General features: G+C 45.8%; 3 protein-coding genes across 8 annotated transcripts in view; 2 read left to right on the top strand and 1 right to left on the bottom strand.

Annotated features, from left to right (window-relative positions):
- Positions 1-2,005: 2,005 nt before the first annotated feature.
- Positions 2,006-46,677, top strand: LOC142579687 (uncharacterized). 5 transcript variants are annotated; one of them, XM_075690153.1, is made up of 10 exons: positions 2,006-2,649; positions 2,757-2,822; positions 2,902-3,040; positions 3,333-3,576; positions 12,290-12,451; positions 26,216-26,338; positions 27,472-27,607; positions 37,293-37,525; positions 44,902-44,975; positions 46,015-46,677. In XM_075690153.1, the coding sequence occupies exons 6-8, from the start codon at positions 26,251-26,253 to the stop codon at positions 37,351-37,353; spliced, it is 285 nt and encodes a 94-aa protein (XP_075546268.1). In that variant the 5' UTR covers positions 2,006-2,649; positions 2,757-2,822; positions 2,902-3,040; positions 3,333-3,576; positions 12,290-12,451; positions 26,216-26,250; the 3' UTR covers positions 37,354-37,525; positions 44,902-44,975; positions 46,015-46,677. The 5 variants fall into 5 exon arrangements, with proteins under 5 accessions (XP_075546268.1, XP_075546265.1, XP_075546266.1 ...); XM_075690150.1 differs by having other exon boundaries at positions 2,013-2,649; XM_075690151.1 differs by lacking the exon at positions 44,902-44,975 and having other exon boundaries at positions 2,013-2,649.
- Positions 46,678-53,261: 6,584 nt separating this feature from the next.
- Positions 53,262-56,475, bottom strand: Gpo1 (glycerophosphate oxidase 1). Its single transcript, XM_075690148.1, has one exon. It carries the CDS (start codon positions 56,362-56,364, stop codon positions 54,193-54,195), a length of 2,172 nt encoding a protein of 723 aa, XP_075546263.1. The 5' UTR covers positions 56,365-56,475; the 3' UTR covers positions 53,262-54,192.
- A 10,221-nt stretch (positions 56,476-66,696) lies between these two features.
- Positions 66,697-72,089, top strand: part of LOC142579688 (isatin hydrolase-like) — a 17,800-nt gene continuing 12,407 nt past the window's right edge. The window contains exon 1 of one of the 2 annotated variants that reach the window (XM_075690154.1): positions 66,697-66,893. The gene's annotated coding sequence lies outside the window, so the exon portion shown is untranslated. The remainder of the gene's footprint in view (positions 66,894-72,089) is intronic. The other variant, XM_075690155.1, reaches the window with a different exon arrangement.

The following is a 72,089-nucleotide window of genomic DNA, read 5'->3' on the forward strand; positions in this document are numbered from 1 at the left end:
ACTTGCACACACCAAAGCTTAGCCTAAAGCAAGTAATTAACTGAGCGTATGGTACCGTCTACGCTCCAAAGTTCAGATAAAATACCTTAAACCTTCTTCAGTACTGCGCCTTAGTAGTGGTGCCTCAAAACGCAATAGAAAAATTACGTGCGTGCATCCTTTTGCCGTCATTGCTCTTGAAATTTGATAAAACATCACGGCTGTGTATTTTTTCTTTACTTTTAGCCTTGGCTGTGTGTGTCGGCAAAGAGTGCACAAAATCTATAGCCAAACAAATACGCACTCAAGCCCTTCAGTACAAGTATTTCACCAACAGCAGATGTGCTGCCGTCATGACGAATGGGTGAAGAGATGCTGCTCCTATGTCAGTCCGCTCAGACTTGCACAGAGCTAGTTTACTCATGCAAAATGAATACCTGCTCAGAAAATAAAGTGAAATGTTTACCTGCTGTCATTAGGAAATCTGAAAAACTTCGCATAACTGTGATTCCTGATGTTAGAACACCACAAGGCCGCGCAACACGTGATGCCCCGATTTAGCCATCTTCGTCTGATGCTTGGTTGACCTGGTTTTCCTGCGTCTTCCGTTCGTTGCACGCCCGATAAAGCTTCGCTGTCTTATCGTTACCATCTTCATACTTGGGACGACAACCGATGCAGATGACCAAGCCCGGTCCGACTTGTGATATCGCTGAGCGGGTGGCAAGGGTGAGCGGAGTTCAGCTCGACGGACGCACGAATACGACCACTTCCCGCGCTTGGTTGATTTAAAATTCACAAAACGAGAAATAAAAGAATAAGTTAAGATGTCCGGCAACCGCTTGGAGCGCGCATGTTCCTTGAAATCGAAACTATCGCTCGCCTTCAAGTGGTATCGGAATGCCGCCGTGTACTCTTTAATGCGCGCCGTCATTTCTTTCTTTTTTTTTTTGCGCTCACCGTTGCTCTGTTCTTGCTAAAATATCGCGGAAATATTGTATTTTATGTTCCAGATGGTTCAATGTAGCATATGGCACAGTTACTTGCCTGGTTTTTAATAAAGAAATGCGAAGTCGCTTTTGTTTGCGTCCCTGTCTGCGTCACCCGAAGGATCAATAGAAACTAATAAAAAAAGCCAGGCTTTTCCGTATTGTAGGGAACGAAACAGACATAGCCGCCATGGCTTACTATCACGTACAGCGATGTGCGCCGACAGAGGCAATTTCATAGATTCGTCTTGACATACGAGGTAAGTGACAGTTTTAAGTATTATACTGAACCATGTGTGCCATAAAATGCAATATTTCTGTGAAACTTGAGCAAGAAGAAGAATCAGTAAACGCAAATTCTTGTTTCTAAGATTTTAAAGCGACGACTCCCTGTGAGTATGAAAAACCAATCTCGAAAGCTGTGTTTTGGCTGAGCATTCGCTAAAAGCAATAGGTGATGTCCAAATCAAGGAGGTTTAAAAATATATATTAAGAAGTTTTCAACCTCCGTGGTACAAATCCGCGCCCTAGAGTACGTGGCTGCTTGCGGAAGTCCTATACAGTAACTCCACCACGCGTCATAGGGCGACGCTCTCTGTATTTAAAATGCTTGTCTTAAAGGCTATCCTAATGCGGTGAAAACCAGAAACACGTCATAGACTTCAGGTTTTGCACCGAAACATGACTTACATGACGTATTTCGATTATCCAAAATCACCACCGCCGCATGCAATCAGCTAAAAACTAGCCTTAGAGATCGGCATTCTTCATTCAGAGGGCGTCACCTGTGAGGCGTGAATTTGGATAAACATTGTCCAAAACTCGACGTCTATAACATGTTTTTGGCTCTCAAAATTGCCTTAGTTGCATTTAACCACCAAAAGCATAGCTGTTATACTAATATAAAACTCTTTGTATGAGACGTATATACGTCATGAATAGTGATGAACATCGGGTCTTGAACTCCATTTTTTTTTTTTCATTACAGCTGTATGTTAGAGTGAAAATGAACTTACGCATATTCTGGTCATAATGATTATATGTGGTCGGTCAGGGTTATTGCTGAACCACTGGCGGAACTAGAAGTGAATATTACCGTTCATTGCGCTCAGAGTCAAGTCACAGCCAAGTTCTGGCCGGCCGCAGCAAGGTTTCCATTTCGCGGCACTTTGTGACTGAGGTGTGCTGTAGCGTCGCTGCTCGTTGTCAGCTCAGTCAGTTCTAGCGTTCTAGCAGGTGTTTTGTGCCCAAGTTACCGGTTGGTAGCGGCGAAATGCCAGGTCGGTGCGACGTCGCGGGCTGCCCGAACGGTCCACGTCGTCTGAACAAGGGCACTAAAAGCTCTGACAGTAATGTCAACTACCATGCGGTGCCGTTTGACGAACGTCGACGTTCCCGCTGGTTCAGTTCAGTTCCCATGCTACAGCGGCAAGGAAAGGAGCCGGTCAGACTACATGTGTGCTCGCTGCATTTCCGCCCTGAGGATTACGAACATAATTCTCTCTTAAGGCAGTCAATGGAAGTGCCTTTCCAAGCGCGACTTCGTCGCAACGCTGTACCGTCAGTATTTACTTCATCCCACGAAGAACTTCAGACCACTTCATTCCAACTGAAACCGATAGAAATCAGTGGCAAAAACGCCACCTGTGAAGCACCGTTGCTGCAGGACGAAAGTATCGTGGTGAGCACTGCCTCAATACGCGCATGCTATCTTTCATTTCAGTACTAAAATTCGCCAAGCGTGCGCAGCCCTCTATTTCACTGATAGCAAGCTGCCTTTATTTACAGGCGAACGTTGCCGTTGTGATCACGGAAGGTGACATTACCGGCACCTCCATGGAAGGCAACGCGGAGGTGTGTGGTTTGTCGCGGTGGTTGTAGTTTTGTCTGACGCAACACGCGACCGGCTTCATAAACTTTCGGCACATTGCAGACGCTTTCATCTGGCACCAAAAACGTGGAGACGCAGACGGATTTCCTGCAGAGCCCCACAGAAAGAATTGGTTTTGGTTACCGCAGCGTCGGAAACGCGAAAGGAGTGCAGGTTAAACCGTTATCGGGCCCGAGCGTAGGTACGTATACGCTCGAGTTGTTGCCTAACCTCAAGCCAAAATTACTGCTGTTCTATTTGATGGAGTATGAATAAGCAGCAAGTCTGTCCTTTTGTTTGGCAGCATCACCAAAGAAATGACTATAATGCAGAGAAGTAGAATCTTGTCTGCTTGAGCATGCTTGCTGCTGCTGCTTCAGTCTGCATGGTACCCTGTGCCATGCATTTTTAGTCAAAGTTACTACTGTTTTGTTCAAGGCTGTTCTGGTGCTTTCTTTAATCCGAGTTTTGCATGGTGTTTCTCTGCTCTACAGGAATTCAGGTGAACACAACAATAAAGTTAACGAGATCTAAGGCACTTCAAGTGAACATTTTAAAGGCTTTACGGCAGATTAAGCGACGGCACAGTACTTGTCAGCCAGAAAACCAGTGAAGCACCGGAGGAGTATGCCAGTAAGGGAGCTCAGCTACACTCCCTCACCTGGTGCATCTCCAGTACTGAGAGAGCCCGACAGGCATGACGCAACCCAACAGCAGCCCAGATGTGACATTTGAGGAGTAAGTAAACATTGCATACTACAGTGTTACATGTTGGTTCAGAGTTCACAGTTGTGAACGGGTGTCTGTGTGACACTTAACATGTTAGGATGACTGGCAGACTTCTGGATTCTTCCATTTTTTTTTTCTTTTTGTCTACGTGCTTACTCTTTTGCGTCCTGTATTTCTAGAAGTGTTTCTGCACTCTGCATTTCTAAGAAATCCGCTTGAGTTCATGCTGATGCTGCCTATTTCACTGGCGGTGAAAGTGGTTCCACCAAGCAGCAGCACTGCCTTTTGTCTAATTTTTGAGCTCTTTCTTGGGGCTTACATTGGTGTAGTATACCTTGTGGAAAGAAATGACATTGTGTGATCTGTGTACCATGCGTGCCTTTTTGCATTGCATGCCTAAACCTGGTTGGTGACCCAAACTGTCCAGGCTCATCTTTAGCCACTGACAAAAGTCAACACTAGGATATTAGGAGCAACTCCTTCTCTGTTGAAAGAAAGAAAGGTTTTCGTTGCTATGGAGCTATAAAGGGTTTATCACATGTGCCAGTAACATGTGTTAGTAACTGTAGTGTTAGTGATATTTAGTTGTAAAAGGTAGCAACCATTACTAACATAGCTGCATTATCATGATTAGGCAGTATTGTGAGGCTCGTCCTGTATGTGAGTCCCTCTTCCATGGTTGTAATGAGGTTGCTTCTATTCTAAAAGCATTACGACAGAAAAGAAAGCAAGTAAGAAAATGTGGACCTCACTTTTCATCATATTTATCACAGCATCAATTAATATTAGGTCATGGCCATGCCAATAAAGGCTACAAAGTATAGACTGCACAGCACTGAAAGGGGCAAATGATAAAGGAGGAGAAGGGATCACACAATAATGAGCAGGCTACTTTGCCGCATGTGTTTAAGAATGACTTCGTTGGTATTTATAACTGTACCCCTGTGAGCACAGTTTCTTTATTAGTGAGCAGTCATGTATGCTTGAGTGATTACAGGCTTATGGCTCTAACTTCCTATAACACTGCTTGAATATATGCGCACTGGCAAGGTAACATACAGCTGTTACTCCAGCCTGATAGAACTACTCTTAATATAAATGTTTCACTCGCACTACCATTATGCAGCATATATAGATCGCAGTCATATCACAGTGAAGGTAATGAGGTAGTCTTCTTTACTCCCTCGGCGCTCATGCACCTGTATATTTCTGTTTTTGAGAATAGCTTGTAAAATATTCAACGGTGATTTAGCAGTAAATGTGAGAGAAATGTGTTAGCATTATGTCGCACCTCTTTGAGGTTCTTGATCGATGATCTAGACTGTGCTCACTGAATTCTGTGCATGTCTACGCAGCAAAGAAAGGAATTTTGGCAAACTTTTTTGTGTATGTTCTTTAGGCCGTTATTTCGTGATGATAATGTCGAGTGGTAAAGTAAGACGAAGCATCACAACAAGGAGCACATAGCATGCATAATGCTCTTTAATGATGTTCCGGCAGCAGGTAGCAGACTTCCGATAACTATGTTTAGTTCATTAGAGCCAATTTTAGCGACAGCTGACGGTAGCAGACCACTGTCAATTGCACCACACACACATACTTGTATGAAAAAAGAAAGTAGTTCTTTGGATGTGGTGTTTAATAAGGTGAAAGTGCAAGTGCACATAGAAAAACAAAAACACATTTAATTTCGACATGGCTGCTCAAGTGTGGCGCTCACTCTTGATGAAGCCCAGACCCCAGCCGAAATGTTGCAAGTAAATGTTTGTTTTTCATTGGGCATATATATATATATATATATATATATAAGAAACTTGAGCAGTGCTGCAACTTGGACAGAACAAGTAACAGATGACAGAATAAATACTTGTTCACTTTGCAGCATTGCTTAAGTTCTGTATGTTTCAAAAGTAGCCTGCATAATTTTTCTTTGTTTACTTAATTGTGTGTGTGTATATATGTAAATTCTCATTTTCTGATTGACTCTTTTCATCTAATTATAATATTTGGGAGGTTGCTAATTAATACTAATTATCTAATTAAGTAGAAAAAATAATTTGAGTATCTCCAAGCGACGGCAACACCATTACTTTGGTTCTGTCCAGCTGCATGGCATTCATATATTTTTAAACTCCGGCTAACTACAAGTGCCTCGAGTTGTCGATTCATTCACCCTCGCTCTGCGATCGGCTAGCCTCCACGTTAGCTCAGATGGTAGAGCGACTGCACTGGAAAGGCATTGGTCCCGGGTTTGAATCCCAAACCAGGACAAATTTTTCTTCAACTACGAGGCTTTCTTGCTGAGAAATTCATGTTGGTTTCCTTTGCCGCTTCATGCTACAATTTGGGTGGATGCCAATAGTTTCCTTTCATATGAATGTGAAGAAAGGGAACCAAGGGCCCTGATTTTTATTAATTATACCATAAGAAGCCAACAAACAGACACCAAGGACAACACAGAAAAAATTGCATGTACTTGCTAAGTGAAATAAAGAAATGATAAATTAATGGCAATGAAAGTGGATGAAAAACTTGCAGATTGGATACAAACCCACATCTTCGCATTATGCGTGCGATACTCTTACCAATTGAGCTACTACGGCGCTGTTTTCACATGCGCTTTCTGGAGTATTCATGTTTATCTCCTAGAATTAACCCTTGGAGTGTTAGCCAGTGGCACCACTCACAAACATTTGTGGCGGATGTGGAACGTCCTCTCTGCCACAGGCGTCACGAGTACATGACGTATTTGGGTGATGGCAACTGGTGGTACATAAGTAGCCCAGAAAGTGGATGTGAAAACAGCACCGTGGTACCTCATTTGGTAAGACGATTGCATGCTTAATGCCATTCACGACATGGGTTCGTACCCACCTGCGGCCAATGGTTTTTTCATCCACTTTCATTTCCAAAAATTTATCATTTCTATAACCCAATTAGTAAGTACATTTAATTTCCCCTATGTTGTCTTTGGAGTGTCTGGCTTCTTGCGATATGGTGTGTGTGTGTGTGTGTGTGTGTGTGTGTGTGTACACACATTCTTCTAAGCTCTGCCATCCCCGCTCTACCTCTACCATGTGTCCGGCTTCACACACCCATGCACATTTTTCCACTTTGACACTCCTAATGCTAATGCATTAAAAAGTTAGTAATAGTCTGTGAGGTTCTACAACTGCTGCAGTAAGTGCTGCAGTTTCTTTTAAAAGTGGGTTAAGCTTGTGAGAAATGCTAAATATTTGCCTTCCAATTATCACAGTAGATAAATAGAACTTTGTGGTGTGGCTGCTTCCATGTGACCATGGGGCGTTTGAGCTTTTCAAACCTTAGAGGAAGTTTAGTACATGTTGTTGCTAGCTTGCTTCAGGCTAATCACGTTTGCATAATGTTGACGTCAGACAGCAAAAATTAGTGGTGTAACATTTGGCAGCATACAGTTTTTCTCATTCACATGCACCCTCGTCCACCACACACTATATTGACCTCAAAATGAGCTCTATTTGCACTCATGTTGCAACCTGTGGGAACAGTACTCGTGGCACACAACTAGGAGCATCCAGGCTGACCACTAAGGCCCTCAACTTTTCTTTTTTTTGACATACTCAGTGGCCAATGACAAGAGGGTCTTGATCACCACGTCTCAATTAAGTCAGCCACCAACTAGTACTGAACTTGCTACCAATATCAGCCATAGGTTATGTTCTCTTGGGATATTCATGTTTTTGCGAAATCTGCAGACTGACAAACCACTATAGTATGTCTCTAATATTGTACTAAAATGTTTCTGTTTCAGTAGAAATACCAGCACTGACACAGGCTTTGCCTATATTCAGGATCCAGAGGCATTTCCAAGTTGTTGATTTTGTGTATAGTTGGAGGAAGTAAGGCTGCTATGTAGTGACACCAAACAGATACCTGGTGTTCTGTTAGATCACAGGCTGGAAGCCATTGGGAAATGAAGCACATTTGGGGATGACAGAGGATTGGATGAAGAGACAAGGTTGAGAAATTTAAATGCACAGGATGAAGTCCAGCTAGCTTACAGAGTGCTAAGTTAACTGTGGATAGATATAGAGGTGTTCCTCCTTTAATGAACTTTAACAGGCCAAGGATGACAGTAGTGAAGCAATTTTTGACAGTATTATCAGTGTAAAGTGCTACTGTCAAGCATGACCATGCTCTTTATGAAACACTCACCGAGAGATAGCCTATTCTTCAGGATCAGGGGCTCCAGAAGTTCCTTCACCACTGCCGTTGCATGCATGCAGAACATATATATATACATATATATAAAACGAACTTAGCTCACATACTAAGCAGCATAGTGGCTGAGCACAAAAGCTAAATGCTAGTATCTGCAAACACCTAATCTTGTCACCGTATCAAGATCTCTGCTGGCCTTGACACCCTCTCCTTTCTCTTGGCACCCATTTCGCTACTCTGTTCTACAAATGCCCTGCCTACCTCTGCTTGTTCCTCTTTATCTTAACTAGATTGTCAGATACACATATTTGATTTCTATTCCGTGCAGCCTTTCTATCTCATAACATTATACTTAACACATTCCATACCACAAGTCACTGTAGGTACTTTATACCCTCCTGCAAGTATATTTGTCCTCCAAGTATTGGCCCCATATCTTAGTCCTTACAGAAAACATCAATATTACTGGGTCATTTATTTTAGTTGAAACAGACCTATTGAAGAACTCCCATGGTAAGATATACATCAACTGGATTACTTGAAGCAGCAGACACTACTTCTAAGACAAATTGCCTGAGTCATGATAGCTAATTAACTGTTTAATCAATTTATAGCACTTTTCAAGCACTGAATCAGAGCTGAGCAATAATGAATGTTCATTTAGCAGAAATTGGGCAGCTGGTATCGCCAGTTTAGGAAATGTGTCTTTAAAATTTGCGGCAATATCACTAATGTTACTATTCCCTCTTCTGAGCACTCCATTTCAAGCACTGCTGATAAGTCTTAATGAGAACATCATTGGATTTAAGTTTAACATTTCACATAATATCTATGTAGCTTTATACTTTTCCAAGCTTTCTTGCTTCCAATTTGTCTAATAAGAGTCCCACACCATGCATGCATATTCCAGTATAGTATGAACGCAAGTTATCTTAAGTAGTTCCTTCATTTTTAAAGAAAACAGCTGTGCATTGTGATGCAGCAAATTGAGAACCTTACAGGCCTTAGATATAACATAACAAAAAATGTGGCCATTCCATGAAAAGGTGGCGATAACGTTGCGCCATGGTATTTAAGAGTATATTGAAAATCACATAATAGTGTTACCTCAATAATAGTGTCAATGAATTTGTGAGTGGTTGTTTTTGTTGTGAAGCACATATGTGTAGTTTTATTTAGGTTGATCGTCATTTTCTGCTTACTACACCACTTTGAAGCACAGTCTACGTTCTGTTATAATACAGCATAGTTACTTCGTTAATAGTTCCATAAATCGTGCAGTCATCTGCAAAAGAGTTTAAGGATAACATCAACACAAACGTTCTTGATCTAAATAAAAAAACATCACTGCCCTTCTGCTACTGTGAAGAAAGGATTAAGAGAACATCAGGATCCATGGCTCTTTGTTGTTATAACGCCTCGGCTTCGGGCTCCGTCATGCCGACGTCGACACATTGACGACGAGCCTTTTCTTGAGAGAGTTCCCCACGGCGTTCATTAAATGCCGCGTGTCTTTTGGCCGAATGCCCGATGCGTGGCCTGCTCCCGCTGTCGCTCCTTCAACGCAGCCTGCTCTTCGGCAGAACGAACCAAACGCGGCCTCCCCATCTGACTGCAGGGCCTGAACTAATGGGAAACAACAGGCGCAAGGCGAGCGAACATGCGATCACACCCTTTCCCTCCTCTGGAGGGAGGGGATGCCTGTGATTGGATTGCGCATTGCGCTGCATCTACTTCATGCATATAACACAATGTTTAGGTAACACAAGTGCAATATTAAGGCATAAAGCTGTTTTTGGACACATTAAGAAAAATAAAATTGAGGAAAATAAATAAAAAGCTTTAAAAATATAAAAACCCCAATTTAAAGGGCGCATATGATGAACCGACAGTCGCTGAATTGGTTAGCGTGGTGGTCTTGCAACCTGGAGGTAGTAGGTTGGAATCTGCAGCCCGACAAGCAACTTTTATTTTCATGTGGCTTGAGTTTTTTCGTACGGCAACACCAATGCCTACATGAGTGAAGCAATACAAGCTTTGCTTGATTAACAATAGACTTAAACTGACCCTTGAGATACACCGAATGTTACATTCGCATCATGCAACTGTTCACCATATGCAACACCCTGACATCTGCAAATTATATATATATTTTTTACCTGTGCAATAAGGAGTTGCTTTTGTTGTAAGCTAAAATTTATAGTAATATGAAATGGGGAATGGCATCAAAGTCCTTAAAATCTATAACTTTGCAGACAATATTGGTCAACAAAGCTGGATGACAATTTGAAAGATCACATCAAGGTCCCACTTAATGAGCTTCCAGTCTGCAGCAACACAATTTTTTCTACAGGCCTAATAAAAAAGACATATACACATTTCAACGGCAATTGGCTGTGAAACAGAAGTGCAGTGCCAAACAAAAGTAAAGCACTGGGTAAGCTGTCAGCTTTCAACACATAGCTGTTGAACCCATAGCTTTTGTTGAACCCACGCAGTTGCTTATTTATCAGTTCTATACCCTGGAAACAAAGGATTATGTCTCCTAATGGCTCTCTCAAATTTATTGAACTAAAATGCATCAAAACCTCCTGCGCATGTGGAAAAAAACTGTTACTAGGGCAATTTAGGGCAAAGCAATAGACAGACACAAAACAGATAAGGATGAGCGCTGCTACTATTAGCTGTTTATGAACCCTTTCAGGGTCAGTGACGTAAATATGCGGCGCTGCGAACAAGTTCAAAATGGTCGATGCCGTATATTTACGGCACCATCTGTACGTTTAAAATGTGCGCCAATTTCCTAACTTTTTCTTTTCTGTCATGTGCTGCCACTATGGGGGGGAATACGGGGAATTTTTTTCATGCGCCTCGCTCTCTAGGTTTCAGTTGCATGGTTTGTTTTAGAGCTAGTTTGCTCCCGCGCGTCTATATACTACCGTTTGCGCATGGCACGCGGGCGGGCGGGCGGCGGTTTGGGTTCTGTTCCGCAGGCGGTTTCGGCTTCTTGCACATGCAAAACTGATGGCTACCTCATTACTAATTGCTCAAAGGGTGACTGCTTGTTTCTCGCACGTTTAGTGCTCACAGGGGTGCGCATACGAAGAATGCCGCCATGCATGCTTTCCGTTGGCTTTTTTTTCTTTTTTTTTTGAGACTCACAAAAACTAATTGCCTCTGTTTGGCAATAAGGTGATTAGCAGAAGTTTGCCACACGTTTTGCTTTTCTGACGGGCACACAACCACACAGTTCTCATGAGTGAGTGCACCTACACAGTTTGATTACGCTATGGATTTACATATTAGTGTAAGAGCAGGAACATTTGAGTCTTGCAAAATATTCTCGTGTGCGAATTTTCAAAGCCTTAAACTATGTGTATAACAATTCATCAAATTTTTAATTCTTATAAGTTTATTTCCTTCTTTATTGTTGTTATTCATGAATGAAAAGTACATGTATACCAATGCAAAATATTTTTTTCTCACTTTACGGTAAGCCTAAAAGAATTATGGTAAATTTTTTTCAAAATAAGTCCCTAAGAAGAATTGGAATCTGCAATAAAAAAATCGACCCTGGGCGGTCGCATATGGCAAAAAAAATGGACCCACAAAGGGTTAACAGGAGACCACTCGCCAATATACATACCATCGATGTGCGTGTGCCCTATCACATCATCGCATCACTATGCAGTAACCGCAACATAAAAATAATGTATCGTCTAAGGGCAGCGTTCATAAAATTAGGAGACAAAGATTCCAGGCAAGAGCAACAACAATACAGCTTAGTTAGCATTAAAGACTTCTTTTTAGATGAAAAACAATACCCATATAAATTTACCGTCGAGCCCACAAGCATGCATACGTTCGACCAGCCGTGGTGGTGTAATGGCTTCGGCATTGTGCTGCTGAGCCACGATCAAATCCAGGCCGCAGCGGCTGAATTTTGATAGGGGTGGAATGCAAAAACACCAGTGGGTACCGTGCATTGTGTGCACGTTAAAGAACCTCAGGTGGTAAAAATTAATCCAGAGTCTCCCACTACAGCGTGCCTCATCATCATATTGTGGTTTTGGCACATAAAACCCCAGAACCTTTTTTTTTTGCACACTCACAAGTATGATTTCATTAAGGCTCCTTTTTGAATTGTGCAATTTTGATTTTGTGGTTATTGCACGCCAACAGGATAATGTGACTGGGTATGCGTTTCAATAGTTTGTGTTATATCAGTGGGTGGCCTGTTAATAAAATGTTGATAGGGGCACTCGTCTTTGTCTTTTTGTCTGTCCAGCGCTTTGCGTTAAGTTGCCCTAGTTAGAATGCAAGATCAACTATCCCAACAGCCTGTCTTTACACAGGTCAAAAATTATGCACATCTAGCACAAATGTGGGAATCCATATATGAAGCGAAGCTTTCGTGAAGCGGTTAATTAGAGGCTATAAATGTTATGCACACACATTGCTTTATTGTCATTCTATGCAACATGTAATCTCATACGAAGTTTTATCTTTATGCACCACACAGGTCACAAGCTATGCTGAAACGCAAACAGTGGTGCCTGCGGATGCATCCTGTGAGAAGTTGATGCCGTGATGTCACAAGGACGAAGGCGATATTGGATGTTTGTCGAAGGGAGAATGCTGAGGAGACGTCTATGCTGAGAGAAGTACGGCAAAAGAGACAGTGGTAAGCTTTACTTCTATGTGCCTGTTTTGTTCCTGCGTCTCTGGCCTCATTGAAACTGATGCATGTGCACATGTTTTTGCATGCACAGCCTATTGCATGCGGTATGCGACGTGTCGCACACTCTGATTTTTTTGTGCGAACTATTTTAAAAAGACAGCAGCAGCAACAGTCAGCAAAAGCTGGAAGGGTTCATAAAAGAAGCTTTGTATTGAACTGAACTGTGCTTTAAAACATTTCACTTTTTCTTGATTACTGGAGATGAGATGATCACCACTTTTAATTGAGGAATAGCACTGTATGACACCACAGGAATAGACACCTCAGGCTGTGCAAGACATGAAACGTATGGTAAGCCATGCGGAAGACACTTTTTTTACTTTTGGTTCGAGGCAGAAGAGTATTAAAGAAATATGTAAATTCATTAAAAAGAATGGCAAGGATGAAGTGTCTATCGCTCCGGTAGAATTTGCAGGCCAACTCATCCGCAGTACCCAAAAAAGAGGCAGAATTTTAACGTGTACTTTGGTTCTGTTTTCTCTCTGCACACAAAAGCTTCTGATACAGCCGTGCAGTTCAGTAAATTTGCATATGAACAGATGGAAGGCTCCATGTTTGATTCCAGAGGCAAAGGAGCGTTTGTTGAACGACTGTGCATATCAAAGCTATGGGTCTTGACCGCTTGCCTGCTGCTCTACTTTCGTTGTGCAGCAGTTCAGTGTCGAAATACCTGCAAGTAATTTTTACCAGGTCTTTGGAAGAAACTGCTTTGCCTACAGATTAGAAAACTGTCAATGCGGCGCCTGTCCATAAAGCCGAACTTCGGTCAGGGTGTCTACCAACCGGGAGGACTGGGAATTCTCAGGGATTTTGAATAGTACGGAAAAGCTCAGGGAAAACTCGGGGAAGTTATGCTTCTATCAGGGAAAATTATCTGCAATTTTATTGAAAGGGAACGAAAGTTGCGGTTATGCTGGCTCGAGTAACTGACAGGAATTGTAACGAATTGTCTTTGACGCCCTGTCTTCGGCTGGAGGAGTTGCCAGTGTACAATCAACGACCGACTTTTTGGATGCCCGATAATTCGGACGGCTTCGCGGCACCTCCCCATAGAGTCAATGTATCAGAACGTGTGAAATTTTGGACGCAAGAATACCCTTCACCATCCGATTTTCCGCACTTTTTGCTATGACCGCAGGTCCGAAACGCCATAAATCAAAGCCACTACCGCTACCGTTTTGATTATCTCGCCGCCTCAAACCGGCACCCTCGCACGCAAATCCCCTGGCAGCAGTGGACACTACTGTGGCAACGCTAGGCCTAGCTGCTTCGATGTTCGCTGTTAAGCTTCTTGCCTTTGAGTGCCGTGTTTTTCAATAAAATAATTCGCCACTGTCAGCAATGGCATCGATTCCACCTTTGTGGCCCTCGTGATTGGCTTCGAAGCTCGGAAAGCACGGTGTATTGTATAATGCCGGTTCCCGAAAGTCAACTTCGCCTCTGTACAGGAATGTTACTTGGTGAAGCGTATGCAAAAGTATTGCAGTGAAGCATAAGAAGTGTCTGAAGGGGCTATTGCCAAGAGACACAATGTGTATTCCTTAATTGTACACGCCTGCATCCGGTATCGCCTGTTACAGTATGAGCACTGATATGCCTATACGTGTATCGACAGGTGTTCAGAGCTTTTTCGAATGTGCCTGTGGCGGTTTGAGCCCTTAAAGGGCCCCTCACCAGGTCTGGCCATCTTGAGCTGACAAGCGCAGAGCATACAATGCACGCTAACGATCGTGTTTGCAAAGAATTGCATCATCGCTATGCACCACGGAAAGGTCTGAAATTTCAATCCGAATGCTGTTTTCTCTTCTCCTTGTGCTGAACGCGCTCTAAGTGAGGACCTCGTGTCACTGCGCCTACGTGCTCATGTCCGCCGTGTGGCGTCGCTCGTAGTGACACGTGAATTCGATAATTGTTCAAGGCAACATATGTTATCTATGTGATCTGTTGCTTGAATTGAGGAATTGAAGTTTAGGAAATCATAAAACACACAAACAGAACATCTGCGTGTTTTCTCTTTTACTTCGCACCGAAGCAAGAGAGATGTGTGTACTTCCGCTTCGTCTTCTTGTTTGCACGGTCATGCAGTAATGTGCGCAGGTACTGAAACTGTGCCATTTTCTACCGTGTTCATGTGGCGTGATCATGCTCTGCAATCCACTTGTTCTGCCTCAATATTCATGTAGCACTGAATTGTACTGCTAGTCATGCGTCTTTGTGCACAGGGGGCAATATTGTGGTGCGCTGCGCAAACGAGGTAACAGCTCGCGCGCGACACTGTCAGCGGAAGTCCATAGCTCCGAAAAAAAAGAAAAAGGTAAGGAGAAAAAAAATGAAGCGTGACGTATGCGTCACGTGATCCTTGAAGTCCGGTATGGGAGAACGCAGAGAAGGAATTTCACTTGTGGAGGCTAGACGGGGCGAGTGGAGAGAGTGCCTTGCTTGGCAGTGGAGCCCACCTGCTGAAATCATGGGTTCGTGGGACTGAAATTTTTCTACCTCGGGTATTAATAAGCCAATTCGAAAAATTTTTGCGGCAGAACACTCCCTAGAGGACATGTAACAAATTCCAGCGTATAATAAAAATTTGCTGTGTGCCTGGTGAGGAGCCCTTTAACTGCTTTAAAAGACATGCAGTCATTTTTTCCAACTGGCCATTTTTTTGGACGCTTTCGCTGCCCCTAGGCAGTTCGAAAAATTGGACGTTAACTTTACAACTGACCAAGAAGATGCTTCAAATGGTCCGTGGGGCGAACGAACGGTGGAAGGAGGACAATAACATAAAGGACCTACGCATTGAGGAATTAACGGGAAAGGAAGTGTACTGCCGCTGTTTCGAAGGAGCTTGAGCTGAAAAAAACAAAGTGTTGGCTGATGCCGAGATGCAGGTGTCCCTCATGCAAACCAAAATAAACTCTTTAAAGCAGTAAAATACAACAGTGAGGCGTCAATTGTGCACGGGCTGAGAGTACGTTAGGACAGTTGAGGTTGACTTAAGAGCTCTTGAGAGAGAACCTCAATTGTGACAAAGTTCAGGCCTCGTACCACTGAGCTTGCTATCAGTTGATAGAAATAGCTCGTATTCAAAAATACTTGGTTCTGTATGCATCTCCTTTTTATACGTATTTAAGAACGTCTGACTCCATTTGCGATTTTTTTCGAAGACATTTTATTTGCTCTGCATTTTACTAACCCCTCCCTTCTATTCTCGTTTTGAATAACATAAACACATTTCTCCTTAGTATTCAAACTGGATTAAGTCTTCTTTTTTTAATTTGTTTTTCATATGCTTACTAGAGAGTGACAGCATCGGGCGACATGGTTTCCACCCGTCTTGACATAAACGTAGTTATGCGTCACTCAGGGAATTTTGTAAAGGCACGCAGGCAAAACCTGGAAAACTCAGGGAATTTCGAAATGTGAACTTTGTAGACGCCCTGACAAGTTAAGGACCGCGTAAAGAGCGATGGAAGAAAGAGTGTTAGGTGTAGCATTAAGAAACAGGAAGAGAGCGGTGTGGATAAGAGAGCAAACAGGGGTAGCCGATATTTTAATTGACATTAAGAAAAGAATTAGAGCTGGGCAGGTCATGTAATGCGCAGGTTAGATTAGATAACTGGTGGACCATTGGGTTACAGAATGGGTGCCAAGAGAAGGGAAGCACAGTCTAGGGCGGCAGTAGGGTGATGAAATTAAGAAATTTGCAGGCGCTAGCTGGAATTGGGTGGCGCGGGACAGGGGTAATTGGAGATCGCAGAGAAAGGCCTTCATCCTGCAGTGGACATACCTAAAATAGGCTGGTGATAATGATGATGATGCCTATTTTCATACTTTTTGGAGCTTGCTTTAAAAACACAATTTCAGATGATACATTTTATTTTTCAGTTCCAGTGTAGGTAGTATCAGTGAGATTCCACTGTATGTGGTGAATGCTCGCATAACGTGGATGTGACTTCAGGTGTACCTCATGGGTCACTTTTGGGCGCATTATTATTTTTGATGTATATCAGTGACATCTGTGTTTGTACAGTAGAACCCCGCTGTTACGTTCCTCACTGCTGCGTTTTCCCGGCTGCTACGTCGTTTTCATCCGGTCCCGGCATAGCTTCCATAGGATTCAATGTATAAGGAACCCCGCTGTTACGTCCTAGCTGTGAAAACGTTCCCGCATGATTCGTCGCAACTTAGCACCCCGAACCCGCCTGGGCTGAAGTAGGCAACGCGCTCCAACCGCCATTTTGGCTTTTGACGAGTTTTGGCTGGGCTTGGCCGGGCTTGGCTATGGAACTGGCTGCAAAAAGCCGCACGCCAGTTCGAGAGGCCGCACTAAGTGGCCATTCGTGAAAAATGCTCTCACTATCATCACTGTGATTAGGGTCACCGCATGGTTGTTAGACGGGTCGACTCACGGAGGACGGAAACTCGGGAGAGGCCCTTGCGTCACTCTTTGTGAAGCAAAAGTGAAACCGGAAGTTGGCGTTGCTCGTGGCGTTGCTCCGCCTACCGGGACAGCTCTCCTCTCTTGTTTACATTTCTCCCACGCCGCGCCGCGCGCAACCGGGCTGCTCGGACGCGCGCGCTCCGCAGCAATACTAAACAGTCGTTAGCGGGTTAGCATGATTACGCCAAAGAGGGCAAAATTTCCCGCGGATATTCCTTCGTCCGTTGCCATTGCCGTGGCGCGGTGACGACGAGGAGCGCGAGCCGCATGATGCCGGGCAGTGGCCAAATCCTAGCTTTGGAGAAGCCGTCGCGGCTCTGGACCTCCTCTGCAGATACGTCGCACCTCACAGCGACGCTGACAGCAATTCGGCCTTCCAGGCTATTGAGAAACATGTGGCGATTTCTACCGAGCGAAAGAAACGGCAAGCCATCATTCTAGGCTTTTTTAAGTCCTAAGCGCACTCTGTGGAAATAAATTGTCTATAGTTGAAGCTGCCCTTTTTTCATTCATTTTCGGAGCTTTCCTCACTGTTGCGTTTTCCCGGCTGTTACGTTTTTTTCCCCCGGTCCGGTGAAAAACGTATGAACGGGGTTCCACTGTATTTCACCCCAGGTGTGCGTTTTTGCAGATGACTGCATCATTTACAAAATAATTAACACTAAGTGACTATACTATACCGTATTTGCTCGCATAATGATCGCACTCATGTAATGATCGCACCCCTGAATTTTGTCGTCAAATTTCAATTTTTTTTTCCCCTGTAATGATCGCACCCCGAACTTGCCACAGCGATATGTCGTGTGCCAAGTCTAGCTAATGATGATTGCGCTTACCATCTGTCTAATGCTGTCGAATGCTATACGAACAACTCTTCAAGACTTGCCAAACTGTCTGCACGCACCAAACATTCTTAAGCACTTTTAGGTTTTTAGCGCACGAAAAAGGGATGGGAGACAGAGGTATGACACGGACACAGCGCTTTCCCTACCTGTGTCGTACCTCTGTCTCTCGTCCCTTTTTCGTGTACTTAAAAACCTAAAAGTTATGGACTACTAACATGCCCAAACCTACGCTCATTCTTAAGCAGATGCCCCATTTTATTCCTTTCATCACTTTCCATACTTCCACGAAAAAAAAAGCTACTACCAAACTTGCCTTGTCTTTATTATTTGTAAGCTTTATAATGGTTGTAGTCAACAACAACAACAAAAAAAGGCACCTTTCAGTTCTTACTCGTCTGCACTCGTAGCCATGCAACAAATTGCGAGCGGCAACGATAGTAGCCACATTCACACTGATGTGTTAGAAGTTTACCCTATTCATACGCCGACGCTTGTAACACAGCTATGATATTCGCCCACCCTTAGCGGAAACATGCCGTATTAGCATAGTAGTGAAGACAAATGCCGCAGTTTCCGCAGCGTACCCGCCATGTGTTTCTATGTCACTAGCAGCTAAGCATGCCCATCTCTGTTTCTGTCCCCTCAAAGTGGACGTGGCTACATTATTGCTGCAGACTTGCCGATATTAACAATATTATTCATTATTGATACGGAAGAAATTGTTTCACTGTGATTAATGTACTCTCGAAAAGAAAAAAAAATCGTGTTCAGCGCGTTTGGCTTGCTCCGCTGGCCGCTATTTTTGTTTTGGTGTCCCGCACTGTTACAGCGGCAGCCGCCTGTTTGTTGACCTGTTGTCATCCTGCAGCAAATGCGGGATGAAAAACAAATTTTTTCTCGCTGGAAATTTAACCCACGTAATGATCATACCCCTGAATTTGCGGCAATTTTGTTTTTAGAAAGTGTGATCATTATGCGAGTAGATACGGTACTTCAGCAGGACTTGGGCAACCTTGCTGAGTGGTGTAATAAGATGAAAATGTCTATTAATCTGAAGTAAACAATACATACGTGTTTCAAGTCGAAAAGACCTCCTCTCGAATTCATTTACACTGTTAACGAAGTAACAGAATTACCTATTTTTCACTATATATACGTTGGTGTTATATTCACCACAATTCTGTCTTGGAATTTCTTTAGTAGGTTCATTTATGTAAGGCTTCAAAGGTTTTGGGTTTGCTGCACCATGATGCAAAGTTTTTTTCCTTGAAAGCGAAGCAATTCCTTTTTAATACTTATGTTTGTTCTGTACTACAGTATGCCTACATGGTGGTAGACCCTTCAACAAAATTTTATGCTGGCAGGCTTGCAAAGTGCAAAACTTACTGTTCAGTTTATCTTTAGAAACTTCAAATGTACATTTAGTGTATCAAGTGCAGAGATGTCGTTGAGTTGGCCATCACTTCAAGTCTAAAGGAAGGCATTGAAATTAAGATTTTCCACAGTATGTCTCACTCAAAAACAGGTATAGACCAAAATAGGCATCTCTTAATTCCACACTACACATTTCTGCGGGTAGATCATGTCAATAAAGTGCAAGAATTTAACTGCAAGTCAGATTTTTTGAGAATGTAATTTTTCTCAGGGCCCATAAGAGAATAGAATAAATGACCACATGCTGCTACTATAGTTTCATCTAGTGATTTATTTGCTTCTATGTTGCAGTTATTTGCAATGATCATTATAATGTTATGATTTGTAAATGCTGTACATGTTAGTCATCGGTATTTACTATTGTGTAATGATGTGTTCCTTCATTTATTGACCCTCAGATAATAACCTCAGCTTGTAAATTTCTTTTTCAACTTTCCTGCCCACTCTGATGGTGTCTTTGGCGCTATGGGTGTGAGGTGTGTTAAATAAGTAAGTAAATAAATTTATATAGTTAAGGTATGATATGACCCTCATCTCGTGACAAACAATTCTTTGAAAAGATGGCTTAACACTGCGGAATACCATACATGCGTGCGACAACTTTTCAGAGAGAAAAAATTATGCAGTGGTAATACAGTGGTACCTAAGCTATACATTCCCCAATTTTGCGACGTCCTGGGTTTTTTGTGGCACATTACTTCAGTCCCAGTGACAGGGTGTCTACCAACCAGGAAGACTGGAATTCTCAGGGATTTTGAGTAGTCCGGAAAAATTCAGGGAAAACATGGGGAAAGCTTGGGGAATTTGTACTTCTATCAGGGAAAATTAGCTGTAATTTTATTCAAAGGGGATGAAAGTTGCGGTAATGCTGGCTTGAGTAAAAGACAGGAATTGTAACGAATCGTCTGTGACGCCCTATTGTCGGCTGGAGGAGTGGCCAGTGTACAGTCAACGACAGACTTTCCGGATGCCCGATAATTCGGACGACTTTGTGGCACCACCACATACCCCACAGAGTCAGTGTACCAGAAAGTCTGAAATTTCGGACGTAAGAACCCTTCGCCGTCCAATTTTTTAGACTTTTTGCCATGACCGCAGGTTTGAAGCGGCATTACTCAAAGCCACACTCTCTGCCATTTTGATTACTGCGCTGCCTTGAACCGGCGCTCTCGCACACAGATCCGCTGGCAGCCATAGCCATCACTGCGGCAACATTAGGCCTAGCTTCTTCGATGTTCGCTAAGCTTCTTGCCATTGGGTGCCATGTTTTTCATTGAAAGAATTCGCCGCTGTCAGCAATGGCATCGACTCCACCTCTGTGGTCCTCGCGATTGGCTTTGAAGCTCGGAAAGCATGGTGCATTGCATAATGCTGGTTCCCGATAGTCAGCTTTGCCTCTGTACAAAAATGTTACTGCATGAAGTATTGCAGTGAAGAATAACAAGAGTGGGAAAGGGCTAGCCACGGGACACAGTATGTATTCCTTAATTATACACGCTTGCACCTGGTATATCCTGTCACAATACGACCACCAGTATGCATAATATGTGTACCGACAAACCTTCAGAGCTTTTTCAAATATGCCTGTAGCGGTTTGAGCCCTTGAGGGCGGTAAAAGACGTGCATTCACTTTTTTCCAACTGGCCAATATTTCGGGCGTTTTCGCGGCCCCTAGGGAATTTGAAAAATCGTACATTGACTGTACAGGGTCTGTTCTGAAAGTAGTAGGACTTGCTTTGAAAAAAAAATTATTCATGATAGTAGTACATAGAATTATGATTTGTCAGAGTAGCACCTTTCTGCAGCTACACACTGCTGCCAACGAGTTTTCCAGCTTTCGTACGCCTCCAGGAACGCCGGGACCGGAAGCTGCTTAGCTCCCTCGTCATGGCCTGTTGAACCCCCTCTACTGATCCGTGATGCTTCCCCTTGAACATCTATTTTATTCCCGGGAATAGAAAAAAGTCTGGTGGGGCCAAGTCGGGGCTGTAGGGGGGCTGAGGCAACGTTGCCACCTTGTGCTGGGCAAGATACTCCACTACACGGAACGCTGTGTGGCTCGGGGCGTTGTCATAGTGCGGCCGCCAATTGTTGGCGATTGCTGGGCGCACACGAACAATGCGTTTTTGCAGTCTTTTGAGGACTTTCATGTAAAAAGATGCATTAGCTGTTTCTAAGGGTGGTGCTCAGTGGACAACTTCATGCCGATCAATAAAGCAAATGAGCATGGACTTTTGCTTGCATTTGCTCATTCGTGCTTTCTTGAGGCTTGGAAAAGGGGTGGGCCATTCTTAGCTCTGTCGCTTGCTCTCTGGGTCATAATCAAACTCCTGCGTCTTTTCACCGGTCACTACATTGTCCAAAAAGTCGGGTCCTCATTCACATGATGAAGAAAATCCTGGGAGATCGCTTTCCAGTTGGCCTTTTGCTCCTCTGACAACCACTCGTGGCACGAACTTCGCGCATGCTTTCCTCATGGCTAAGTTTTCTGTCACTATCTCAAGAACTTGGGTTTGAGGAATGCTCAAGTCATCAGAAATCATTCTGATACTCATTCTACAATCACTGTTCAGTAAATTTTTCACTCGCAGCACATTTTCATTGGTCTTGCTGGTCGAAGGGAGTCTGGAGCGGTCGTCTTCCACTCTTTCCCTACCTTCTCGGAACAGCTTATGCCACTCGAAAACACCTGATCTACACATGGCAGCATCGCCGTAGGCCTTCTTAATCATGTCGTGAGTCTCTTTGCCCATTTTACCAAGCCTTACACAAATTTGATCGCGTATCGCTGATCCAGTAGGCGCTCCATGATTCCCCATGATGACGTGTTTCGACAGGGGTTCACAGTACAAGCGACCTGCTCTCTTCAACGGCCGAGAGCTGACTGCCAATTTTTCCCAGCGTTCCCAATATCCCCCTTCATCGATCCTGCGCGCACAGACCACCTCTCGTCCGGCCGTTCGCCCAGGAAAAAAACAGTCCTACTACTTTCAGAACAGACCTTGTACAACTGACCAAGAATATGCTTCAAATGGTCCGTGTGGTGAACGAGTGGCGGAAGGAGGACGAGAACAGAAAGGACCTATGCATTGAGGAATGAACGGGAAAGGAAGCGTGTTGCCGTCATGTTGAAGGAGCTTGAGTTCAAAAAACAAACTGTTGGCTGATGTTGAGATGCACATGTCCCTCACCCAAACCAAAATAAACTTTTTAAAGCAGTGAAACACAACACTGAGGCATCGTGCGTGTGTTGAGAGTATGTCAGGACAGTTGAGGTTGACTTTAGAGCTCTTCGGAGAGAACCTCAATTGTGACAAAGTTCGGGCCTCGTACCACTGAGCTTGCTATCAGTTGATAGAAATAGCTCATATTCGGTAATACTTGCTTCTGCATGCATCTCCTTTTTATTCGTATTTGAGAATGTCCGACTTGATTTGCAATTTTTTTCAAAAACATTTTGTTTGCTGTCCATTTTACTAACCCCTCCTTTCTGTTGTCTTCTTGAATAACATAAACACTACTCTTTAGTATTTAAACTGGTATAAGTTGTTTTTTTTTTTTCACATGCTTGCTAGAGAGTGACAGCATCGGGCGACATTGTGTCAGCCAATCTTGACATAAAACATAGTTCTGCGTCACTCAGGAAATTTTGCAAAGGCACTCGGGGAAAACCTGGAAAACTCGGGGAAATTGAAAATGTCAACTTGGTAGACACCCTGCAGTGAACTCCCATAGAAAAGCTATAGAAACCTTGATTATACGATGTGAGATTACACACGTCCTATCTCGTACGACAACCCACGTGAAAGTGGGAACCCAATGGTGGATGTGTAAAAAGCACCATCAGCTCCGTGCAGCTCCCTCGCTGTGTCGTCCCCTCTGTCAGAAAGTCAAGAATGCCCTTTCACCTGCAGAAAGCTCCGACTAATTTTCGGGCTCCCTCCTGCCCACGCGTTCGCTACCCTCTCATTGGTTGTTTCCCTCTCCCCACTTTCACGTTGCTCAACCACCGCACGCCTTCACCCCTTTGTTGCCGTCTCAATCCGCATTCTCTCTCTTGGCATTTTTGGTGTTTTTCTCTCGGCAGTGCCTCCTCTCGTCGTCAGACGCACTCACGTGTATGGCTGTCGACATTTTAGGCTCTGTGCCAAGCTCATAATCTTGGGCGCTATAACGTAAAGCTATTCCAGCCTTTTCTATTCCACTTCTGCAATCGGCCTTCCATGATTGGTCAAAAAGTTTTTGAACCATCCCCACTTTTCCTGTCTGCCACGCGACGTCACGAAAACCGTGATAGCTCCCAATCTGATATGACCTGTACACACCGATTATGCATGACTGGACCAAACAAAGGAAATATAGTTACTTCTGGTTCGACGCCTTTTCAACATTAAACCTCGGCTATTGGTCAAAAGTTTTCGGGCCTCGCCCACTTCACCTGGCTGTCACGCGACGCCACAAAACCACGAAAACTCACGGCGTCACAGTGATGTGTATGCATTAAAAAAGTACTGACACAAAAATTTGAAGTCGAGTTAACATGTGAAATCGATTTATGTGGGCACACACACATCGTCTACAAAATGCGAATGGCGAATATAGCTTAGAACATATTTAAAATCAATTTTAAAGTGCGGTTGAGCACAGCCTATTGCAAAACGTAGCACCTTGCGACATTGACATTAAGGAAGGAATATAAACGAGTGAGAAAACAATACGTCACTAGTTTGCGCTGCCATCGGGGCGGGCCCTGCGACCAAGTTTCTCGCCGCTTTGATAGCCCCGATGTTCTTTTTTTCGCCGCTGACGGCAGCACGGAAAGTGGCTAAAATTTGTTTCCGACACGAAATAAATCGTAGTAAAGTGACCTCGAAAGTGTGCATGTCATAAAACGTTGCACGAAATAGTAAATGATTGGCATGATTTTGACTCGCAAGTGGTCAGCGCAGACGCCGCAGCAATCGTCGCTGCGAAGCGGCTTGCCTGGACAATGTGTTTTCTCATCGCTACCAACGGCGTCAGGAAAACTAATTGTATTGTTACTTATAAGCTACATAAATGTGCAGACGTTGATTGCGTAGATGAATATAGGTGCTTTATTACGAGCTGCGGACAGATCGCATGTGCCGCCGGCCTCGGATCTGACAGCCAATGAGCTAGGCCTATTGGCCTCGAGCTCCACCACTGGAAAAGCTGGCGCCACCGTCGGCGTGACGTGCTAGGAGGGATCACGTGGACATGCGGCCGCGTCGGCTGCTTCTAGCGCGCCGAAGCGAGCTGAAAACGAGTTTAAATTCCCTCGTACGCTGCGGTCCTCATTTAGTGGCGAAATTTTCCCGCTTCGAGTGTCTCCTTTACAACGCTTGAAAGCACTACAATAGGTAGTGGCTGCCTTTGAAGGCGCGCAACATGGTAGGCTACTGCTCGGTGCCGCAGGGCCGGATGCACATAACGGAGGCCGGTGTCAGCCTTATTCACACGTAGCCGCAGGACAAGAAGCTGCGCGAAGCTTGGCTCGCGAAACATAAAACCGGCAAACAGTCATCGGCTACAACTCGGGTATGCAGCAAGCACAGACGCGAGGAAGATTTCTGCTAGGCGCCCGGTCTGCGATGTTCTGAAAACGCGTACTGAGACGCTCGCCCGAGTCCGCTGCCCGACTAATGTCATGACGGTTTGTTCTATGAACTTGTCGATGCTATAGATATTGAGAAGCTCAGTGGAGTGGAAAGACAGCGGTAAGAAGCACATTTAAAAAAAGCATGGCATATGGTCATGCTTGTGCTATGAATTAATGCACTGGATTACAAAAAATTAGCAGCGGTAAATTACACGCTGAGGACACCGATAAACATACAGTGCGACGCAACTCGAGAAATAGTACTGAAAGGTCAAAGAATTTAGAAGAAAAGAAAGATTGAATCGTCGCGACGGCACATCACAGGCGTCGAAGTCTCTACAATGAAATTATTTTTGAACAGCTCTGATAGCGCCCACGCAACAATGGTTGCTTGTATATTGTCAAATGCTCACATTCTGCGGCCTAAAGCTCATGGCACGGTGCGAAAATGCGCGCGTGGAGAAAGCGAAACAGTGCGCGGACAAGCATGCAGACGCGCAGTCGGTCGCTGCGAATCTGCGCGATCGCTGCATTGAGGCTTCGTTCTATTACGCTCCATTTAGTTATACAAGCGCTATAAGAACATATTTCACATAGTTTGCTCTCAGCGTTTACCTACCTTTCACGCAAGAAGCCGGTTCGGGAAATTCCATCGCGGCGACCGCGCGCAGTGGCGTTCACTGTACGTATTCGGTAAAGAGATAGCGTCTGTAAACGATTGTGTGTTTTCAGTTTGCCCATGATTATTATTTAGACAGTAAGAAACTTCTCTTGTTTCGAAAGTACTTACAGAAATGTCCGGGAGAGCTCGCGCGTGGTGTTTTCAGTGAGCGCTGACAGCAAAACCTATGAGGAGCGCGCCACGTGATCCCTCATACTACGCCAGCGAGGCGCTTCCGATAGATGGCGACTCCGTAACTCCTCGCCGCCAATACCGTTTCCTAGCAATCGCCAGCTCGCCTGGCTTGCTCATTCACTACTGTCGGTGTCGATGAGCAGCAGAAGTGTTCCAAGTTCGTGCGTGCCGCTATGCGTTTAGAATGGACCCCGTTGAAGAGCAGCCAGATTTGCTCATTTCGAGTGTGCCTGGTGTAAACAAAACTCGCCGAGCTTAGAGCAGTCTGATAACCTTCCACCAAGACTACCTACCCCCAAGCCTGATGCTGTGCTGACTTTTACCCTGCCTTGTGTCCTGCTCCGGAAGATGCTTCATTCCCAAAGCGCCCTTGACGTATGGTTCGTTCTACTTGTAGCAGTGCGTACGCATATTTATAGCTGTCGCTGGACGCACTTTCCGAGTCTCTGCTTTGTAATGAATCCAATCAAAAGTGGTTGGCCACGTCTAACACGGTAGCAACTCCCGCCTGCAGGAAATAGTCGCCGCTGGAGGAAGAAAACGAGGACGATGATGATGGCGAGGACATTGCAAAGCACGTGCAGACGAAGCAGACGAACTAGCAACACGAAGCTCACAAGCCGGCAAGCGTGCTGGCGTACGTATGTCACAGTTTTGTGCGATCACGTGCCCAGCTGTGTTTACATTCCTTCTTCGGCCATCTCGTTGCTTTCTGAAACCGAAAGTTTCACTAGTCGCTACAAACAAGACTCCAATTAATTACCTGTCGTGCTCTGAAACAAATAATGTTTCGTGCCATGATTACTGGGTCATTAACTACTTATTGCAGCAGGAAAATTTTTGTGCCAGTGCTCCTTTAAAGATGCATTAATATGCCGAACAAAACTAGATTTCTTTCTGAATAGTCGGAGACTGCCTCGTTCCGAAAGGAATAGAAGATGGCTGCTGTGATCACTCGGGCACTGGTTACTCGCATCTGCCGGAGAGCATGGGTTTATTTGCGTATAACAAAATGCGTTGCGTGGTCATATAACGTTATCGAGCACTTCAGACACGTTTACGGCATTGCTCTGTCAATTCCTTGCGGAGGACCCGTTTGAGTGGCCTTTTTAACTGTCCGTTGCACATCGGCACGATTTTAGACAACCCACCGCAACCTAAGTAAGGAAAAGCAGATCAATCGCAGACGCGGGCACCACCCTCTTTCTCCCGTTATTATTTTCAGTGCGCTGGCTCGGCCCCATCAAAACCCTCTACACCTGAGCATGCTCCTTGCTGCTTGTCAGCCAATTAGATAAGAAAAACCGCTTCATGTAGGCAGTGTTATTCATATTAAAAGCAAACTAAAGTGACCTTCGATAAATGAGGAGAGTGTTTGATTGGGCTGTTCAGGCTATGCTGCGGGTCACCACCCGATGCATGCATCGGCGGTTACATAAATTTGACATCAGGAGATTGGAATAAAAACATAATGGAATAATTTTACGTTATAGGGCCCCTTGTTACAATCATGTACTTCATTGCATGCATTGCTGAATCTCACAAACGTGAAACTATCTCTGGAAGTGATCACCCAAGGATCCAGGTGATCATTGCCCTGGCGCATATGGAAAATGCGAAAGCTTGAGCCAAGATCGCACCGATCAGCCACTGGAAGGCATGCAAATCATAACGTATATGCGTGTTCATGCAGGTAGTTTGGAACTTTGTTTACGCGCGAGCACACAAGACTTCTCACATGTCTGTTGTTGGGTTTCCGTTTTCATGCAGGTCCTGGTATCACGCTAACACTGCTGGCTGCCACCTCCGACAACGACAATGCCACAGATGCTGCCATGCTTGTGCCTGGGTGTTGTGGCATAGCATCGACAACCTTCGGAAATTCGTCTGTGCAGGCGACGCCACTGTAGGTGACCTTGCGGATGTTGTTGCGCTTGAAAGAAGCCCTTGCTGTGCGGCTCAAAAAAAGGCTATAAGAAACTGTCTGTAAATAAGCAAAGAATGTTTTGGCATGCTGGCAGGCACAAATTGCGGTACACGATATGCTAAATCTTGCCAATAAAGCTTGATTGGCGCCTACAATGCAGTATTCTTGTTGCATTTACTTTTTTGGAGGTTTGGTTTCTGAGTCCAGCAGACCATTAGCCTGTAACTTAAATTAAGACCTCTCACAACTCTTTTTCGCATCTATTATAGGGGAAGTTTTTGTTGGTGAGACTATGTGATGCCCGTATTATATGACGTTTTTGCATGGTTCTGAGAAAGTCGTATAATTCGGGTTCCACTGTACTGAAGACTCACTTCATATCCAACATGTCTACAGTAGGCTAACGGATGCTGATGCACTTTGTTTTCTAATATGGAGGGCATCTATAACTGAATGCTAACCCATCTTTGTGTGTAAGCAAAATAGATGTCTGATAAGCAAAAAGGGGGTTTCTAGGCAAAGATACAGTAGAACGTCGTTGATGTGTTCCTATTACGTATGTTTTCCCAGCGCCAATGTTTGCAATCAAAAACACAAGAAATGACCCAAAAGAATTATGCTAATTTTTTACCAGTTCATACATTCCCGGAAAACAAGATTTTTTGGCACCAACGTTCAAAACGTTGCCCAACGGCAATCGTATGATACGTTTTCCAGCCACTGGGTCGCATGTAAAGAAGATGTGTGAGGCACGTGCTATCAAGAACAGTATATAGGTGCCGACTGTGGCAGCTCCACCGCAGTACTTGCCCGCCCCTCTCACCTGAAAACGCTGGCACACACTCAGTTTCTCATTTCGGTACCAGCAAATCTCTGTTGTCATCGCATGCAGCATTCAGAGCTGTCACCACCAATCCTATTGCAATAAGCATCTTCGCCTATCTGTTTCACAGCGTGCAGTGCTATCAGAAGCGTAGCACACGCTTGCGATTGGTGGTAACCTAAATGCGCCGCCTTTCCCTGCTGCAGACTGCAATCGTATATGTTTTCTGACCACTAGATCCCGCGTGAGCAAGAAAGGATACAAGGCGTGTGCAATCGAGAATGGTATATAGCCACCTGTCTTACGTGAAAACGACAGCGCACACAGTTTCTTATTCCGGTATACTAGCAAATCTCCGTTTAGGTTGTCACACACCGCATTCACAGCTATCGCCGCCAAACCTATTGTGATAAGCATCTTCACCTATCTGTTTTACAGTGCGTGGTGAATAGTACCATTGGTGGCGTGCTGCATGTTTCAGTATCCGAGAATAATCCAAACGTGCCGCCGTTCCCTGCTTCAGGTGGCGCGATGTGGGCATCACGTTTCGCTTCGGCGGCATCCGGCATCGCCCACCAGCTCGATTTCGTTTCAGTTTCCCGTCGCCTTCTTAAAACACCATGCAATGCGAAAACAACAAAACGCACCTCAGGTCTCCAGAGAACCACCATCTCAACGCGGCACCAGCATGCCGCAATGATCCGCATGATGCTTTACATCATGTATTTGTCAACAATAGTTGAGTCTGTCATATTTTTTAGTTACTTCAGGTCGTACGTTTTCCCAGTTATTATGTTTTTTTCTTGAAGTTTTTTCCAAAGCGTATGAGCTAGGTTCTCCTGTAAAACAGTGCATAGATAAATGAAAACGGAAATCTAAAACTTTCTCTCGCACTTCTGTGTGCTCAAGTTGGTTGTTAGAAAAGCAGATTGTTTACCCAATACAGTAGAACCTTACTGATGCGATCCCGTTTCCTACGATTTCCTGGTTCTAATGTTTGCGATTGAGAACACAAGAAATGACCCAATACAGTTGCACCTTCCTTTTACAGTTAATACATTCCTGGAAAACATGCTCTTTCGGCACCAACGTACAGCACATTGTCAAACTGCAATCATATGACACATTTTCAGTCTGTGGGATCCCATGTGAACAAGAAAAGGAGCAAGGCATGCACAATTGAGAGTAGTAGGTGCCTGCCATGGCAGCTTCTCTGCAGCATTCACTTGCATATGTCAAGTGAAAATGCCGACATGCATTCAGTTTCCTCTTCCGGTATCGGCAGATCACCTCATGGGTTGTCACCTGTCGCCTTAACCTATCTATAAACCTAACCCATAAATGCCTTAACCTATCTGCATCACAGCATGTGGAACGTAGTGCCGTTGGTAGTGTACTGCATGCTTTTAATAGGCAATAAGCCGAACGCGTCACTGTTCCTTGCTGCAGGCAGCACAAAGTGAGCATCATGTTTTGCTCTGTCGGCATCGTATTCTGCTGTTGCCCATCAGCTTGATTTTGTTTCGGTTTATTGTCGCCATCTTGCAACAGGACGCATAGGAAAACCACAAAGTGTGTCTTGGGCAGCTTGCGTGCCACCAGCTCGACACGTGCCAGCATCTGGTGCTGCAACAGTACTCGCCGAGTGGGCATGTTGGGAGTCCCTGATAATATGCCTCACCCGAAGAAGCTGCTGACCCAGGCTGAACTCGAGGAGTGCAAACATATGCATGGCAAAGCCGCAAGAACTACTGCATGTGTCCCGGAATGCTCGTGCCCCACCGGCTCGCCGTGCGGTGGCATTTCATGCTGCAATGATTCATGCAATGGTTCGCGTTACGCAGATATCGTCTACACTTGGATCTGTTTGGATCTGCCGAATTTTTTTTTTACTTTCGATTATGCATTTTCCCTGTAAGTACGTTTTTTTCAGATGCAAACTATGAAGGACTGCCTATAAATGTATCAAGTTGACACATCATTCCAAGGCACTCGACATGCCACAGCGAGGAAGACAAGGTGGTAGGATGGTGCTTTGTGCATTTTCTTAAGAGTCTCTGTAATTAGAGGGCATTTAATTATCTCATTATTGTGGGGTCATGAATGCTCAATTTTCGCATTAAGAAATCGAATCACATGCCTGAAACACATGCACAATTTCATTCTTGACTGCATGCGATATGAACAGAAAGGTTATTTTTTATATACTGCTGCTGGTATGCCACATGTCGAACATCCCATCAAACATGGTACGAGCAAAGTGGTTGTCTACAGCAGTATGGAGCACATTGGAAGGGAAATGAAGGCACTTTGAGCATGCAGGGCGTTCAACGCACCTGAATGTCAAATGTCTGCTGCTTTTTCTTGGACACAACTCGACAGAACCAGCAAAAAGAACCTCAATATATTGAACAGCGCGGTGATCACGAAATACAGTGAAACCTCCCTAAACCGTATCCGCTTAAACAGTAGTGTCGTTTTACAAGTAGTAAAGTCAAATCCCCAACTCAGTGGCCATTGAACATAATGCTTTTTCTATCTGCATAATCCGTACCAGCTTATTGTGTACGTATCGGTTAACACATTGCGTTTGCACTTTTCATAGCGCAATCACGGTGGTAGGTCAGCCAGGCAGAAGAACGAGCCTCGAAGATCAGACCGGTCTCCAAGCGCAAACGCAGAGGGCACTTGGAAGGGAAAAGCCACATAAACCAACATCATTTCGGCGCCGAGCCAGGGAGCGTTGTGGCATCGTGCAAGCTAGGACTTGCGTAAGGCCGAAGCTGGAGCAAACACTGGGTGCCGAGCATAAAAGAAAAATTGGGCGTCGTTTGTGCTATTGAACATGGCACAAAGTCGGTGCTTACACGCAAGAGCGATCCACTGTTGACTACGGTGTGTGGCATTTGGAATGCAAAGGAGAAGATGCTTGGCAGTGCTGCTGGGACTGCAAAAAGAGGTCGGCTACGAGGTTCAATTTTTCGAAGTTCGACTTTTTGCTATCGTTGCCTGTGTTATTGCCGAAGTGTCACCTAATGACAGTGATGAGGATGACATGGAAAGTGACGGCACAGGTGATTCAGGCTCAACAGTGGCAGAAGCTGCACATTACGTCAGCCTCATGCAGGTGTTTGCTGAGAAGGGGGGCCTGGCGGAAAATCCGGCTTGCAGCTTATGGGAGTTTGAGGCTGCTGTCACCGCTGCTATGCTGCCGTGGCATGAAATTTAAATAACAGACTTTTGTCACGTGAAATGAATAAGTACTACATGTTTTTTACCCTTTCATCGCACTCTCCGTGAATCCCATTTTTGACAGCTAAATTGGCAATCTCACACTATTTCAACTAAGCAGTACTACCGTTTAGTACATACTTTTTCCGAGCTCCGGCCAACCACGGTTTAACGAGATTTCGCTGTACTAGAATAGACTTGAGTGGGCCGAGTGGGGCGGCGCTTTCTCTAGCCGAGGTTCAAAACAACATAAAGTAGGCTGAAGGTGCTGCGACAGGGATGGAAATGCTGTGCCATCAGCGCTTGTGGGATCATCCTTCGCAGCTACTTCCTCTGCGATCTCCACGTCCGTCAATCAAAGCATTTTGAAACACTTTCAATAACAAAGCATGAATTGGCATCTGTCAAGCTGTCTATGAGTGAGCCCAGCAAACACGCATCTGTGTATGCAAACTGCCATTCCTCGTGAGGCACGTCCGGCGCAGGGCACGGCTTTGAGTGTGGCAAATGCAATGCGCCGTTGACGTTGCCGAACTTTCCAAGCCGCCGCGTGCATATGGCGCTTTGTTGAGTTGGCGCCCTGAGTGAAACCGATGTGTGCAGCTATAGTGCGCAGCAGTCAGGAACGCCTATCGCACCACTGTTATCTTCAAGGGTGTTGCAGGAAAACTCGCCGCCTGTCAACAGAGTGCGTGTGGTATCGGTTGGCAGTGTTCGATATCTTTATTTGATATCTGACCCCGTTCGAAATAAAAAATAAAAGAATGCATGCAATTTTTCAGGTGATACAGAAAGTGTTGGATATGTGCAATAATTCGATATATCTGTGTTCGATATATCGAGATTTGACTGTACTACACATGCCCATCATACCACGAAATGGCCTGCTTAGGCACAATAGAATTTCAGCACTCTGAGCTGCGTGAACATAGCGCTGGATACTGCTGCTTGCAGTTCATCTATATGAATAGATATATTGAGAAAGGAAGGCTCTCACCGCTACAGATGCATTATCACAGCTTCCTCTCAAGAAGGAATCTGGCGTTGCTTGCTGTGCAATTTTTCTTGGCAACTTGCAAACTTCTGCTATCAGCATAAGATATTCACAAAGCAACAATGAGAGAATGTGTTCCATCAAAGGCTCATTCCTCTGCAAGACCAGGCAAATACTCTCGGACATTTCGAGTATGTGTCTAGCGTTGGAAGCTGCTCGCAGTCATTCCAGAAACTTAGACAGCAGAAAGTAAGGCACTGAACCGTAACTGTGGATCTGAACTGTACAACCATCCTTTTAGCATTGCCAAGTTCAGAGATTCTTTGAATGGCTGTGCGAAATTTGCACCAGGAGCTGATAGAGTCATGTACGTAATGGTAAAACATCTTCACCCTGACACGCAGATGGCTCTGTTGTCTGTTTTCAATATTATCTGGCCACAGGGGACATTCCATTGGCATGGAAAGAGGCGATTGTAGTCCTTGTCTTGAAACAAGGTAAAGATCTGTCCTCTGTGGCAAGCTGCCAGCCCCTAGCACTCACAAGTTGTTTATGTATACGCTTTGAAAAAATGGTAAATCGCAGGCTTTTACGCTTCCTTGAACCAAACAAGCTCCTTGACCCATATCAGTGTGGTTTTAGGGAAGGCTGATCGATGACAAAGCACCTCGTTTACATTGAAGCATATATTTGCAATGCTTTCATACACAAACAGTCCTGTTTTTCCATGTTCTTAGACATGGAAAAGGCTTACGATACAATGCGGCGATATGGAATACTACGTGACCTAACGGAAATGGGCATGCGCAAAAAGAATGCTTAATGTTATCAAAAGTTATTTATCAAATCGCACATTCCATGTTAGAATCAGTAATGTTCTTTCAAGACCATTTATACAGGAAACTGGGGTACCACAAGGTGGCGTGCTTAGCTTCACACTTTTTATCATAAAAATGAATCCCTTGAGTTCATCAATACCACATAATATATTTCATTCGGTATACATTGATGACGTTCAGATTGCATTTAAGTCATGTAATCTGGCTATCTGTGAGCGACAAGTACAGCTATGTCTAAAGAAGGTGTCTAAGTGGGTGAATGAAGATGGCTTTAAGCTCAATGCCAACAAAAGCACCTGTGTTCTTTTCACACAAAAGTAAGGACTCGTAGCAAATCCTGATGTAGAACTTCAGGGGCTACACATACCTGTGAGCACAGAGCACAAATTTTTAGGCATAATTTTAGACATAAAATTAACCTTTATTTCACAACTGGAGTACCTTAGAAAGAAATGCCTAAAAACCATGAACATTCTTAAAATTCTGTCACACACAACATGGGGTAGTGATAGAAGTGCATCATGAACCTTTACAAGAGCCTCATTCGAACATGCATACATTACGGGGTCATATGGTAGTTTATCAATTGACTAGTCCTAGCGCCTTGAAAATGCTGGATCCTGTCCATGACCAATGTTCTTAGACATGAAAAAGGCTTACAATATGATGTGGCGATATGCAATACTACGTGACCTAACGGAAATGGGCTTCTGCGAAAAAATGCTTAATGTAATCGAAAGTTATTTGTCAAATCACACATTCCGTGTTAGAAACAGTAATGTTCTTTCAAGACCATGTATACAAGAAACTGGGGTACCTACCACAAGGTGGCGTGCTTAGCTGCACACTTTGTATCATAAAAATGAATTCCTTGCGTTCATCAATACTGCATGGTATATTTCATTCGTTATACATTGATGACGTTCAGATTGGATTTAAGTTGTTGAAGCAACTTGGAGACCAGGGAAACCTTGCAAGTAATTGTTTTCCTGCCTACCTGGGTCGCTGGGTAGCCCGTGGTCGAATGGGTAGCGCATCGGGCTGCTGTGCTGAGGTAGCAGGGTTCGAAACCAACCATCTTGGGTCACTGGGCATGTAGCAATATGTACATACATGCCACTCTTCAACGAACCTCTTTCACGCCGACATGGGTCAGTGTAGATGTGGGACTGCGTAAGTACCGCTGTTCGAAGAGTCTCTTTGACGTCGACTTGGAGTACCGGGTATGCACCACTTCGTCTGTGCTAGTCTGCAAGGAACCACTTTGATGCCAACTTGGGTCACTGTGTATGTGCCAGTAGGTGTGTGCCGCTCTTCAATGAACGCTTTTGACACCAACTTGGGTAACTAGGTATGTGCCAGTGGAAATGTGTCTCTAACAGGGAAAAAAGAAAACATCCCTTAAATTTCTCCGATGCTGAGTGGAATCGAACACACCTCACAAGGGTTTCTCAAGGGCAGAAACTTGACACATTAACAGGCTGTGCCACAAATGCTCTGGGTATCTGCCACTTTTCACTGAACGCCTTTCATCCAAATGCTTTAGTGAGCTGTGCCACGAATGCACTGGGCATGTGCTGCTCTTCAATGAGCCTCTGGTCAATTTGGGTCATGGAGTATGTGCTATTCAGTGTGCAGCAAGCATGGGAACAAGTCTTGGCATTTGCAGGCACTAGCGTGCTACACTTCTCGTCTGGGAGGCCACACGCAGACATCTAGGAAATGCCACTAGATGGTGCAGCAAGTCCAGAAAGAAGCGCGAGAGGGGAGCCCGGTTGCCACATGACGCATTTCTCTGCGTTCACACCCACCAGCACACCACACATTTCGGAGGCCACATGCAGGCTTTGTAGCAGCAGTGCTGGATGGCACAGAGTGTTCTTAAGAGGAAGCTTTAGCTCGGGTGCTCCTATCTAAATACATGTAAAAGCAGAATTCGTTTTTCTCTGCAACCACTGCACCAAATTTGACGAAATTTGTTGCATTTAAAAGAAAAACTTAAAATCTAGTGACTGTTGGTTTCGGATTTTTTATTTAGGTCGTCAATTTTTTATTAAAAATTGGCAAAAATCGAAAATTTTCAGAAAACGAAACTATCAAGTTTACAACTCAGTAACTCAGCAAAAAAAATTGATGATACAATTCTGTGAACTGCACCTAATAGTACATCTAAAGCGGACAAAATTGATACGTTACACATGAATGTAAAAAAATATAGTAAAATGGAAATATAGGTTTTGCAGAACCCAATGTAAACAACGTAACAAATCCACGTAAGATGTAAAATGACTTATCGAATTTGTCCGCTTTCAATGATCTGATGGATCTCGTTTACAGAACCGCGATATCTGCTCTTGATGCAGAGTTATGAATTTGTAAACTTCGTGCTTCTATTTTTTTCACACTTTCGAATTTTTGAAAATCTTTTTAACAAAATTCAGGACCTAAATAGAAATTCCGCGACCAACAGTCACTAGAATTTCACTTGCCCTCTCAAATGCAACAAATTTCATTAAAATCGGTCCAGGGGTTACCTCAGAAAAACGTTTTTGCGTTTTTACATGTATTTGAATAGGCCGCGTCGGAGTTGGGCCCGAGCTAAAGCTTCCTCTTAAGGAAGCACAGAAAAAAGTGCCACTGCAGTACACGTCTCATACATAGCTTGATTCGACAGTGCCAATACGTTGTGCTGCTATATTGATTCAATGCTAGTGCATTGCCGTCGACAAGCATCATGAGGTGGGTTTTGCCGCAATTTTGTTTTACGGAAGCACACTTTATGTATTGACAGGGGTCATGCCAGCTGAAATATTCTTGACATGAGCTCCAAGAACATACGTCAGCCTACTTCGCCTAGAACTGAGTAGTCTGTTATGCCGAGAATCAAGGCAGTATGCTTTCGCCAGTGCTGGGTCAGATTGGCACGTGTTCACAACAGGTGTTAAAGGAGCCCTGAACCACCCTTCAAGCTTGGTGAAGTAACGTAGTCTGTGGGTAGCATATGCTGCTGTGAACATCTCAGCCAAGTTTTGCTGTTGTACGCGGTGCTTGGAGCTCACAAGCGGATCGTGAAGTCACCTTTCTCTCATACGCTCTCTTTTCAACAGAAGGCCCTGTCCTCATTCTCTTCTGGATGCTTTATTTCGTCATCAATCACTCTATTTTGTCATTCCTTTAGATGGATGCTATCGGCCGATAGCTGAAAGCAAGCTGTGGTCGGCTACATGGCGTAGATACCACGGTTGCTGCTGGGTGCTGCCACGAGTCCACTGGCTAAGTGCACTGTGGCTCGCTGAGAACAACCGTGTTTGGCTTATGTTTAGCATGTTATAGGCACCAAAGCCAGAAGTCGTGGCGTCTATGTTAACATCTAAAATGAAATTTGAACTGCGCGCCACGGTGACATATAGAAGGTGGAGAATTGTGGGCATGCCACGCTGCACCGTGACCTTCACAGTGCAAAGCATTGAAGAAGGAACGGGAGCAGAGCGGAGGCCATGTTTGATTTCCAGTAACTCCGCTTCTGCTGAACACATTGAATTAGTTTTTGTGGCAAAGTATTTCTGAAATAGCCCATTTTTCACTTCAAATGCCTTTCTCCACTTCGATAAAAAGTGGGTCGGGGCCCCTCTAATGTGTGCATAGAACGAACTTGCCTTTGTGATCCTCTTTGACTAGCAGGTATTGTCAAGTGCCTCATTAGCACTGTAATATATATATTGTGCAAGTCAATAATGAAACATTTCTTGTACATGCCTATCAATCATCTCGTTTCAGTGCAGTGCCCAGATTTCCAGCTAGCCAAGACCACACATCCAGTCATATGCACCACTTCTAGGATGGCTCGATCAGCTCCAGTGCGCGGCGGACAGTACTGACCTCTGATGCTTCCCAGGCAGCCCGAGAAATGGCAGCGGTTCCCATCAGTACAATAGATGAACAACAGGTCAACGATCAAACCCTAGCGGACCGATCTTTGCAAAAGCTGTTTGCATCGGGTAGCCTCAAAGGTGATGAAGTCCTATTCTCCCTGGATAACTCGGAGCAAGAAACCAAGCAGTCTACTCCAGAGCCTTTAAAAGACACAATACAGAACTTTGTAAACAGCCAGATAGGTGGTGTACACTTAAAGGGGCCATGAAGCACTTTTGCAATTAAGTAATCATAGAATGGCCTCAGTAATAAATGACGTCTCATGATTACAAAGACGGCGCCGAATAAAACAACACACGAAGAAGGGGGACACAGAGTTTAAAACAGCCTTGCATCCTCTAACCCTGATCCATGAGCTTCCGGCTGATAACTGCTTAAGATTTTTAGATTTAGAGTTCACTTTTTCATCGTGTCATGTGTGCTGGCAGTTCAAGCCAAGGGCTAGCAAACCTATCCTCTCCTACCATTCAGCTCATTCAAAAGCAATAAAACGAGGCATCATTCAATCATGTTTAACAAACGCACTTAACAAGTCGTGCGTGCATCAGCTGCAAAGCAGTTTTCATTGTCAGGTCAGCCGCCTCAATGGGGCAAGTTATCCTAACCATGTGATCGTATCTGTTGCGGAAAAATGCTCAAACAGCTCAAGCAACCTAGCGTTGTAAACCAGGGTCGAGCAGGCCCTTCTGAAACCAGGTGTGCCATTATTCCATATGTTCACGGCATATCTCACAATCTCAAGAAAGTAGGTAAACGAGCTGGTGTTCGTGTTATATTTTCCGCTCCGAAACATCTTGGTTTGATGTGTGCCAAAGTGAACGCAGGAAATCGGTAAAACAAACAGGTGTGCGCAAAAAAAACATGGGCAGAAACATGTCGGATGTGTACAGAAAGTAGTTTATTCAGTTCCCTTGTCGTGCGGTTCATCATATGTAGGCCAAACGGGCAGATGTCTAAATGACAGATTACATGAGCATAGATATAAGATGGAAAGCCAGCTCTCTGGTCATATAAGTGCCCATTGTAAGGCTCACAAGTGCATCCCAGATTTTGATACAACCAGTGTTCTGTACAGAGCTGATCATCAACTGACAAGGGAGATATTGGAAGCGCTTGAGATAAAAAAGCGTGGTGTTGATTGTATCAGCGAAGCCTCAGTTTCTCTTTCGACAAAGGAACTGGCGTATCTTGAGAGCGACACTTAGAAGTTATTCTGTATCTTGGCTTCCTTGTGCGATGCAGATGACTGCCCTGTTTTTTCTTGTTGTTTTGTTCCTTGGCAGCAGCTATATATTACTATGTCAAGAAATAAAACACTCAGTTGTTAGTGCGCCTACGTGCTGTCTCGTGTCCCCCTTCTTCGTGTGTTGTTCATCTGCGATAGACTAGACGGTCAATTAAGCTCCGTCACCACCTGGAAACTATTGAGGCACCTCTTAGACCCAGACAACACCAAAGCTGAGACCAGGAGACAAATGCAACGACTAACCCACAATTTCCAGGGGTCGGAGGAGGATATGATAAACCAGATTAAAGACAGGTACATAGGAGAAACAAACACCGAAACATTGCCCGACTACAGTGGCGAAAACAACGAAGAGCTGGACCAACCAATCACCTTAAGAGAGGTCCAAGCTGCCTTAAACAGGCTCAGCGGAAAAACCGCGGCTGGCCCAGATGGGGTCACCAATAAGATGCTTCGAAACCTCGATGACCACTCCCTCCAGCAACTGACAGCATTCTTTCAAAAGTGTTGGGAACGGGGGGAGATACCCGGGGAGTGGAAGACAGCAAATCTAGTCCTCATCCCCAAATCAGGAAAGGAACTCAAACTTGAGAACCTTAGGCCAATCTCGTTAACCTCCTGTGTAGCCAAGCTCATGGAACACGTCATACAGACTAGGCTCAACGATTACTTGGAAAGTAAGGAACTCTACCCAGACAGCATGATTGGTTTCAGACAACAACTGTCCACAACTGACGTCATGCTACAACTCAAAGAACAAGTATTGGAACGGAAGACTAGCGACTCGAGAGTCATAGTCGGACTGGACGTCAGCAAAGCATTTGACAACGTCAAACACAGAGCGATCCTGTCACACCTCAGTCACCTAAATGTTGGAAGCAAGCTATACAACTATATCAAAAGCTTCCTCACGGACCGAACGGTGAACATAGAAATCGGGGGCACAATAAGAAAAAACATTAAGCTAGGCAACAAGGGAACACCGCAGGGATCAGTGCTCTCCCCTACCCTGTTCAATATTGCAATGATCGGGCTGCCAGAACGACTCAGAAAGATAGAAGGCCTCTGCCACACACTCTATGCTGACGACCTCACCCTTTGGGTCGACAGAGGGGGGAGCGATGGCCAAATAGAAGGCACCCTACAAAGGGCAATATGGGAAACGGAATGCTATCTGAGACCCATAGGGCTAAAATGCTCGCCGGAAAAATCGGAGATGCTCATCATGGGCAAGCAGCAGGTCCATATCCAGCTCCTGGTCAACAACACCCCGGTACCAAGGGTGGACAAGATCAGGATACTGGGTATGTGGATACAACAAAATGGGAGAAACACCGAAACAATTAACCAACTAGACGCCACGACCAACCAAACATGCAGGCTTCTCAGGAGGATAGCAAAAAAAAACGCGGGGATGAAAGAGGCAAACCTACTTAGGCTCGTTCATTCTTTCATCATTAGCAGAATCACCTACGCTATCCCGTACTTAAAAACAACTAAAGCAGAGAGAGACAAGGTAGACATTCTCATCAGGAAAGGTGTCAAAACAGCACTAGGTTTACCAGCATGCACATCAACCGAGATGATTCTGAACCTAGGAGTGTCGAACACCCTAGAGGAAATGTGCGAGGCGAAACTCACGGCACAATATATCAGACTAACTGGCAGCAAAACGGGCCGATCCATCCTCAGAAACCTGGGCTATCAAAACCCAGAATCACGTGATAGGATAACCGTCATCCCCAAAGAAATTGCTAACAAGTTAAGAATAACCCCTATCCCAAGAAACATGCACCCCATACACAACAAGGAACGCAGGAGAAGCAGGGTCCAAAGACTCCAAGGCTCCCTCCTCCAAACACAAGGGGTAGTGTACACCGATGCGGCAGAATACCCAGAAGGGCATTATGCTGCAGTAGTAGTGAGCGACAAAGGCGAGCTAGTCTCTAGCTGTAGCGTACGACACTCTTCACCAGATGAGGCAGAGATGGCGGCGATTGCCCTGGCAATCACACACCCATCAACTAGAATAGTCATCACCGATTCTAAAACTGCAATCAAAGCCTATGACAAAGGTAAGGTTTCCAAAGAGGCCGGCAAAATTCTGCAAGCAGGCAAGGAGAACGTACCTAACGACCTAATTAGGATAATATGGGCACCCGCTCATAGTGGACTCACAGGGAACGAGATCGCCAATGAGGTCGCCCGAGGACTCACACACCGGGCCCCAGCGCAGGCAGATTACTTCCTGTCCAAAAAGCGAGAGTTAACCACATACAGAGAAATTCTAGAACACTACAGAATGGGGAGGAGAACTCTGCCTCCCCCCCATAGATCTCTCACAAAGCAGGAAGAGGTAATATGGCGAAAACTGCAGACAGGTACCTTCCCAAACCCGTATATTCTGCACAAATGGCATCCTGAGGTGCACTCTCCAAAATGTAAAAATTGTGAAGGCACAGCAACGCTAAATCACATGCTTTGGGCTTGCCCAGCACTAAACGGTCTACATGGAAACAGAGAGTCATGGGAATCCTCCCTCCATAGCCAGGAAGAGCAAGCCCAAAAACAGGCCATCCGTCAAGCCCAGGCCGCCGCCGGAAGCCAACTGATTCCGGCCGACGTCTAGGGGGGAGGTAGACGGTGATAGGGAGAGCTGCGTCTCACCCGATCACCATACTCTCTGACGGGTGTAAATAAAGTGCTATCTCTCTCTCTCTCGTGTGTTGTTTTATTCGGCGCCGTCTTTGTAATCATGCTTAACCATCTAGCCCACCAACACATGCTTAGTGACGTCTCATGAATTTCATGCTTCCAAAATTGTTTGAATCCTTCAAGCAAAAGGGCAGTTATTGCACCAATACGCAGATTTCTCTCTCTTTTCATCTCTGCAAGCATGCTGGAAGCTACACAGGGGAGAAGCCAAGGGGAAAAGGCTCTGTCCAAAAGTTCAGTCTGTCGGCGACAAAAGGGCTCGTCATGGCACTCTGGGGCAGCTGTGGTAGACTATATAGAATGCCGCTTCCATCTCGGAGGCCATGCGCAGTAGACCCGGCTATCAGCAGTCTTCGTGTGTACACTGGCAATGCAAGCGTTGACATGATCTGTCTTTATGATATCGCAGGCATATACAGTCAACTTCTGTTAATTCAACTTTGGCGGAACTGACTAAATTGATCGAAGTAACCAATGGGTCAAATTAAACAAGGTGCAGAAAAAAATGTGAAAACACACCGATTGATTTGGCAGTATGTGCCCAATTTTAACACACCCTCAAATCAAACGTGTGCCTTTTTTTCATGTGTCTAACGTAGAAAACAAATGTAGGGATAACGTTAAAGCTCCTAAACAAAGTAGAAATTTTACACGCACCGGATTCTTTAGCAAGAAAAATGAGCAGGGGTCTAATATGTGTTGCGCACAGTGGCTGCTGATTTTCAAAAATCAGTTTTGCTGCATGGATTACGATTTTTAAAGTCGGCTTTGCTGCAATACAGCATTGTTACGCTGCAAAAGCAGTTCTTGGTTCAATTTTCTTGAGGGGGGGGGGGGGGTTAAGGCACGTATCAGACTGGGTAAATAATGTAATGGGGCATTGGGGTGTGCTTGCAAATATTCCTAGGACAGGCTGAAAATTGACATTTTCCATGGTAGGTGACTTGTTCAGCACATTCATTGTCCTAGCAGAGACAGACGCTGCCAGTAAAGGGGTTGCTATTGGGGTCACCATAGAGGTGAGGCGAGTGCATGATGACTGATCAAGTTCCAATTATCTGACAAAGGCCAATTTTAGGATTGAAATAATGAAAGTTTCTTCCATAGGAATGCATGGGCACCAGCTGGGACCTTTGGTCGAGATCGAATTAACTGAAGAGCTGATTTAACCGGAGTCGAATTAAAAGTCCACAGTATATGTTTCATTTATTTACCTCAAAATTACAGATTACGGTTTTACAAAAAATGTTCTTGCTATCATGAAATCGGCCAACAGCTGTTGGTGGGTCTAGCTGCTTGTGATGGCACTTGATGACAACATTGCAGAAGCGAGAGCAAGGGATTTTTCTCTGTTTTTGACACAAAATTGTAAATTGCCTGCTGCATGCAATACAATAATATGTTTGGCTTGCATGTTCACAGGAGCCTCCTTTACAGATCTGCAACATTTTCTTACTATGTTCAGAAAGTGTTTCAGCAATTACAGCAATTAAGCAGCATCTGCTATGACAGGGTAGGTGAGCCTCAGCTAGGCAACTGGCTATGGCTGTCTGGTGTTGAGCAATCGGGCAGTCACGAGAAGCTCTCCCTATGTTCATAATTATCCATCAACTTTGTTCTTGACGCCTTTTATGTGCGTCCCCCCCGTCCCCAGTGGCGTAGTAAGGGGCGGGGGAGGGGGGCTGTCGTACATGTCTGAAGACCCCCCTCTTTCCCCCGGCTTGACTGGGCGTAAATGGTAAAGAGTGCTTCAGTAACCAGCAGCCCGAGCTCATGTACTCAATGTACCCTATGTTTAGTGCCGCAGAATTGTCGGCTGCAGCTTTATCAACATCCTACGTAATAACTGAATGAATGTGCGGGCAAAAATTAAATTTGCTAAGTGGTCGCGGAGCTGCTCGCCTTAGCAGAACGTTTCATGTGCTCATGCTCATGCTCATGCGGTGTGCTCATGCTCATGCGTCGCTAAACATACAGTCTAGCTCCAGAGGCTCTTGCATTGAAGTGGGCCGCCGCTCTGCACAGCTCCAACCTAAGACACAAGAGTGGGCAGTCCAGCAGGTCCGAGAGGCGGCAACAAGGCAATGCCTCGAAGTCCCCTCATGGGAGACCTGAGCCCGGGTCGTTAATCTTTGCCGGATTTAAAATAATATTGTTTCCATCCATTCCCGCGCTATCCTAAAATAGAATGTATTAAATAACTGTTTAATAAGGAATTATGGAGGGAACGTTGCAGTTCGGGAATTGAGGACCAGAAGTCATGTTAACTCAAGAAAAACTTCTCTGAGCAACATCGTCCTAGCGGCTAGAGCCTGCAGTACCTTGGCATTGCGGGTATGGCTGTACCAAAAGAAATATGACGTAGTGCACCAGTGACGTCGAATCCTCTATTCTATCCATTGCGAATGCAGACCAACAGTAGCGCAAGCTTTCACTGGCACGGGTTCGATGGCAGCCTTCTCCCTTTTTTTTTTTTTTTTGTGTGTGTGTGGTGATGCCAGGAATTGACGTGAAGCATGCTCTATTCCATTCCCAATCTTGTGGTGGTACTGCAGCCCAGATAATCACGTTTTCCAATAGCAGGAAATAAAGAAAGGCTTTGCGGATCAGAATGAGGAGAACTCGTAATTGTCATAGCATTGGCGCCCACATGCAAGAAAGCAGGTGGCATTTTCTAATAGGGGTGGGAGGACAGCGTCACTGAAATGCTATTTAATTTTCGGGTGGGTTCAGGGCAGCCCCCAGCGAAAACACTGCATGCTCTATTACCTACGACGATTTTTGTGAAGTTGTTGTTGGGCAACATATGTCGAGCTTCAATTTTGCAAATGCAATATTGCCTCTAAAATTGCTAATTAACACTTTATAAAATAGTGTTGTTACTTGCGAGCCATATTTTCCAAGATGCCGCATCTGTATTGACTGCCAAACCTTACTGCAGATGTGGGAATCACAAGTTATCAGTGCCGTACCCTGTATTTTGGTGCAGAAAATAAAACAGCATGTATACCTGCTGCAGTCACGATCTCTGGGAACGAAAGTGAGGTGGCGAAGGGACATGCACAGTATCCAAGGCGGCTGTGCTGGTGCTGAAACACCAACCCCCCCGCCCTCCCCGGGAAAGTTCGATATCCTCGCCTTCCTGAATACACCCTTAGCGAGGGGGGGAGGTGACAGAAGACCTATGGGCCCCGGGCGCCTGACGGCCTAGTTACACTACTGTCCCTGGCCCAGTACCCCCATACTTGATATATTTTGCCTTGCTCATATCAGCTTTCTGTTGGTCTTTCTTTCTTGTTCTGTTTTTTGACTGTTTTCATTCTTAACATCTTGTACAAACTAGCTTTACAGCAAGCTCTCCTCAAGTTTATTAACGTAATGAAAGTCAGAGACATGGGAAAGAGAAAGAAGGAAAAAAAGGGGCAGGGGTGCTTATCATTTCTTAGACAAGCGAGCTTCGCAGTATTTTTGGAATGCTTTTCTTCCGTGCAGCGTGGTCGACAATTCAATCAAGTATCTGAAATGAGAAGCTCTTCGACAGCACCAAGGTCCGGTTGGGAGCAACAGTATGCCTCCCAAATTTTATGTGCATGCTCATCCCATCTTTGTGTGTGGAACTTTTAGCGCTGATCCCATCACAGCAGTTATCGTTAACAGGATCCAGAATGACAGAGAGGTACGCCATTAGTGGGGCTGCAATGTTTTGCGCATGGGACAGGGGATAACCCCCCCTCAACCCACCCCCACCCATCGGACCGCCACTAGCCCTCGCCTTGCTTTCACATTCAAGCTTTCTCTTTCATCCATGTGGCTCTTTCGGAGCTCAGCTCCTGAAACTTTATTTTCCGTGGAAAAGAGGGGAAGCAGAGGGGGGTTTCGTCAAAAATTTTCCCATTTCATTTGACAGTGATACTACAACACAATATGTATAATGCTTCCTGACCAGGAAATTATGTATTTCTGATTAAACCTGTGCTACAAAATTTACCTTAATAATTTGTGCAAACTATGCTAGAGGAAATAGCTGGTGCAGAAATGTTGTGGCATTTCTTAAAAGGCCAGCATAAAAGTGACCATGCAGTGGGCTGTTTAATTATTTTTGTCAGTAATGGCTTATATCAGGGGAACTTCCCAATCACTAGGCATAGTCCATGTACACTGCACCTGAAACAGCCTGTTGTGCCTCTTTACGTTAGGTAGTGTTGCGAATCGAGACGGGCAGTCCCTGTTCCTGGATGCAACAAAACTCGTGGTAAAATTCAAGATTGTGAATCCGTTTCGCTGCTGTATGTCTTTAATGCCCCTGCAGATGCAAGAAATGCGTTAAAACTAAATTTTCATATGGAATTGGCGTCTTAATCGGATGTGCGCATACAATTTTTTTTTACCGTGGTAAAATGACAATTTATTCATCCTAGACGATTACATTACTGTGCTCAAAAGTTGCAACAGAGAGCTCATCTAAAGCTGACGCAGTTAATTATTATAATTATCCGAGTGCATCTGTTTAAGCAATACATTACCTTAGAATACCACTGATTCTTAGTTAATTAAAGTCATGATTGTTTTTGAATTTTGCTCACTACATGTAAATATTTCTTTCAGATGGTGTACAAGGAAATGTGTAAATGCATTCCACATCTTGAGGGAGACGTAACATATGCCTCCACAACCCCTGCTGCAAGTGTTCAAACAAATGATTTCAAGTTTCCGCACTGTGCTGCTTTGGCTGCGTGTATTTTCACTGGACAAGCTCATCCTGCAGCCAATCACATTAGGAACAATCGTGACTTGTGACAGAAGCGAGCTGAGACCTATGCGAGTTCTTGCCAGTTTGTATCTCGCATGATGCGAACTTACACCCTGGGATTTCACCTGGGCATGACTCATCACCGAAGCAAGTGGTTTGTGGTTTAAAGCTGGAAATCTAGTAGGAACATTTCCTGTCTCCAGCTGGAACCATGGAACCTTCCAGCTGGGAGATGCTTCCATTTCTAGCTGGAATGTCTACTGGTCCCAGCTGGGAATAAAGCACATTCTAGCTGAAAATTAAATGGCTTCCAGCTAGAAAGCAAGTGTCCTCCAGCTGGAATTTGCATGCTTTCCAGCTGGGAAAAATTTCCGGTTTCATAATCCAGCTGGGACTGGAAATTATTTTCACCTGGGATATATATGTATAGTATATATAGTATGGCATTAGTTTGACGTAATAGTTCTACGGAAACCTGCAAGGTGGTGAAAGTAATTAATAAAGGGAAATCAGATATTGCTACGAACGGGTGGATGTCTGATTTTCGATTTATTAGTATGGCATTATCTAAGTTGCTACGTTGCGTTATTGTGTTCTTTTTATGAAGCCTATAAACTGCCCGCTTTCTCAGTCCGACATTTTCCTAACGCTTATGTTTCACAGCAAACAGGTCATTGCTGCACTTGACACATATTCTATCTCCTCCCTGTCAGTGCCTTGAAACCCTTGACCTCGGTGCACTTAAAGGAACATTAAAGAGGAAGATAATTTGAGCTGTACGAGTAAATTGTCCTTCTAGAATGCCAGTAACATTGTGCAGAAACTATCAACAGTTGTTAATGTAAGTGAATAGCCAGAATGAACGAAAGAGTGAATGAATTAACATTTTCCTTTCCGAGTCCCACCACTCACTGACCTACCACCAACCACAAAAATGGCCAGAAGGGCCAAAGAAAGCGATTCGCATAAAAAAATATGATAATAAAGGATGAGAAGCACTTACCACTAGAGGAAACTTGACAAGCCAGAAAAGACATGAAAGGCAAGTGGTGACTCTTGAACTCTTCCAACGAACTTCAGTGCAGCCACCAGCAAGCTTAATTTGTAGCAAACCTTATTGAATAGCCTACCATTTGTGCACTACAGCAAAAGCATCACTGTGGTAAAGGAGCAGTATTGTTATGTGCGGAGAGGCACAAGGAAACTAACTATAACCTGCTGTTGTTGCTTAGTGGTTATGGTGTTGGGCTGCTAAGCACGAGGTCGCGGGATTGACTCCCCACCATTGCGGTCCCATTTCAATGGGGGCGAAATGCAAAATCACCCAAGTACTTAGATTTAGGTGCAGTTTAAAGATGGTCCAAATTTTCGGAGTCCCCCACTATGGCGTGCCTCATAATCAGAAAGTGGTTTTGGCATGTGAAACCCCATAATTTAATTTAAACTAACTATGATGTATTTACAAGAGCAGCACAGCCAGAGACCAAGATGGTAACCAGCTCATGCCAAGCCCAGATGTCCATCTTCGTCTTCCTTTGCGCCGTGTCTCATAAATGCCTGTTGTATCGCAACACAACCTCCGGTGGCAAACGTGCCATCCCAGAGCCGTTAGATATCTGTGACAAGCAGAGAGTTGTAGGACTTGAGCCTGGCGACGTGGATGATAGCACAAGTGGTCAGAGCGGGGAGGTCGCAGGGCTGGCTGGAATGATTTCGTAGGTGACATCAGTGACTTGGCAAGCCACACAATGTGGGCCTTTTTAAGAAGACTGGAGTTTCTCGGAAAGGCCTACTTGACGGGAAGGCGTCCATAGGTGCACTAGGGTGCCCGGTGAAAAGTGCACTTCATGGTGACATTGGTCGTAGCTACACTTCCTGTTCTCATGCGACACTGACAGGCAAGTGTATGCAACTTGTCAAGCGTGGTCAGTGCGAGTGATGGCATCACGCGCATATTCACTTGTCGAGGTCGTCGATGATGGCAAGGTGTCGACCGTAACCATGGGTTCACGACCATACAAGGGGCAGAACGGGGAATGGCGTGCAATGTCAAGGTGAGAATTATAGATGAAGGTAATGTACGTTAGAGCGAGGTCCTTATTGCAGTTATTGGCTGAAATGTATCGCCAGCATATCTGTAAAGGTCCAGTTCAATGGCTCTGTCAGGCCATTGGCCTGTGGATGGTAGAAGGTGCTATGCTGACGCTGAGTAGAGCAGATGCGTATGATGTCATCAGTGACCTAGGACAGGAAGGTGCCGCCTCGGTCTGTGAGCATTTGATGTAGATTTCCATGCATGAAAATCACGTCATGTAGAAGGAAATCCGCCACATCTGTAGCGCAGCTGTGTTTGGGAGAGCCCGCTTAATGGCATATCTGGTCGCATAGTCAACAGCGACAGCAACCCACTTGCTCCCCGATGCAGGAAAAAGGCCCAGGAGGACCAAACCGACCTGACTGAATGGCCCTACTGGGATTTAAAGTGGCTGTAGGTACCCAGCGGGAAGCAGGGATGGCTTATTGTGCAGTGTTGACATGGCTCACAAGCTGCGACATAACGTCGCACAGAACGTGCAAGACCAGACTAGAAGAAGCAGTGGTGTGCTCTGTTGTAAGTTAGAAGCATGCCAAGATGTCCAGCAGTGGGCACGCCGTGAAGTTCCTTTAGAACGGTCACACAGAGGTGCTTTGGGATGACAAGGAGGAGACTGGGACCTTTGGGATGAACATTAAGACAATACAAATTACCATCCCGGAGAACAAAGGTGTAAGGAAGCATCGTTGGGCGCGGATTCGAAACAGCCAATGAGCACTTTGAGGGAGGCATCACAACATTGCTTGTTGGCGATACGGAGGAGCTGTGACATGGAGAAAACACGAGCGGCATTCTCATTGTCAGGTACGTCAAAGCAGTCAATAGGGCAACGCAACAAACTGTCCATGTCCTGCTGCAGGCATCCAGACTTCTAAATTACAGAGTATGAAAACTCTTGGAGCCTCAAGCCCAACGACCAAGCCGGCTTGTGGGATCCTTCAGGGAGGAAAGCTGGCAGAAAGCATGGTGGTCGGTTACTATGGAAAAGGGACAGCAGGGCAAGGACTAAATCTGGCAACCGCCCAGACAACAGCAAGGCATTCCCATTCTGTAATAGCTGATGTTATCTATCATCTTGTTAACCTCAGTTTGAGTTACCTGGCATTCTGATAGAGATGCTCGATATGGTCTACGGTGAATAGGAGCAGCATTTTCAGTATTTATACGATGCTTGACAGCAAGCATTCGGCCTAAGGGGCGATTTTCAAAGTCAAAAACATGCCTGTAAGAAGACAAAACATGGTAGAGGCCTTCAGCTTATGCAGGTAAAAGGTCGGTCACAATCATTGTCTGAATCTTGGGATCGGCACAAGGGGCAAAACTGGGAGACCTGGTAGGCTCAGATGAAACGTTGGGTGAGAAAGCCGCCACATGATGGTCATCTAAAGGCTCAAGTTGGGCGAGGCAGATTTCTCAAGGCACAATTTGCTGAGTTCGACCGAAGTTTACGACAGGAATGCAAGTCTGGTTGGCCGTGTTAGGTGTATGAGGTATGGCGACACCGTACTGCAGTGGAATGTCGGGCAGCAGAGTGATGAGATACTTTCCATCAGGAACAGGCAGGGAAGACAACAGTTCAATATATAATAACGATTTGGGCAACGGTCAAACGAAGCTGGTGGGATTAAGTGGCTTGGGTTTGCATCACACATATTTGAAAGAATAAGCAGTTCTAGGTGGAGGGTGATGGCGGAGCAGTCAATAAGAGCTGAATGCACTGAGAAGAAAATCAAGGCCAAGAATGAGGTGGTGCGGGCAATGGGCAATAACAGTAAAATATGACCAACCCTTCCCTTCTTGAAAATGGGGGTGAACGAAGCTTGTCCTGCACACCTGACCTTCGTCACGGTTAAGTAACCCACAGGTAATGGTGCCAGATTGCATCGACCTCCCGCTCCCTCAGCTCGGGAGCTTTTTCTCGTTGCTGTTGGATTGCCTGGGCTTGGGCGACTCTTACGGCTGCGAGCCTTTTCACAGGCGAGTTCTCACTGCTGCTCGTTGAAAGCTGACTGTTCTTCGGGGGAACACACAACGCGTGGCCATCCCATCCGTCTTCCAAGACTGGTCTGAGTGGACATGAAGCCACCACAGCGGGCGGACATCCCTTTCTTGCCCTTTCCCTCCTTCACAGAAGCGAAACGGCTCTGAATGGTTGAGCACATGGTGTGAGCACGGGCCTATACAGTTCAAATCCTTGCCAATGACTCACGCTCCGGCACCAGCACAGCTGTCAGCTCATCAAAGCACCTGGGAGCAACTGTTCTTTCCTTTCTTTTTTTCGTCGCCACGACATCACCGAAACTTGGGAGCCAATACAAGCTTTGCTTGAAGAGGACAGCAGTGTGGCAGTTGGTGATGCTTGGGTGGGTTGAACACATATCGACGATAGGAACAGTACCGGCATCCGCAATGTGGACAACACGTGTGGTTGCAGGAGTAAGGAGCTTTCTAATTTGTCGTCAGAAGGCAGCGCTAATAATGGACAGGTGAGCACCTGTGTCGATCAGTGCAGTCACAGCAGTGCCATAGAGAAAGACATTATGGCAACGCCTTCAACATCAACTTCAAGATGGTTGTGGATCGTGGGCAAAGAAAGCAGAGGATTTGAGTAGGAGGTTGACAGTGCAGCTTAACTTCCAGAAGCTGCAGTTCCTAGTTTTCCGGCGGGGGAAATGGATGGTGACTTACGAGAAGCGACGAGGCTGGGGCAAAGGATCAGCCGTAGTGAAGATTCAGAGTAGGGGGTGTCGGCGGCAGTGCGATCCTAGCGAGAAGCATATGTAGCAGTGTATGTGCCGAGTAGGTAAACAGGCAATGTTGTATGTCCAAGACAGAGATGGCCATCGCTTGCGGCAGTGACGAGCGATGAGGCCAATGTGGCAGCGGTGGAAGTAGATGGGCTTGTCATCAGAGGTGCGCCATTTAAATGGGTTGCAGGGTGTGGTGGGAAAGAATTGTCGTGGACGAGGAGGGCCGCAGCAGAAGCGCTACACGAATGAGTGAAAAGGAAAATTTCTGAAGTTTCCACACCAATTCACCATAACATCAAGAATTTTAAGTCTCTGCTTGGGTCTTTTGTTTTATCTGTAAACTTTGTGCATTTATTGAGCAACAGAAAGCTCGATAGGAAATTTTTCAGAATGGTCTACAATTTTCTGATCAGAACTTTGGCTCTGAATACAATAGTGCAGTTGCTGGAATACAGTATGAGCATTTGAATAATTAATAATAAGTAATTTGGCAAAATGAATAAAGATAGCCCGGCTTACTCCAAGCAATGGCAAACAACATTAACTTGGTTCTGTCCAGCTACATGGCACTAGCATATATTTAAACGTTGGTACAAGTTGCAAGAGGCTCATGGTGTATCACGCTCTCTCCCAATAAAGTTGTTGTAAATTCACAACGTGGGGTGTCATTTCTTCAGTCCCAATTAGCTGCATGATTATTTTCACTTCTCAAAGATGCACCAACATTCTCAAGCCTTCACTTTACCGAGATTTGTGGCACCTCTGGACGATTTCGAAGGCCACAAGATCGAAACAATGCTGTAGTGAACAGAGCTGACACTGTGTGCATTTCAAAGAAGTTGTGCTTGAAAAGATGGCCACGTTTGTTGTCACAGTAAAAAAGTTCAGAGCCAGAGAACCACTGAGGTTTGCCAATTTTTTTGCTTCACAAACTAACCTGAAAATGTCTCACCGAGGCTCTGCTCCCAAAGGTGCTTCCTGCTCTTCCAATGAACTTCAGTGCAGACATCAGCAAGCTTATGTAAACTTTATTGAATAACCTACCATTTGTGCACTACAGCAAAAGCATCACTGTGGTAAAGGAACAATATGAATGAGTGAAAAGAAAATTTGTGATTCCACAGGAGTGTGCAGTAATCACAGACAGTCAGGCCTGATATAACCACAACAATGCCTGAACACTAATGAGACTAAATTGTCACAACTGCCATTGATCATCGCGAACAATAGCGTGGCTGGTGGGTTTGATCTGGTGAAACATTATACAGTGCCAGCAGAATCTCCCGAACATTCTTTTCAATATTTTGCCATGCAACATGAGTTAGTAGCTTTATTATTTCATTTGAACACTAACTCAATGAGTAACCGCATCTCATGGAAATGGCAAACTGCATCTGCAAAGAGGAGTTACAGGAAGAGAGAAGGCAAATGCTATCACTGAACTTGATTTCACAATGTCCACAGTCATTCTGTAGCAGCTCTCAAGCATGCATTTTCAAAAGGGTACGCTACGTGAAATGCGAGAATTGGGTACAGAGATTCCCACCCTACGATAGAGTGCGTTTCCGAGAAAGAAGTATAGCAGCAGCCCAATCTGTCTGTGCTCCAGCAAATGTAGACAGATGTGCGCTTGTTACATTGCACATGGCAAACAGGTCTTGCATTGAGTGCTTGCACATTCCACATAAAACTTGTGGACATCCTCTTCGTGCCGATACATACTTCAGTACCATAAGCTACGTATCACGTCTGATAAGCAATCCAATAGAGTGGGAGGAGAGGGGAGGAATCACATAGGGTATTGCAGCCTTGTATGCAGTTCGGAGTGAAGAGTGCATAGCCTAGAAGGAATGAGCACTCGGCAGGCTGGCTGCAAGTTTCGACACGAGTGGCAGATACATAACCAACAAACATTTTGGCTGTGCAAGAGCATTCCAATTACATTCTGTAAATACAGTTGCCGTTTCAGTAAGTGGCAATTTGTGCAACAAAAACAACTTAACTATAACAAACAAAAGTTATCAGAACAGGGCAAAGCGGATCTAGCAGACGCTCCCCATTCTGCATTCAACAAGCAAAAATCACATTCTGCGACTAGTGACTATCACGACGGCATCACGCTCAGTACATGAAAAGAAATAGGATGCCATCTGCATTAATATATTTTTGACGTGTACAAAGAACAATGTTTCACACTAAGCAACAGACGTATCCACAATCCGCATATGCTGCCACAAATTAGTGATGCAGCTGAAGCTACCAGGATGAAAGCATATTTTTATTATCACAGTGGGTAGAAAGAATCAAGCAAAGCAGCGAGGACCGCCAGTGACAAAAGTGTAGGTATAGCCTTAATTGTGAAAGTTTCTAAGCCACTTTGCACACCATCGAGCCTGTCAATGGTCATGTACTGAGGCTGTTGTCTAACTTCTGTTGCTTCAAACTTTTCCACATTTAGAAGCATGGCTAGTCTTAGCTTTAAAGCTAGAGTTGTGCTACAGGAACCCTGCCAAAAAGCCAAACAAGAGATCTTGTCACTAGCAAAGTGGCTTTGAAAGTTTTGACAAGGACATCACATTGTAAAATGCCTAAACAAACACACAACACACTGTAGGAGAATGCATAACATGTTCACATTTCAAAAAGTGCTAGGTAAATAATATGTGCAGTACAAAAAAAAAAAAAGTGGTTTACCAAAGTACCTCAAAATGCACGAAATCGGACAGAAAAAAGGTGCTTCGTATCACTCGGGCGTGGAAACCTGCCTCCTTGTTTAATTATGGACGTACACAGCTAATCGTCATTCCATAGCACAATCCAACACAAATACTGGTGCTGGAAAAACTACTTATCGTATGGTTAATGAACACAGCATGGGAAAGGAAATGCAGCACATCTACAAGGACCAGAAATCTCTATATAATAAAAATTGTTCTAGCCAAAAAAGAAGAAAAATGAGCACGAAAGCTGTCAATATGACCTTTGGCAGGCTGCTCTCATCTAGAAGAATGGGTCAAGTAAAAAGATGGCAAAAACTGCCTCTACCAACGTTGGCAAACACTGCACTCCTCACGAGTGTACGTAGCAGCGACATAGCTTATGGTAAGAGAAAGAGAAGTGACGGGGATTACTTTTAAACACAATGTCCCAAATTACAAAGGAAAACAACTACAAGTAACAGCACCCCCTTAGAGACCACCCCCACTTCTGTCAACGGTCAGTGTCCTTGAATACTCCACATCAACAACCTGGGCAAGCCGGCTTCCTGCAATAGAGCCCGTCTTGATAGCATTCATCAATTCCAAGTACTCACTAAGCTCAATCTGTCCATTCTTGTTCAGGTCCACCTCGTTCAGCATTTCTCGCAGCTGTGGCTCCGATACAGACTCTCCTGCAGCCTTGAGGCTTCGACGCAGATCAACCACACTGATGTAGCCTTTGCGGTCTTTGTCAATGGCCTGGAATTTCTGAATGTACTGGTCCACTTCAGATGTCGTGAAAGTCATAGGGAGTTTTTTCTGGGACTCCTTGTTGACATCACCACCCATCTCAATGTCAAGGAACTCTTTGGCCTTAGCCAGTTCCCGCTCCTTGTTCTCTTTGGTCCAGTGCAGCTCCTCGGCCATGATGTCAACGACCCTTGGAAGACACTCGTGGGCTGCTTGGACATTGAGGAACGAAAGCCGCATGCGGCGACTAATCACATCGACGGCAGTACAAGCATACTCTCGCACTGCATAGCGCACCTCTGCCTCGATGTACGGAAACTCCTCGTGTAATCTCCGTCCCAGGACTGGCCAGCGCTTTCCTGTGAGCGCAGCTAGCTTTGCAACAGAGATTGCACGGTCACCGTAGCTCCTGGACAGGTGTTTCGCAACTGCTGGTTCCAGCCCGAAGTCCTGCACAAGGCGTATGTACAGTGTTGGCGTCCACATGTGACCACCCTCGAGAGTGAAGCCCAGGGTCTGAGATTTCTGCTGCGGTTTGAGGCCACAGGCTTTGATTGCTGCATCCATAGTGTGCTCAGCCATGACACGATATGTGGTCCATTTGCCTCCTGCAATAGTAACAAGGTTTGAATCACTAACATAGATTATGTGATTTCGTGCAATGGCCTCCGTCTTTCCAGGCACGCTCTTGTTCAGGTCGACGACTAGCGGCCTGATGCCCGCCCACGCCGAGAGGACATCACCCCGGCGCACAACCACATCTTGGTTCAAGTAGTGACGAACTTCGTTTAGGATAAACATGATGTCATCTTCCGTAGGGGCCGGGTTGTGGGCGACTGGACAGGGTCTGTCTGTTGTTCCGGCGATCGTCGCGTTTTCCCAAGGGAGGAAAAAGATGACGCGTCCGTCGCTCGTGTCAGGATCTAAGAGGCCCATATTGTCAGGACTGTAGTAGTCGGGCAAGATTATGTGAACTCCAGAACTCGGCATGCAAATGGGTTTGCAGCTGGGGTCGTCCATACGGCGTATGGTGTCGGTGAACGGTCCCGTTGCGTTCACGACGCACTTAGCCCGCACGTCGAACTCCTCGCCCGTCAGCATGTCCTTCAGCCTCGCCCCGCACACGACTTGCTTCCCGTTCTCGCCAGTTTTTTTCAGCAGCGCGACGGCGCTCGTGTGGTTCGCAATGCTGGCCCCGTTTCGCGCCGCCGTTAGCGCGATGCTCACGTTCATGCGGGCGTCGTTGTGCTGACCGTCGTAGTAGACGAGGCCGCCGCAAAGGTGCTCCTTCTTGAGCATGGGAAACAGTTCGAGGCACCGCTTGGCCGAGAGGAAGTAGCTCTTCTTCAGGCACTGTTTTCCCGCGACCACGTCGTACATCTTTATGCCGACCCAGTAGTAGGGGACCTGCCACCACCGGTAGATGGGCAGCATTATGGGCAGTGGACTCGACAGGTGAGGCGCGATGGCGAGCAGGTTTGCACGCTCTTGAAGAGCTTCGCGCACCATCCGGTACTGTTCAACGTCTAAGTTCATGATGGCCTTCTGGAGGTAGCGCACACCGCCGTGGATCAGCTTGGTGCTCCGACTGCTCGTGCCAGCGGAGAAATCGTACGTCTCCACGAGAGCGGTCTTGAGGCCCCGCGTTACCGAGTCCAACGCGACTCCTGCACCAGTCGCTCCGCCGCCGATGACGAGCACATCGAATTCGGACGTCTCGCGCAGGTTCTTAAGCTGCGCGGCACGGGACGGCAAAGGGAGGTGTGGCCGAGTCGGCGTGTCCTTCAGATCCGCGGCTTCGACGACGACGGCGGGTGCTCGCCTGTGCTCGTTGAAGTGATTAAAGCCATAGGCAGCGACGATCGAGCCTCCACCGATCCAGGCTACCGTTCGTAGACGCCTCGCTGCCATGGTTCCGAAGTGCGGCGAGCAACCGCAAGCAAGTACGCGCCCTGCAGCTTCGCGCGAATGGAGAGGCGCAACACAAAAAAAAGGTCACCCTTTTAAAAATGGCGTCCTTTTCCTCGACCCTGTAAACAAAGCATGAGGCACAGCGACAGTTTCCCATTTCGTGCTAACTATTTACTCTTTATCGTTTATTTATAATTATAAAAACATGGAACTACTATTTAGTTCTCACTGCTCAAAAAGAAAAAAAATTACTCCACTTACGTATGTTGAAAGCAACGCGACGGTCGTTGTTTCACCTGCCGCCATGTTTTCAAAGACCACAAAGAATCTTGGGCACACCGTGGTCTTGGGTGAGCGATAGCTAATTTCTCCACTTTACTGAAGGTCTGCTACCGGACGAACATCATAATTCTGAAGATATGCATTCCCTCGAGACGTGAGATACTCATTTAATGCACGTGAGAGAATAAACTAATTGCGGCGAAAGTATTAGCGTGAATTAAAAAATGAATTCAAGCTGGAGCACTTTTCTCAGAGACTGCGCATTACGCGTGCAACACACGCGTAATGCGGAGGCGCTTCAGGACAGTTCACCCGAGTACAGTGTAACCCGAGGAGAAAGCCGACGTCAAATTAACTTCGGTGACGACAGCGGCCCTCGTCAGCGTAACTGAATGAGCGGACGGCCAGGAATGGCAGTTTCAGTGACATAACTGTTTTTTCGTTTGCTTTCTGTTTCCCACGTACTTTTCCTGGAGTTCGACTAAAATATTCTGTTGATGGTCTTCTCCCGTTATTCTGCCGAAAAAAAATTTTTGCTTAGATCATTCCGTCGTGAGAGTAACATTCACTTCCCTCCTGACTGCAGTTTCTTAAGGAGTAGAAAACGATAAAATGCAGCATGTGGTTGAAACAGATCAGTGAAGTTGAGATAGCCGCGCTACGTAGAACATACGAGAAGCGACAAAGCACCTAGCGCTGACTCTACCGGTGTATATACCCATGCTGTCAGTGGCATTGATGGCCCGATGAGCAGCTGTATCTTTCTTTTTTTTCGGAAATTAGGACGAATTGGCTTACGCATACGAAATCTGTCCGTCCGCAATTACGGTTTAGTGAAGCAGCACGTAATTAAATGCTACTGGAGGCTAATAAGAAACGAACAAAACTCATTTCGCTCAGAGGACTCCCACATGCAGCGTGGGTGTTCAGTGAATAGGGCACGTAACTGGCTGACAACTATAGGGCCCCACTTAGGGCGGATTTAAGGATAATTTAACCTTCACCTGTTCAATTTTAGGTGTCAGCAGACTGCGCTAAACAGTTACTGCGATCAGCAGCAATTTTTTCTTCCCTTACTTTTCCTTTACTTGTACAGTTATTTAAAATAAGCGACCACTTATTGCAACTATATACCTATTAAATTTTACACGATGCATTTTTGCGAGACCGCCTCCGCCGGAACCCTGCCGTCCCGGCCGGGAATCCAATTAGTCACCTCGCGCTCATGCAGAACAGTGATCGAACTATGCTATTGTGAGCAGTAGCACCTCCGAAATGGGAAGCGACAGGAAGTATAGTATATCCACTGCTTCTTGCAAGGCGTCTGTCAAGAGTGCGAAAGATGGGAGACAATGATGGCCAGAGAAGAAAAAAAAGAGGATTCAAACGACGAGGACCAAGTAGGAAAAGATAGCCTAGTGGTAACGTTGCGAGCAGAGAAAAACGAAAGCATTCGACGTTTGACCTCGTACGCAGCACAAACGTCTGCGGTGTTGGAAATTTTTCATAAGAGCACCAGGTGCCCATCTCAAATGTTTCCACCACATTTCTTATACTAAACAGAGGGTAGCTCACGGTGTAAGAATACCAATTGGAGTACGACCATATTTCAATTTGCCTGCCTTAATTAACATGTACTACATGTTAATCCACAATCATATTACGTAGTGTATCACATCATGGGCAAATATCCATCCATCTCACATACTTTCGCTTTAATGCCTTCAAAACCAAGCCATTCCCATCCTAACGTTTATTACCTACAGTTCCCCAGTGCCTCTTCTGTACTTCAGCAACATGCAGGGTGTGTTAAAAATGTGCAATTGATTCGGATTTAAACTACGACTTATTCTTTATAAGTTTAGAAACCGTACTGTTATGATCGGCCCGAAATTCCTCGTCGCGAGTCCAGGCAACATTCCAGTTCGCCGGCCTTTGTCGAGCTGATTGTCCTCCTCTCCAAGAAGACGTCGTAATTTGGCATCTGCCACACCTTGAGCTGACCCGGGCAACAAAGCAAGCAATGAAGGGGAGGAGGCCGTTGACATCACAAATCGCCAGGAGGATCAAAAGTCTGCAGCAAACACTCAGGCACTGGCACATTTAGGGCTTTAGCACTAAGACTGATACTGAAGAGCTAAATCACCTTTATGGGCTTTCGCCAATATTGGTGCACCCTCAACCGATCTCGACAACCAAGATACCACGAGGAGTAAACGACCTTTTCGGTGGAGATCTCTCGGCTTTCCTTGACAATGGACCTCTTCGCCGATTGTATTGGCTATGCGCGGGAGGTTATTTAAGGTCATCTTTGCCCCTTTGTTAACCATGCAGAACCGTTCCATAGTGATCGGATCACAACAATGTGCCAGTCAAATACATACATTTCTTCTCGTTTTCGTCATCATGATGCCAGTCTACGTCGCCATCTTCTGATTTCTGCGCGGAAGTTCCACGTCGCCCGATCCAGATCCTATCATTGCCATAGCAGCGGATGTGTTGCGAAAATCACATTTGTTCAACGCTATCCTGTCGAGTTTTGTTTCGAACAAGATTTTTATTACCCTTCGTAATAAAAAAAATCTATAACTATGGCAAGTATACTGCTACTTTTGCGGCTGTTCAGTTTTGGAATAACATACCATTAGAGGGTTCCTGAAACTGATTGGACAAATTTTGTGCATGCGTAGAGTAACCTTAAGCGGCTATGGCGTTGCGCTGCTAAGCACGAGGACGCGGGATCAAATCCCGGCTGCTGCGTCCGTATTTCGATGGGGGAAAAATGCAAAAAACGCCTATGTGCCATGCATTGAGGGCACTTGAAACAACCCCTGGTGGTCAAAATTATTCCGGAGACCCCGCTACGGCGTGCCTCATAATCAAGTCCTGGTTTTGGCACGTAAGACCCCGTAATTCAGGTGCGTAAGGTACAGCTAAAGTAAAACATTAGCGCCACAATTTAACTGAAACGTCTCATATCAAGAAGTGGTTCTTTATGAAGAACGAAAATGTTAGCACTGTGTTCTGCAGCCCTCCTCCATATACATGACTTTTCCGCCCAACTCGTTCGCCGAGGGATCAGGTCTAAGCTCCGCCTTCACATGCTCGGCGTCATGATGTGTCGTAATGTCATCTACTACGAACAAGCTGTGGCCAACTGATTGCGACAGCAGCAACAGAAAAGACAATTCATGACGTTGAACACGACGGGCGAAGCCAGGGTCTTTGAGGTTCCATTAATTATCAAATACAGACATTTGGACTGCGGCCTCTGGGAATTGACGTAAGCCAGAACTAAGTAGGGCTGTTTGTCGGCTCTAGAGAGAATGTAATCTGCATAGGAATGGCGGACTACTCTGATTACTTTCTTGAGGTCACGCTGCTGTTGCTTATCAGCAGGCAGGTCGTTGGCGAACGGCAAAACATTTTTTCTTTACGTTTGGCAGAGACCAATTTCCGGTGTTATCTAGGAAGCGTGCTTCCTCCGGTGGGAGCGGGACGTGTCTGATGTTAGCGCACACATCATGGTGGCATTTACGCTAGTATATGCCGTTCATGTCCACTTTGCTCAGCACTATTTCCCATGATAGGAGGGTCACCACTCGCTGCAAGTGGTCAATTTCAAGCTTTCTGTTGGCAAGAAGAAGACTAGTGGGGGGCCCGCGGGAAGAGAATTATGTGAAGGTATCGAGATAAATAGGGTCGGATGAGCTTAGGCCTGAACAGCAGTGCAGTCGCGGAAGAGTGCAGAAGTAGACATAAAGTAAAGGTCAGTGCATGATGTGGCACCAGTATGAGACGTGTACGTGGGCTCATTGCAGAGATTTGCGAATCCGGCTGAGTCCACCATCTCGAGGAAAGAATCAAATGTCTTGGAGCTTTGTAGAAAGCGGGTCAGTCGAATCAACGTTTTCAATAAAGTATCCGAGAGTGAACACTTTACGGAAGGTGGACAGTAGGAGGTGGACAGTATGGAGCACCGGAGCAGGTTGTACGTACGACTCAGTTCGTTGGACAGATGGTAAAAGGCACACACTACGAGGTATACTTCTGCCTCTTCAGAGATATCTCAATGGACAAGGATTCAAGGTCTTGAAATTCAAGGCGTTCACATCGCCGGCAGGAAAACGGGTTGGGTGCCGCAATCATAATGCCGCCTCCACGGGAAGACGCGCGATCTTTGCGAAAAAGCGTGTACAGATCGAGCGGAGCTATCTGGCTATCATGCGTAGATGCATAGAGACATGTTTCGCATAAGGCAAATAGTGGGTCCTGCGTGGTGGTCATGGTAGCTTCTAGCTCATCTATTCTGTTGCGAAAAGAACGAGCGCTTGCGAACCGTATGTACAGGTACCAAACCAGTTTCCATTGCTGAGGCTGACTACAAATGGGAAAAGCACTGCGAGACTAATTTGTGGTTGTGAATGGGTCACCCGATGGGCTGTAGGGAATAAATAGGGAGGTGTCAAATAGGGGCAGTTGGCACGGGAAGCAGAATCATGGGGCAGATGAAAACCAGGGCTGGTGGTGGCAGGTAACAAACAAGCCGCCCTCGCACAAGCAGTGTAACCATCGGTCGCACCCATCGCATGGTAAGGCGGCTACATGATCATACACAGTGCGGCTGCAGCATGGGAAAACAGGCTGCTTAGGGGGATCAGGACTGAGGCTGATGTCCTTGGAGAGAATAAATGATAGGATACATGAAGTTTGATGAGGATAGTGAGGCCGGCGAGTCCCATGCCGGCTGTAATGCTTAGTGTCCAGCGTGCAATTAGAGTGTGGAGCGAAATGTCGTTGTTGAAGCAGCAGAACCACGATTCTGTTGTGTTACAAAGTAGGCATGTGCCTGAAGGCCATGTGAGTTGTGGGAACCTGGCAAATCCAATCTGATGCGAGAAATAATACTGCACCCACCTGGCATGTCTAATACATGCATGTACGCCTTTGAGTATGCCATTGAGGCAGCTCTTAAGGAACTACGGTTTTGTACGCCTCAACCTGTTGTCATTCTTACAGATTCAAAATCTGCCCTTCAAAAGTTAGAGCACGGGTTCCCTACTGATGCCTTATGTCTTAGCTCACTACGCTCGGTGCACAATCTCCATATCAAAGGCTTCTCCATACGTTTCCAATGGGTGCCCTCGCACATAGGTATCATAGGCAACGAGATGGCGGACAGCCTCGCCCATGGGCACTGTCTGGGAATAGATTGAGAAGAGTGCCTCAAGAGGACAACAGACTCTTCACAGAAGCGGTGTTGTGCCACTTCAATTCTTTGTGGAGCTCAACTCACAAGCCATGTGTGATCAAGGGTCTCAGAAGAAACCAAGCCACTTTACTGCTCCGCATTCGTACGGGCTCTGCTCGTACCCCTGCGTGGATGTATGAGACTGGCCTGGCGTTGTCTCCATTATGTTCAACGTGTGGTGTGTGCGGGGACATAGAACATTACCTAATGTGCTGTACTGTGTATAACGCTGAAAGGAGTATCATAAGAAGCCAACAAACACTGACACTAAGGACAACATAGGGGAAATTACTTGTGCTGAATAAATGAAATAAAGAAACGATAAATTAATGGAAATTAGAGTGGATGAAAAAACAACTTGCCGCGGGTGAGAACCGAAACCACAACCTTCGAATTTCGCGTGCGATGCTCTACCAATTGAGCTACCGCGGCGCCGTTTTCCCATCCACTTTCTTGGGTATTTATGTGTCCTATAGTAGAACCCTGGGAGTGTTAGCCAGCGCCACCACTCACAGACCTTGGCGGCAGACGTGGAACGTCCTTGTTGCCGCAGGCGTCACGAGAACGTGATCTTTTTGGGTGAAGGCAACTGGTCAATAAACCCACATATGCTACCTGAAGGCATCAATGTTGCCGGATTCGAACCTTATGATATGACTATTAAAAATCGGGCCCCTCGGTTAACCCCCTTTCTTCTCGGAAAGGAGTCTGTTATTCGGGTCCCTCAAGAAGACAGGAGTTCCTCACAGTTCTCTTCAGGACATTGTTTTCCCGCGCGGGAACCGGTTGTGCAGGAAGGAGGTCTCTCGCCTTCTTTTAAATTACCTACAGGACACGGATTTGGCCTCCACATGGTGAACTGAGGAGTGACTGTTTGTAATTGCGAGGTCTGTGTCTGTTTATGTGATTTACTTATTTGAAGTTTGGCTACGGTGGAGCAATTGCCGGCAGCAACTGCAAGGCTAATCCTACCAGTAGCCTGCAACAACTCAACTCAACTCAACTCAACACACTGTCTAATACATGCATTTACGCTGTCTCCTATACGTAGACCATTGCAAGGAAGATGTTGTATGCCGAGGGACTGCCAGAGTGATATGAGGCACTGATGCTTTACGGATGCAAACATGCACAAGGAAATTGTGTGCAACGCGCCTCAGTGTTAATTGAGCAACAGCGCGCACAGCAGCAGAGTACCAATACTTACAAAGCAGAGAACTGCTCATGTTTAAGACGCGCCGCGGAACACTTTGCGATATGCGAAGAAAAGGAACGCCCCTGGCAACAGCAAATCCGTGGAGATTACGCATTTCAATGCGTCGCCATGAAAAAAAAAAGGGCGCGATTGGGACGCCTTGAAAGCAGGAGACGCTACACTTGCTGGCGAGAGAGCAAGAAAGAGGGTTTCAAACAGTATCAATGGAAGAATTGGGTTAGAGCCGATCAAGCTGAGATGGCAGGACATGTACTAAAGCTACGTGGCTGGTGGCAACACAGCGATGCAGCGGCGTGCGAAGCCAGAGCCTATACCATTGCAAGCACCTGCTCGGCAGCCTTGTTCCTCTCTCTTTTCCAACATACACACTCACGTAGGCGTGTGTATGAGGCTGAGAAGGCGCGCGTCTTAGCTAAAGTCCCCGGATCTTCTGAAAGTAGCGAAATGCTTTGATCCCACCACTGAGCTACGCGATTGGAGTGAGTGAGTGAAAACTTTATTGAGCTCTAGTAATTGTGTTTTTCTAAGGCTGGGGCAGATTCTTCAAGGGAGTCTTCCTCCTTGTGTCTTCTCCGGAGGTCTTCACCCGCTGCTTCGTCTGTCCTTTATCGCAATGGTCGACTGCCCTCAGTCCAGGGTTCCGCTGGCTTCTGCTGTCCGTTGTGCATGCCGCATTAGACCTAGCTGGTCTTCGCAGGGGTCGCTGGACAGCAGTTCCTCCCATTGCTCCGCACTTGGGTGTGATATTATTGGGGTTGCGTCAGTTTGTTGACATGCCCATGTTATCTGAACATTACTTCAGCATGCGTCCTGGTTTGGTACAGGAGCAGCTGGTAGGTGAGAGGGGCCTCGCTCGCACTCATCGCTTTTTCATTCACAACCGGCGGCGTACGGCGGGCACGTTTGGGCCCGCAAATACCCTTTGATGTGATATGGCTTTGATATATCAATAACTGTTTTCGCAGGTGCCGGATTCTTCTAGTTGTTCACGTAAAGGGAAAGGGAAACGAGTGAACGGCTTTAAAAGAGACGGCAAACTGCGAGATTGGCCGCCTAATGTCACACAGCCGCTTAATGTACGTTGCTCGTAGCGCTCATGCAAATTTTTTTACCTCTTTTTACACACCACGAGGCGCTGCCGGCAGTTGTCTGGCAGCGCCCTACCGGCAGTTAGAAGATCCAGGGGCTTTAGTCTTAGGTCTTAGCTAGTCAGCAACGCCATCGGCAAGAACTTCTGAGCACTTCTCAAAGGTAGACATGCTCGAACTATAGCTAATTATGAAATGTCTTAAAGCGAAGCTTTCTTTGTCTCTTCGTTCGACTGTTCGACTGCTGCTGCTGCTGCTCCTGCTGTCGCCGTCTTGCACGTGGCATCGGGAATTGATTCAGAGCGCGTATATACATGACATGAGCGCGGCAGAGAGGAAAACTGACGCGCGAAACTCGTTTGGACCTTTCTATCGCGTCGCTACAATGCCCTCTGGAGCTCCCTGGGCCTCGCCGCAATGGCCTCTCGACTGCTGTAATAATCCGTGACCAGCCGCAAAAGCATTTCAGAAACTGCAGTGCTTGTCTTTGTACTAACGTGTAGCAGTCCAGAGGGGGAGGTAGATAGAAAGGTAGAGAGGAGGTAGGGGGATGCGGAAGAGAACGGGGTAGAACCGACACACAGCAAACGAGTGAATAACAGCCTTGCCACTCTTCGCTCGCAGCTTTCATACATGGGGAAGGGCGCGAGACGGAATGGGCGACGTGAGAATGCGAGGAAACGCTACTACTAGACACGTGAAGTGTTGCGGACAAATATGATAATTTGAAATTCAAGGTACGCTACGGTGCGTTGCGGATTTTCCCGAAAAATAAAAACTATCCAAATGTGTGAAGCGGACAATTGACGGACGCATAGCCTCATTAAACCACCCGTGGTTGCTCAGTGGCTATGGTGTTGGGCTGGTGAGCACGAGGTCGCGGGATCGAATCCCGGCCAATGGTGGCCGCATTTCGATGGGGGTGAAATGCGAAAACACCCGTGTACTTAGGTTTAGGTGCACGTTAAAGAAACCCAGGTGGTCAAAATTTCCGGAGTCCTCCCCTACGGCGTGCCTCATAATCAGAAAGTTGTTTTGGCAAGTTAAGCCCCATAATTTGTTTCTAATAAACCACCGCAGTGTCTAGACGATACTACGGAATCAGCCGCCCATCAAATCGACACTTCTGTACTCGCCACACTAGCTTTGTGGCTATGGCGTCGCTAGAAACCCGACCGCGGCAGTGGCATTTTGGAGGGGGTGAAATGGAGAGAATGCTCGTGTACTCAGATTTAGGTTGACATTAAGAATCCCAGGTGGTGAAAATGAAATCTTCAGCGTGCCTCATAATCAAATTGTTGTCTTGGCACGTAAAGCCCCATAATTTAATTAATGTGTAACGCTTCTGCCACCATGCGATACGCCACGTGAGGCAATGCCACTTCTAACCATCTCGCAGGATATGAACAATGGCGCACAACAACGCCTCGAGCAAACACGTCCCTCTGTGTGGCTTGTGCACTACGTATAGACAAACACAAGTGGTGTATGCAAGTAACATTTAAAACCAACTCACTGTTCTAGTATTTCACTAAACTCTGATGAACCTAAACAATCACCGTAAATATCACCGCCCATTATTGTAACTCAACGAAAACTGCACAGGGAGCTTCGCTTACATTGATGGGATCCACATAATTTTTTCAACTGCTTCTCTGTTTATACCCTGTTCTGGGGCGGGATAATATGTGAGTGCCCACATAGCGAGCGATCCATTTTGGCTGCTACTGAAGTGCTAATTTGTTGGGCTGCAGCACGAACAAGAACGAGGCTGGCGCACCCAGCCTGCCTCCTTCTCGTTTGTCCTGCTCCAGCCAATCAGTAGTGGCCGAAATGGACAGTTCACTGGGTAGATTGTCGCACACGCAACCAAACTTGCGTTCTGTAAGCGTTGCAGAAACCTTGCGCTGAGGGTTTTAAACGCGCACTGATGCCTTCTGGGCCAGCTGGAATGCTTGACGTACGTACTGCGATAGCTTGCAGCGCTTTGTAAAGCTTCGTAATTCACTCATGCCTGACGCTTTCGTTTGTTATCAACAAAACTTGGGAACATGCGACAGGTACCAGAACTTGGTTTCACTGCAGGCTGCATACAGCGTACGCCATACGTGTTTATGTTCCTCAAATTTCTGTCCTTCGCCTTTCAGTTTGTGCGCAAGAGCTATTTACTTTAGGTACGCTAGATGTTGCAGTGTCTCAACGATTAAGGGGAGGAAGGACTACTTGCTTTTCTGAAGTGCGTATACACGTCGTTGGAAGGGAAACGAGGAGGAGACATACGCAGAAAGCAGCGTCCTTCCGTCCGCATGAGAAACAGAGTGTAGCCTGTTCATTTTAGATTTATCATGTTTCTGTTATATCGATGAACGCAAGGAATAGCAAACACGCAGGAAGAAGAAGAGTCAAGAGGCATGCATTGGCGCTTGCTCCACTGGCCTCAAAACCAGTTCCCTCCAAGGCCGACACGGTGGCGATTGCTGGCTTCAGACATTACTTTTAAAGCCGCGCAGTATACCGGAACTGGACTTGCCGAGAAAGTCGCCTTCGACAGGGATAGACCAGATAAGGTTGAGGGCATAAAACTACGCACGGGGAAGCGTGGTGCGCAAAGCTAAAGAAACCACCCATAATAGAGGATTCTCCGCAGCCGAGATAACGTAAGTGTGATGCCGATGTGTGCGGATTAAGCGAGGTAAGTACAGCTTCAGATGCTCAGCTGCATGTACCTAAATATTTTATCGCCTACGTGTTTTGAGCATCGATCAGCTGCATGCGCTATTATCAATGATGGACAGACCTCATGAAAAGCGTATTCATTTTTCTTCGAGAATTTTAATGTAGTCGCTCGCTTGTTAGAGCTGTAACTTTGGGGACAACGGGACCTATAGGTTGCTGGCTTTTTGTGCCTGCTTGTTTCTTCTGTGTTGCTATTGTTGCAAACTGACAGTTTTAGTTTTTTATGACCGGTGCTACAGTGCAGTGCTGTATCTTTCGGTGCACTGGAGTGCTGCGTACTTTGACCAAGCGAAGATTGAATGGGGTGTGCCATGTCTGGTGAACAAATTATTGGGCAGACCAATTGTAATTTCTAGAAACATGAATATGCCTTCATATATCACACAAGAACCGACGCGAAGCTTCGCTATTCTTTTTAGAGTAAAGTCGGAGTGTTGTAAGGCAATGCACCAGGGAAAGATACCATGATGTCCACATGTCTGTGCTTATGACTGATGCTCACTTACGCGTGCGGACATTTAGACCAACGCTTCTTGTCTGGGATACTGGCTGCTTGTAAGCCATGTTACCGCTGTAGAGCATAATCGTGGATGTTGTCGCGTATTAGACCAAAACGCACCCTGATTTTAAGCTTCAGCATGACTTTCTGCTCCATCGTTTCTACCACACAAGTTTTCCATGACAGGGTACGCGCCCTGCAGTGATGCATTGCTCATGAAAACATAAAGAAATCAATATCGACAAGCTTGAAGATGTTTATTTATAACATTGAACTTCACCCGTGATCTGTCTAAATAAGGCTTGCGTTGTGAAGGAAGTTCAGCTTTCGTATTTCGGCAAGCCTGAATTCGATACAAATGGCTATAACTCTCAATGACGTGCGTTTGACGAGTATTGCCTCATCATTGTCATACGGAACTCTCGACTGTTCAGTGAAACCTGCGCAACCCCCACAAAACTACGACGCTTTGTAGCCCTCTGTAACTCAGGTTATGTATGACCCACTAGTAACTGTAGTTGCAAGTAACGTTGGCGTTTAGTACACCCTAGCTGTCGAATAGTGTTTACGTAAATTATTATACACCTGCACAAACACCATTTGCAACTATCGTTTCTTTCTGAAGCGTCTTGGTTCATAAGGTCATGGAAATAATTATATATAGTGTAATGAGATTTCGCGGGGAATGTTTCGAGAACCGAAGATAACCGAATCAAAGTTGCTGTGATTGGTTTGTTGCTCGAATTCTGTGCACGAACAATTCCGTATGCGAATGTATTTTCGGAGGGAATTATTTAGATACAGGTGTTCTTTAGAGGAAGCGTGTGTCACTTACTCCCACTTGAGTGCAGATGTTTAATAATCATAGACTTCTTTTTACCGCGGAACGTCTGCAGTTCAAATCTTCAAAGATTGAATAAGAATACGGCTGCCTGAGCAGGCAGTTGCAGAGGTCGTTCCACTACTAAGCGAAGCATCTCATCAGTATTCTTTGGAGTATTACCTTAACGTTTATTTTACTTTATGATATTTGTTTCTGGTTAACCTCCCTGCCTTTCCTTTTCTCTCTATCCGTTACGATTTGCGAGGAAAAAAAAAAGATCGACACGCCGCGTGACGCGGGTATCTGTCATTGCAAGATTGCCTACGTGCTTCTGTGAAGGCTTGAATACTAATGAGGCGAAAATCTCCGTTTTTCTAATAAAGAGCCTCTCTCTATTTCTCTCTCTCTCTCTCTCTCTCTACATTTCTGATTATATTAATATTTTCAACGGTTCGCGTACGACATTTTGTAACAAGCTTCAGTCCCTAAATCAAACTGAAACGTTGTCTTCGAGACAAGTAAGAAATAACTGTTCCGTTACGTAAAAGCCATAATTCTGTGTCTGTGCGGGTTATATACTTACATTGCTGCCGTGTCGTCGGCTGACACTGACACTGACACCTTCGCATGAGAACAATTGTAAAGAGGTGCATTCAACAGTTCAGCAGGTAGCATCAAGCGTGAGCTGCCACTCAAGCGACACAGGGCAGGAACACCTGGAATCCCGAGCGACTGACACTCGCGCCAATCACTGGAGATCCAGCTGGCTCAGTGGCTGCATTGCGCGCATTGAATCGACAATTTGGCTGGCCTTGGCTGTGCGCTTTATCTCTTCATTACACTGTATATATAACAGGCACTCGTAGGACGCACGTGCCAAAAGAAAGAAACAGAAAATGATGCTTTATTTCCTACGTTTCCGCCGGGGTTCCGCTTACGAGGTTGTGGACGCACGTACGAAAAACACGATTCTTTATTTCCTGCGTTTCGGCCATCGTAATTTTATTGAAATAGCACTTTTATGGACACTCCAGACGTATTTCTGTCCGTCAGCGTCACCGTGATGTTTCTTGTAAAGTTCACACACGATAACGTCGCCGCGCGTCGTATACATATGCTGTAAATGAGCGAGTGGAAGCTTGCGAGGGTCAGCTGACGGTCGCGGCTCAACCTCGCGCGCTCAAGCGAGGAAAGCGGGGAGGCAGCGGGCTGTCTTCCGTCGCGCGCGAGGCACCGGTGACGGGAGGGACGGGTGGGGAAGGGGGAGGCGTTCTGCTCCGGTGGCTGCTGAGTACAGCACGGCTGCACGGGCTCCCTGTCTTGAAACCAATCTGCGATGTATGTGTTCGTATGCGCTGTGCTTTTGACGTTTAGTTCACCTTGAAGCAAGACGCAGCACGAAGGTCAACGCGCTCGCTGCTGGTGCCTCGCTTTCTCACTCCAGCGTTCTGACAGCGAGTTTCCGCAGTCATCCAGTGAGATGTGTTCACGTTTACCCGTGTGCGCCAGACACCGTGCTTATTAATTTAGTTAGTAATCGAATATATGCAAGTTTATAGGGCCCATAAATATGCTATCCTTCCTTCGTATAGCTGTCTGTTAATGTGCTACCGCAGTCGATGCTTCGTCTCTCGCGCGAAACTGTTACTTTTTTGTTAGTTTTATTATATTTACTATTCGTACTGCACATTTATCTGCTTTTGTGGCAATGCTATTTTGTGGAACATGAACGCGGTAGACCAGGTGCCGTGCTGGGTTCTGTATCTGAGCACGTAAACGCGGGATCATTTCCATACCGCGACTGTGTTCTGATGGGGACTACATGCAGAAACGCTAGTGTGCTCGCTACAGAACCGCGGCTGACCAAATTTAATCCGAAGGCCGCCACTACGACGTTCCTGATGAACATTCCGTTGTTTCACAAGAAAATTATTTTCTTACTGTTTTATTTGGTGCAATATGCCATTGATAACTTTGATAACACAACTTTTCTTATCTGTGTATATCGTGGATAGGTGTGCCTGTTTTATGAGAGAAAACTAGTCTGTATATAGTTCTATCATCAGCTATTGTATATTGAGGTTTAGGTCCAAGTGCGTCAGTACTAAAGCCAATATGATGTTCCTGGGCAATGTAAAGTATTAATTATTACTATAATACGTTATTTCATCATCAGGTAATGCATTGGTGATACGCTTGCCCGTTCCCTTCTCAACTTTGACAAATTTTCGGTCAAAGCTTTGAATTGAACAGCGCTTACCGAGGCTGTTAAGCTGGTTTCGACTCTCCGATTCTCCTCTGCAGGCAACGTTGTCTCGGCCGCACCAAGATCAAACGCCCCCGGCCCCTATCCCAGCCCACTAAGCGGTCGGCGGCAACGAGTTTGCGTGCTGTCGGATCATCTTAACTTTTGCAGACTTCCTGTCCTGCCGAAAGTATTTTTACGTGTCTGAGTGCCAAGCTGTGCACCAATCGGCACCTGCCGACGCTGCTAAGCTTGTTTCAACGCCTGGATTCTGCTTTTCTGGCAACATTCTCCCTGCGCACCAAGATAAAACGTCCCTCCAACCCCATCACGGCTTGCTCTGCATTAGGCGGAGACACGTTTCCCTCTAAAGTGATTATCTAGGCTTTGAGAGGTACACTGCCATTTGTTCTTTTTTGGTTGTGTCTGTGGAGCGATTGCTGCTGATTGCAGAGTTTTCATTTCCTCACCAATTACGATAGCTGAGGACAACCTGTGCGTTGCCTGCCGAAAAACATGTAGTAATTGCGTAATTTGTAAACGTTCTGAATGTAGATATTCATGTCATTTTGAAGTGAATTGGCTCGGGTATTGCCCCTAATGCCATTCCTGCCATGGGGCAGCCAAAACGTGACTGCTGGCAACAAAAAATCTGCAAAGTGAACGAAAAGCAATCAATCGGCTTCTCGTACTCAGATTCAGCGGGCGCAGAAAGCAAAAAATGACCCTATTCTAGAACTGGCCGAAGAAATAAGGTGTATGCAACAAAGCTGCAAAGTGTACAGCTGGTACTTCACGCCAAGGTTATCTCGCTGTTGCTTCTAATGTCAGAATGTCGTAGACGTGCACTGACCATGAACAGAGAGAGAGAGAGAGAGAGAGAGAGAGAGAGAAATTATATTTATAAGCACCCGTCAAAAGGGTGACGGGGATCCGAGGCTGCCAGTTATGTCGTCCCCTTCAGCCGTCGACCGGGATCTCCTATATCTCAGCAGCGGCGATGGCGAGGCGGATGACTTCACTTTGTCCTTTTTCTTCCTGGTTGGGAAGCAGTGCCTCCCAGGACTCATTAGTTCTGTCAGGCTTTCCAAAGCTCGGACACCTCCATAGCATGTGGATCATGTCCACTGTGCTCTGGCCACGTTTGCACCTGGGGCTGAAAACCTCGAGGTGCCACTTGCTATACAGCTTAGGACTTGTGAAAGCTCTAGTTTGTAGCCTACGCCACACAACCTCTGCGTTTTTAGTGAGCTGCTTACACGCTTTTGGAAGTACCGCTTTGCTTGATTTATAATGAGTTAGGATTTCTTGACGTGTGCTTAGATAGTCATCGAACCGTAGGGGCTCCTCATTGAGCGAGGGAGAGGGGGGGTGCGCACGAGACGCTACTGGGATCTCGGAGAGTAGCTAATTCTCGGGTCACAGCGCGCGCTTTCTCGTTCCCCCTCCACCCCTGGCGCGCCGGTGTCTAGTTGAGCGCTACCAGTTCGGCCGGTGGTGGGCCGCCGGCCAGCACTCGCGCTACTGAGGCTGAAATGTAGCCCGCGTCAAAGTTTCTAATCGCTGACTTTGAGTCACTCACGTA

Source organism: Dermacentor variabilis, chromosome 4, assembly GCF_050947875.1.
Source record: "Dermacentor variabilis isolate Ectoservices chromosome 4, ASM5094787v1, whole genome shotgun sequence".
Classification (NCBI taxonomy): Eukaryota; Metazoa; Arthropoda; class Arachnida; order Ixodida; family Ixodidae; genus Dermacentor; species Dermacentor variabilis.

Coding starts and splice junctions, on each gene's coding strand:
- LOC142579687 (XM_075690150.1), top strand. CDS start 2,242: ATGCCAGGTCGGTGCGACGTCGCGGGCTGCCCGAACGGTCCACGTCGT. Junction 2,650..2,756: donor TGCAGGACGAAAGTATCGTG/GTGAGCACTGCC, acceptor CTTTATTTACAG/GCGAACGTTGCCGTTGTGAT. Junction 3,041..3,332: donor GTTATCGGGCCCGAGCGTAG/GTACGTATACGC, acceptor TCTGCTCTACAG/GAATTCAGGTGAACACAACA.
- Gpo1 (XM_075690148.1), bottom strand. CDS start 56,364: ATGGCAGCGAGGCGTCTACGAACGGTAGCCTGGATCGGTGGAGGCTCG.